This window comes from Gossypium hirsutum, chromosome A07 (genome assembly GCF_007990345.1).
Source record: "Gossypium hirsutum isolate 1008001.06 chromosome A07, Gossypium_hirsutum_v2.1, whole genome shotgun sequence".
In the NCBI taxonomy this organism is placed as follows: domain Eukaryota; kingdom Viridiplantae; phylum Streptophyta; class Magnoliopsida; order Malvales; family Malvaceae; genus Gossypium; species Gossypium hirsutum.
Genome location: NC_053430.1, coordinates 17,593,792 through 17,665,880, shown reverse-complemented (window position 1 = coordinate 17,665,880; position 72,089 = coordinate 17,593,792). Strand labels below are relative to the sequence as shown.

Here is a 72,089-nt window from a genome sequence, read left to right as displayed (position 1 = left end):
TCAACAAACTATTTGTGTAACACCCCTAACCCGTATCCGTCGCTAAAATAGTATTTCAGAGCATTACCAAGTAATCGTAGCCTAATTATTCATCTCAAACATTTCAAAAATCATAAAATGATTCAACATTAACATGCATAAAGTCCCTTAATAAGCCTTTGAGAGTTTAAAAATATTTTAGAAATGATTTGACACTAAATCGGGAACATTTGAAATTTTTTGGAAAAAGTTAGAAAACTTTTAACTGCAGGGTTCACACGGCCAAGTCACACACCCGTGTGTCTGGCCATATGGGCATTCGAAGTAGGGACACACGGCCGTGTCCCAGCCTGTGTTTGTGCCTATGTAACTCTCTGACTTAGGTCACACAGCTAAGCCACACGCCCGTGTGCCAGGCTGTGTACCCTTTGAAATAGCCTCGCACACCCGTGTGCTAGCCGTGTGGCACACTCGTGTGTTTGGTCGTATGGATCTAAAATGTGCCTTAAACAACAAAGTTACCAATTCCTATATGCTTGAACATTAAAAACCTCAAAAATCATTCGTTTAACCTATTAAAAACACGATCAAACATATTCAAAACATGCCAAAATAATCATTTTATGTGCCTAACCAGTGTACCTTCATTGGTACCACATTTATATCATAAATTTATATCATCAAAGCATCATTCAAATCCAAATTATAAACATGCCAAAATCCATCAATTTGGCCTAGCTCATATCTACCTAAAACATTAACATGAATTCACATGCACATACCAAGTTTTGGTTCAATTTACCATACCATACTATGGCTTCAAACACAAACACATGTTTATATGTATACCAAACCAACATTACACTTATAACCTCATATACAATCCATCCACAAAATAACTATCAATTTCAACATCCTAGGTACATGCCGGCACAAAAGGTACATCACCACATTTGAGTTCGGAATCATTGTTGGATGCTGAATCGGTGATCAAAAGTGAAGTACCTAATATGCGCACGAAAAAATAAAACCGTGTGCTAAGTAAAACTCAGTGGTATTTCTATAATCCGAATATTTAATGACAATATACTATAATATGCACAATTGAATGTTAAGCACATATTAATGTCCAGTATCATAACTATCATATGCTATCATATTTCATTTGTTAAACAATGTCCCAATTCACACAATTGCTATATAAATAGTTATTCACATATCAAACCACATTTATTTGTACAATGGCATTAGCCATTCAATACTCAACTCATGAATACATCATTTCATATCATACTCAATTTTCATCACTTGCTATATAATAGCTTTTCACAATTTGATCCACATATCATTTAACCAATAACATTATCCATTCCATATCCAATTCATGAATACATAACTTATATATCTCATTTCCATGTTTTAAATCACTATCCCATTTTCAATTCACATACAATATCATCCAATATCAATCATAGTACCGTTTTATTTAATTACCTCTATTAACACGACTTGGGACTTGGACGGATACACAGATCTAACCAACACACCAATTTGGACCCAGTGCCTCATTGGATAAATCCGAAGAAGTAACTGCACCCGGCGCTATATAAATTTGACACCCAATGCCTCATCGATTCGAAGTCGAAAAAATCCCTGAACTCTTCCTATCCTATGGCATGCCATCTATATCTGACTCAGCTCAATACAGTTAATAGGGTTTAATTTCACATTTCAGATAACCAATATCCAATACTAATTTTTCATATAATCACATATATAGACATGAATTAAATTCAATCTATAATAATCAATATCTAACTTTCACATTAACGCATATATTCATTTCAATTCAATAATAAATACATTCAATATGTATCTACCAATTTAATCCATTTCAATCAATTATCAAAATGTCAATTACTCACCTCAACATTTACCATATGCGTTAAATTGAATTATAACAATTAACAACTAAGTTCGGATTATAGAAATACAAACTAGGAATTCCAAGCTATTCGACATTGATTTTATCTTTCCCCTTTTTAGTCAAGGATTCCAATACGACGTTAGCTACAGAATTAAAACAATTAAAATTCATCAATACAGCACAATTCAATTTCATATTAAATATTTAAATTTTTACTTAATATTTGTTTAAATTTCAATTTAGTCCCTAAACCGAGACTAATTTTTATTTTTCACATTTAATTCTATATTTTCACACAAATTTCACTTTAAACTAAATTTAACTCCCTATTTTCACTTAAGCCCTTTAATTTTTTTCACAATTTAGTCTCTAATACTAAAATTTCACAATTTATTCTACAATTTAATCCTTTTTCATTTCTAACTTAAAAATCTATCAATTTAATCCCTAATACTAAAATTATTCAACATTGACAACACTTAAAAACTTAATAATTGCTAAAATTTCAACATGGGTCAGGTAACCCTAGGTACCGGAATTCCAAAAACATAAAAATTACAATAAAAGAGATTAAATTGACTAACCAATTAAACTTTGAAAATTTGGAGCCCTAGCCTTGCGTGACTTCTTATTTTCTTATTTCTCTTCTTCTTTCTTTTTCTTTCTTAATTTGTATGACTTTCTTTCTTCTTGTTTTTTTATTCATTCTTTTAATACTTTTTGTTTTATTATTATATAATAAATATTTACTTAATTATTAAGATAACATATTTTATTATAATATAAAAATTAAATTTACATAAAATTTATATATATAATTCACTAACCGTCCCACTTAAAGAAACAATGGTAAAATTGCTTTTTTAGTCCCTTTAATTATTTTTAATTCATAATTCAACTTTCACCCTATACACAGTCTAGTCCTTATACCTAATTACTTTTAATTCAAGTAAATTCGCTTACTAATTAACTACACAACTAGCTTAATAATTTAAAAATATTTACAAGTTCGATTTACGGGAATAAAGTCCCGGGAATGCACTTTCCGACACCCTGACTGTCGGGTCTTTACAATTTGGATGAGTTATAATATGCTAACATTGTTTAGCTAAAAGGGCAATATTAAATTTGGACAATCGCGAAATCCTAACCTCCATCTGTTTTCGATAAATATAGCGAATGTAATATCCCGAATTAGGGCCTACTCGGAATAGTGGTTTCATGACTGCAAATTCGAGATAGAAATAATTATTTTGTAATTATTTTTAGGTCTATGATATGATTTCATGATTGTGTGAAAATTTCGTGAAGAAATTCTATGCATAAAGTGCTTAATTTGAAGTTAGGGACTAAATTGAATAAGTTGCAAAACTTGCATTCTAGAAGTTTCTAGTATGAAATTGCTTTGAAATATTAATTAGGAGGTATTAAATAGCAATTTGACCAATTTCTAAGTTTATGGACAAAAATTTGGACATGGATGGAATTTTTGAAAGTTTAGTAAAGAAGGGTATTTTGGTCATTTTGATATTAAATGAAATAAAATGGGAAAAATAACACAAAAATGGTCATCTTCTCCATCTGTTGCTGCCGAATTTTTCTCTCTCCATAGCTAGGGTTTCTTTAACTTTTAAGCTTCATAGTAAGTGATTTCAAGCCCCGTTTTTAATGATTTTTATGTTTTTGAAATCTCAGTAGCTCGATTTAGCTTATGCTAGCAATAATTCAACCTAGGGTTCATAATTGGAAAAATATCCATAGGTGAAATTTGTGTATTTTGGTGTTTTATGATAGAATATGAGGTTTTAAATTATGTTAGACAACTTGTGCTACTTGGTTTTAAGTGAAAACGAGAAAAATGGCTTAATCAGTAAAAATACCTAATAGTCATAAGTACATGTTAGAGTGAGAATTTGATGTTGCCATAGAGGGGAAAAATGATCAGCATGTCATAAAACATAAGAAAATAGGATGAAGTTTAATTTCTGAACCTTGGGGCAAAAGTGCAAATATGCAAAAGTTTAGGGGTCAAAATGAAAATTTGTAAAAATATGATTTTTGGACCCGTATGAATAGTGTGACTAATTATTAGACTAAATGTGATATTATAGATGAAGGAAATCGAGATTCGGGCTTAAATCGGGAAAATACAAGGTTATGGACTAAAATGGTAAATTGCCGTTTCTGGATCGAGGTAAGTTCGTGTGTTAATAATAATGCAATACCATGCATGAATTGTAATTCTCTATTGATATGGCATAAATTGTATGATTTAATATGTTTAAGAGAAGTTGATGGATGGGATGTATGATATGGAAAAAAAATGTAATGCTTATTGTGTCATGTGAAATTGAATGGAAAATTTTTGTTACATGAATTGAGTGTTAAATTACTATTACCTGGGTTGTATGAATTGCTGCACGGTTGTACCTGATGAGATTTCGACAAGTTTGTACGTAAATAATTTATCGATTCTTTTTATTTTGTTATATTTTGCTATCATATCTAATGTGGCTACCTATAGATTGACTATTTGTTGTAAGTTGAAAATTGAAAAAAAGACTATGAATAAATTTGTAACATGTTGGAAGGTGAAGAACTTCCCGGTTGAGCCTTCGGAATAAAAACGATACAAATGATCTATTGTGAGGTCGCATGTGTAATACTAAGTGCAGGCTACTATGCGTACCCGATAACTTCGATCACGTGTGTAGTACTAAATGCAGGCTATTACGTGTATCAGATGGTTAGGTCACGTGTGTAGTACTATGTGCAGGCTACTACGTGTACCGGATAATTGGTCGCATGTGTAGTACTATGTGCAGGCTACTATTCGTACCAGATAACCTTGTCTACAAGTGTGAAAATATGTGCAGGCAACTGAGTATCAGTTATTATTCCGAAGAGTTCAACAGGAAAATCGATTAAGTAAAAATACATGTGAACATGATTATATGATGAATAAGTGCATGTATATGTTTATGAAAATTTTGAGCAATGTGCTCGATATTTGGGTGAACTTCGATAAGACAAAATGGATTAAGTGAAATTATGTAAGAGTGAATTTTAGTAGTAAAACAGTGTTGGACAGCAGCAGTTTCGTGATTTTGAAAATTCACAAAAAATTGTGTAAGTTGAATTAAATTTAAAAAAAAAATTATGGAATTAAATATTTATGAGTCTATTTTCATATAAAAGAAACAGGAGGAGCAAAAGAGTTATATATTATGTGATATTATAATTTTTGTGAGACAGTGTCAGAATGAATTCGAGATCCCTTGTTCTGACTTGGAAAAATTGTTAAAAATTGTACAAAAATAATTATGAGTTATAATTTACATGAATAGAATCTTAAATGAGTCTACTTTCAGGAGGAATGGACGGGAACATCATATGAACCCCGAAATATGAGATAAATAATTTTTAGTGAAGAGAGGTCAGAACTGTTAGACAGCAAAACAGAGGAAACTTTAATGAATAAACTGTACTAATTGGCTAAACCAAAAATTATGAAAATTTTATGGAAGAAATATATATGAATCTAGTTTCAAGGAAAATTAACGAAACTAAATTTGGAGTTTTTTAGCTTCAGATATGAATGATTTAGTAACTGTAACTCGATAACACAGCTTAACCTGAACATGTGTAATTGTACAATTATAGTGTTTTATCTTGAAAAGCGTAGTAGTAATTGCTTATTATTTTCATATGAACTTACTAAGCATAAAGCTTACTCATCCTCTCCATTTCTTTAGTATTGGCAGGTTGGCTCGGGGTTGGAGATTGTCGGAGGCAAAATCACACTATCAAACTATCATTTTTGGGAGAATTAATTCAAATATTAGAAATATCAAGTGAGTGGCATGTATAAGAAATTGGTTTGTGATATGTATTTTTATTATGATTTTGACCATACGTATCAGTTTGCATTGAGTTATCGTATATGATCATGAGATGTGGTCCTTATCCATTATGGTTTATAAGTTTAATTAATCGTGCCATGTCCTATGTTTTGATGTAATGATATAGTTAGCTTTGTTTGTTATGCATGTGTTCGAAAAGTTTTGAATTAAATGAAATTTTATGGCCCGGTTTTCGTCTATGTGTATTGTTAAGTCTGGTAAAGCCTCGTACTCTGTTCCGGCCTTGGATACGGGTAAGGGGTGTTACAGCGAATGTCATGTAGTCCAATGTATACCTCTACAAGACTTATTATTCTTCCACCAAAATATGTTAAGAACACTTTCTAACTTGCTACATAACACCTTTGGTAAAAGAAAGCATTGCATTGCGTAAACAAGTATAACTTGTAATACAACCTTAATAAAAATCTTCTTCCCACTATTAACAAAAATCTCGTACTCCAGCCTTTAATTCTTACTAAACCGATCCAAATAGTGCATAAAGGCTTACTTCTTACTCCTACCCACCATCATGGGTAGTCTCAAATACTTCTCTGGGTTTGTTGAAACCCGAATTCCCAGAATGCTACCTACAATATCCCACTCAACAGACCCAACATTAGCCCTAAAATAAATAAGGGATTTATCGTAGTTTACCTTTTGCCCTGAAGCATTCTTATACTCCAAAACTACTTTAGGAAAATTCTCAACACCTTCTCTTGAAGCATCTCTAAATAAAATATAGCCGCCTGTAAAAAACAAATGGTTGATTGCTAACCTCTCACTTCCAATTCGAGTTCCGCTTATTAACCCAATTGTTTTTGCCTCATTGAGAATAGTAGAAAAACCTTTGGCATATAGCAAAAACAAATAGGGACTAAGTAGGTCATCTTGCCTCAAACCTCTCAAGGGTAAAAACCTGTCACTAGTGCCTTCATTGAGACCAACCGTATAGGAAACAAAGGTAACACACCTCATAACCAATGTCACCCAATTATCATGAAATCCCAACCATAACATCATCCCTGCTAAAAAATCTCATTTCATCCTATCATATACTTTGCTCATGTCGAGCTTAAGCACAAAATTACCTAGCTTACCTAATCTTTTCATTTTAAGGGAATGCAAAATTTTATACGCAACTAAGATATTATTTGATATTTGCCTTCCAGGTATAAAAGCTTCTTGAACCTCGTCAACACAACATTTCAACATACCATTCATTCTGCCCACTTACTTTTGTAATGATTTTATACAAAATATTGCACAAACTAATTGGTCTAAATTGTGTCATGCTTCTAGGACCAGACCCTTCGAAATCAAGACAATATGAGTCTTATTTATTTCATCAATAGCAACCTCACCACTAAGTACAACTAGACAATATTTTGTAACATCATTGCCTATAATATGCAAATATTTTTTTTATAGAAAAGAGTAGGGAAACCATCAATACCTAATGCTTTAATAGAAACCATAGACCTGACAGCAACCCATATTTCCTCTAACCTGAAAGGTAGCAACAACTCCTCATTGATATCCGGTGAAATCTTTCGTTGAACATTAGCATAAATCCACGAAGCATACCCTACAAGGGAGGTCGTGAATCGCTCTATGAAATAGATTGAGGAAATTTCCATAACCTTTTCTTCCTCAAATACCCAACGCCCCTCACCATTCTCAATACTGACAATCTTATTGCACTTTTTTCGACCAGATACAACCTTATGAAAGAAAGTATTGTTTTTATCACCATTTGTAAGCCAATTTACACGAGCTCTCTGTTCCCAAAACAATTTCTCTTTATCCGCTTCTAAATTTATCCCAAGTTGAATCTCTGACAATTCAACGAGAATGTTATCATTTGGATCTTTTTCATAAAGCTCATTCATTCTGAGCTCTAACCTTTTTATTACTGACATCTCTATCTCTTTTAATTGCATGACTCCATAGTCGCAACTTTTTCCCCAACCCTTATAACTTTAAAGCAAACCATCTAAAGATGATGACCAAAATTGACAGATTTCTTCTTCACAAGACCTTTCCAAACACTAATTACCATTAAAGCAGAAATTATGTCGACCCCTTCTCCACCGAATACTCATTCGCCCTTTCGTATCTACTATTATTGGACAGTTATTAGAAAGTAATATGTCCAATGAGCAACATAATAGTTAAGAAAATTATTCCACCAGGCTATATTCACTACTCCCCTATCAAGCCTTTCCCGAATGTTGTTTGATGCTAATCTGTCTCTCTCCAATGTGAACCAATGTCCTATAAACCCCAATCACTTAGTTTATAATCTTGTAGAGCAAATACAAATGCCTCTATATTCCTCTCCACTCGCAATCATCCATCCTTCTTTTCAAAAGAATATGCTATCTTATTAAAATCCCCAACTGTCAACCACATAACTGTTTGATCCTGACCCAACTGATGAAGTAAATCCCATAAATTATCCCTTAGCCATTCCTTAGAATGCCCGTAAAAACCAGTAAAAGGTCATAGTAAACCCTCATGATCATCATGTATTACAACATCAATATGGTATTGTAAATAGCTTTGCAAACTAACCACATAATTTTGTTGCCAACCCAACGATAATCCTCATCTAAAACCCATTTCTCCTACGTCAATTCTGTTAGGAAATCCACACTTTCTTCTAATTCTTTCCATCCTTCTTACACTGACTTTTGTTTCCATAAGAAACACAATTTGGGGACAAATTTCTCTCAGCTTATTCCTGAGACGATTTACTGTTTATGGTTTCCCTAGTCCACGGACAATCCAACTTAAGGTTTTTATTGCGTCTGATTGCCTTGCATTGCAGAGCTAGTCAATCTATCTTGACCTTCCCTTGTCACCCCTGTGTCACCATTGATCAAATCAGTAGAACTCGCTCGAAACGTTCGTTGTCTTTTTTTTTCATCACCAAACTGAATAGGACTATCTTCACCATCTGAGACTAATTCCATATGCTTGAAGTCATTAAGCCCTTTAACATTAGACTCATACTCCCATTTAGATACTCCTTCATTAGCCTTAATCGATTAGAATTTTGTGGACCCTATCAGATTGTGATTAGATTAGGATTAGGATTAGGATTAGGATAAAAATTCTTCACATTATCCCAAAATCACGCTCGTTCACACCTCTATCCTTATCCAAACTCTGGCTTATCGTTCCATCCAACACTCGTAATCATCGACGATCCTCTTCTCATCGGAGCATGCAATGAGATATCCCATCCAAATATGATCTTAGTCGGATCCACCCTCACCCTTATTGGACAAAAGTTCTCCCTATGTCCAACTTACCACAAAGGAAACAAAATAGGTTGAGCTTTTCATACTGAAATCTGGCATATATCGTTCTACTAGTCCCCAACACAATCTTCTTTTTACGCTTTAACGGAAGCCGGACATCCTGTCAAACTTTAATCCTCATATACCTTTTTACAACCGAAGCTAAAATCTTCGTATCATAAACAAGGAAACTCCCTAAAAAAGAACCAAACTATTGCGCATTGCTTCTGACATTAGACCTAGAGGCAAACCGTGTATCTGCACCCAAAACTCCGCATATATCAATGGCAACATACTCGAATCTTTCCCTAGTTGGATCTTATGCATCAACAGTAAATGATTATTAAAAGACCACGATGTCCTCTCCAAAACCCGATTCATGTCAACTTTATAGAAAAACTGAAACAAAACACGCTTCTTACCCAGATCTGTGATGGAGATACCACCAATAGGGTGCCATAAATCAGCCATTGTATTCCTCAATGAAGGGAAATGCATTACACTATCTGTCAAGCAACTTCCAACCAAACAGAACTTGTAGTCTTCTTCTAACTCATTTTCCTCCTCTTGAAATGCCTCCTCCTCTCGTCAACGAGATTCAAATTTGCTACGAACCCTAATCAAAATGTGTCAAAATGACAGACAAAACTTCGTGCCAAAGCAGCAGACTAAAAATTTCTCAATAATTTGAAAATTCTAATAATTAGAATTACTTAATCACAATCGGTCAGAATTAATAAACATATAGACAATGTTAAAATCTTAATTATGAGTATTAATGCTTTTTAACTTTTTTAAGTATTAATTAGTTAATTACATTAACTTATATTTTAACTGTGAGAATTTTTTAATTTTGTTTTTTATTCTCACATTACTTTTGAAAAGAAATTTACAATATTGCAGTTAAAACATATATTGTTAAATTGTATTCTTAATATTTGATTACTTAATAAAATTTAACAAATATTTTAAAAAATATATATTAAATATTATTTTAGATTTAATAAAATCGAATAAGCTAATACAGACTTGGTAAATAAAAGTAAGGGTACAGTATTCTACCAATAAATCTAAATTCTTAAATTATAAAATGCAAAATTTCTTATAATTAAAAAAATAAAAATCTTAAAATATAAAAAAATTGATATATTAAACATTTACTTTATAATTTTAGTTATTAATAAATATAATTAAAAAGACAAGCCATGTATAGCGGGACTATATTCCTAGTATATATATATAATGTTTAAAAAAACTTTTCAACCAATGAGAATTTCTTTTATTTTCCATCATATTACAAAATTAATTTTTAAAAAAATTATAACTTTATTTAGAATTATTAGTTAAAAAAAGTTATGTTAATTTTAAAATAAAGTTATTATTTGAATAAAACTCTATGCAGAAAATATAGCAAAAAAAAGTGATAATTATAGTTATAAATTAATTTACAATTATTAATTAAAAAAATTAACGTAAATAAATGTTTTACTTGAATAGAGTAAAATAGAGTTATTACTAGAATAAAACTCTAAACATACTAATTATCACTTAATTAATATTATAGTTATATACCAATTAAAATTTAAGTTTAGGTTTATAAATCGCATTCACTAGTTAGACATATTCATTCAAGTAACATCTAAGAAAAATTACCGGTGAAAAATTAAAACAATGATTATTCGAAGAGGCAATATCGACAATGGCACTAGAGAGCGACAGAAGATTATTTTAATTGATGATGAAGTAATATAATGTTATGATACTATTTTTTAAATTTTTCTATACAAGTTTTTTATATTGTTTGAAGCAAGCACTCTTAAAACCCTTTTTTTATCTATTTGTTATTTGTTTGGTGCAAGTGAAAAATATTTTGAAACTAAAGTCGAATTTCAGCAATTATTTTTAAATTATTATTGTTAAATGTGTTTATTAATTTAGTTTAAATATCTTTCCTATTTATGATGAACTATTATTATAATTATTGCATGTCGTTTTACCCTTTTTTCTATTTTTTCAAATTAATATTATATTTTAATTTCTTATATAGTTTCAAATTTGTATATTATTTAAAAATTAAGAGAAATTATCACTATAAGTAACAATAATTAAAAATTGTATATTATTTAAAAATTAAGAGAAATTATCACTATAAGTAACAATAATTAAAAATTAAGTATGTAAAATCACATGCAACGCATTGGATATTAGATACTAGTATTATATAAATATGTGAATATTATATATATATATATATATCAATTGCATATAATTATATTTATATGAAATTATTAATTACTTATTAAATGATTATATTTTAATTTCAAATATAATTATAAAAATAAAAGATAATTAAGATAAAAAGATATAGATTAATTTAAAATAATAATATCTTGTACACACTAATACTAACCATTGTGGACTGAAATGCACCGATTATAGTGGCACCAAAACGAAAAGTAAAATTTATTATTTCAATTTACTACAAAAATAGGAGAATTGACTGGTTCATTTTTGGAGGGAAATTTATTTAACATTGTTTCAGGTGGGAAAAGAGAAAATTTTCCAAGATAGTTGCAATTTTAAGGAAAATGTGGGTTAAATAAAATTACAAGCGGGATATCTTTAGAATGAATCAGACCCTCATATTTACCAACCATTTTCTTACATTTGCCCATTCAAGATTTGCAATCTTTTAATGCTTTGAAAAAGAATATATAAGCAGAGCAATGTGTGAGGCCACCCACAAGATTCTCCACTCATTCTCATTATATTATTTTCAGGTTAAGGATGCTTCCCTTGAGACTCTAAAGGTGCTTGTACACTGGAATAAAGTAGCACTGAGAATAAAGTAGCCGACTTGGATTTCTCAATTTCTTCCCTCACTTGAAATGGCTATTATTACACTTACCCCTTATCCAAACCTCAGTTTTCTGACAACCCAGTTCTTCTCCACCAATATAAATGCAGCGTATCAGCATGTGGCTCCTGCCGAAATTACAACAGAAATTTCCAAAAATAGAAATTTTAAGATATCATTACTTGCCCAATAACTCATGCTTTTTGTATGTATTCACGACTTTCTACGAAATAGTTAAAGATGATTATGTAATCAACCATTCACCAAGTAAATTATACTGTGGAGAAACATAACTATAATTTGAAGATGAAGAATAAATGGCACACTTGGCTGCCATTGCCAATGGATAAAGGATAAAAAGTTCACTAAAAGGAAACGGGACAAAATGGCCATAAGCAATCCAATAACAAGCAAAATTGATGATAAGTGGTGGACTTTCGCTTAGCTTTTTTTTTATTTGCATTTTGTTTAATGGCCGAAAATAAAGAAAGTTTGATACAAGTTAATGATAATTATGAATAAAATTAACAAGAACGTAAAATTTTAGGAACTTGACCTAATCTAAGGTAGAAGATGAGTGAACTTCTGGGGGTGCTTCCTGCTGCTGCTATCAAGTAAATAGAGGGAGATAGAAGCTGAAATATGTGCACAGACAGCAACTTCTTTCTGCTATCCAGTGAGAGAGGTTTGTTTATCTCTTTCACAAGTTCATTCAAGTGAACACCAAGTTGATCAAAATTTTCTGAACCTACAAAACAATAATAATAATACTATGAGTTAATTGAAATCCTTGAAACAAAGAACATTAACAGTCAGCAAGCATGTGAAATATCAAATCAAAGCCCTTGAAACAGTTTTCTTTCTTTTCTAAAGTAACTGGGAAAAATACGGTTTTATCACCAGTATAGCGAGGAGCAACCAAGTGCAAAACCACTTCACCAGTCGAGCTACATGAACTAATACCGTCAGCCGAAAGCTTGGAGAAAGAAAATAAGGAAGATGGAAGCCATTGTAGGTGAAAAGCATAAAAAGGGTTGGATAAAGTTTGCAATTCAACAAGTAAATGAAACAGACAGTTGGGGTTCTAAAGTACATTGATACAAGTGTATAACATTAACTCAGAAATACCAAAAGCACTGCAGAGCAGCACAAAGTCAGAATCCAATATCTCAAACATAGTGCTGAGCTACGTACAAGCTCGATTACAAACAAAACTACCAAGAAAAAGGTCTATTCTTCTAGTGAAAAGGAATTGCTTACCAATTAAGTCAGTATCAGGACAATGAACTAGATATATGCAGAATGAGAATAGGCATCAGTCATAATCAAGCCTAAGAACAAAAAAGTGATTCCTTCTCTGTCAAAAAGAATACAACTATGAAATTATTGCCTCATATTCCTGTTTAAATCATATTGTCACATCTATTCCTAGTAAAAGAAGAAAAATAACCCAGCTTCGATTCCATTCCAACCCCAAAACACCCAAGCAAAGATCTAAAACAAAGGTTTTGAAGCAAATTAGCATGCTACAATTCAATTCTCAGCAAAAGGAAGTTCCTTTGATAACCAAAAATTGTAACAGGCATGATAAATGAAAGAAAAAGACTGACCTTGGTACAAAAATCTAGCTAATTTAATTTATCATTGGGAACCATATCTATTCCCATCAGACCAGTCTCTCTGCTGCATCATCCCATAGGAGTTCGCTTCGTACCCATTCTGATGATGATATTGTCTTTGTTGATGATACAATCCTTGATGCATCCCCACATGTCCATACATCGGCATCGGGACCGGCATCATTGGTGCCCCATAAGACATCGGTATAGCCATGCCCAAATGCCCATTCCCATTCCCATTGGCACCACCACCACCACTTCCTCCTCCACCACCGCCACCACTTCCAGTCTCGTGAAGACTCTGCGGCACCGGTGTTGATGCAAAAAGCTGATCGGAAGCTGAAGGGCCTTCGTTGCTTAACCCTTGCATTCTCTTCAAGTAAAGCCGATATTTTTGCAAATGACTGGCAACGTTCTCGCGGGTCAAGCCTTCCACGTTCATTAACTGCATGATTGTTTTGGGAAACGCGCTTTTTATCCCTAGATGAGCCACCACATCAACGAATCTCTTGTGCAGCTGCGGCGTCCACACTAAACGCGGTCGTTTCAATGTCCTCCCAGACGGATCGTCCGAGTTCTCCGTCGTCCTAACCGCTGAATCCGCTTCCTCTGCAATATCCATCTTCCTCATCTTCTTCGGGTCAGATCCGGAGCCCGACCCCGACCCATATCCTTCCGCTTCAACGACTATCGTATCACGGAAATTGCTATTACTGTTATTGTTATTGGTGGTTGAGGAGTGGGCCCCGGTAGAGCGGAGAGAAGAGAGAGTACTGCGAGAAGCGCGGTTGACATCAACTACGGTCCGACGAGGCTCCGGCGAGATGCTGAAAGCGGAGGCAAGTTCCGGCGGGATTAAGGATTGGGATAATGGAGTTAAATCATCGCAGTTAGGTAATCCCATCTCCCACTCGATAACTCTTTCTTCGACATCGTCATCGTCGTCATCAACGATGGTGGTAATGGCGTTTGCGGTTGCTTCTTCATCGTCTCCGCCGTTAGCTTCAAAGTCACTCATCTTCACTTCTTGACCCATATTTAATGCTTTTGGCCTTGAAAATAGGGATTTAAAAATAATAAGAAATGACTTTTTCAGAGATGATCGTTTGGATCGGAAATGAAAGAGTAAAAACTGTAGAGATTTTCAAATATTTGCGTTGAAATCGGGGGCTGTTTGGGAAGTAAGAAAAAAACTTTGGTTTTTTACATTTTAGAGGGTAGAAGGAAAATAAAGGAAACGGAAGAGAAAAGGAAAAGTGCAATATCTGATTCCAGATCGGTCTAGCGGTGGTGCCCACGTGGACGAGTTAACCAGATATTTTTGATCCGCTAAATATCTCCCTCCCTTCTCCTATAAATCTCAAAATCAGCATTTGTCCATTTAGGTTTGGCCACGTAAGTAAAATCTGTACTGTTCGGATGGAAGCGGTCTTGCTGGATCGTCGCTATGTAATTGAATTACAGTTAACATCATCTTAAATTGAATAAGAAAACATTTTATATCTTATCGCATTCTAGGATAGTGTTAATATTTTAAATTTAAGCTAATACTAAATACATAAATTCATAGTAATGTTACTTGAAATTAATTATAATGTTACTTGAAATTAATTATAATATATTTTTTTTGAAAGAATATTCTATGCAAGGTTAATGTATAAATCTCATTTATCATTATGACATATCCTCACTGATAAACATTAAAATACATATAAAAATAAATATTATTTATAATTATTAAATATATATAAATGCGAAATGCGAAATCTAAAATCTAAAACTTAAAAAAAATCATAATTAATATTTAATTATATTAATTCTCAATTTTTTAAATTTATATTAATCCAATTATCCATAAATTAATAATGAATGAAATATTAGATTGGATATAATTCAATATTACTGAATTTACAGGTAAGCTCACTTTTGAGGGTGATTTTGGGAAAGAGCGGATTGGAAGTAATGTTGGGACGGTTTTGCCCTTTTAAAGTGGACTAACGAATGAGAGAAGAGAATGTTGGTGAACAGCTAGAGGAGATACGTGGGTGAACAGCGTGGAAGGTTGTAAACCGTTGGATGATAAGTATGAAGGATGGATAGGAGGAAGACCAAAGTTTGTCCACTTGGACACCAATATTATTTATTGTAATATTCTGGCAACACTCATTTTTAAACTTATCATCATCTATATTAAATTACAATTCTAGAAAAGCTATTTATACATACAAACTCCTTTATTATATATTATCCTTCATCATCTACATTGAATATTCAGTCAAATAAAATGTATATTAATAGGAAACACATTAATTTTATTAAATGTGAAAACTGTAGAAAATTAATATAGTATGGGTTAAATATAAATCAACTAATGACTTTTTTTTGGAATAATATACAAAATAATTATTTATTTAAATAGTATGTTTCTTTTTTACCAAAATAGCATGAGACATAATTTTTAAACCTCAAATCACATCGTAACTGTTAATTTAGGGTTGACAGATATACACTTTGTTGGACCAATTTTCTTTGCCTAGCCCACTAATCAAACCCATTAACCACTAGCCCAATCCTATAACCCAAAAAAGCCCAAAACCAAAGCAAAATTCACCCCAAATACCCTCATCCCAACGTGCCTCCACCATCCACTGCACCTCCGAGACGAGCGCTACCAATAGTCCTTCTTTATCCCGCCTTGTGCTTCCGAGATATCCGCAACAACACCTGTAACAGGAAGCAAACAGATAGCAACCAATAGAAGAGTTTATTTGCTTTTCTAGGCTATAAAAGCCATTTTAAACATTGTAAACGAGGCTCTTTCTTTTTTTTTGCTCATTATATAAGTACACTAGCAGAAATTATAGAGAAAAGATCGGAAGTAAATCAAAAATCTAGTCTCAAGATTGAAAGGTGATTTTTCATTCTTCTTCCTGTAACTTTTTTGATTCGTATTTTTTTTCTTTTTTTTTATTTTGTTTATAGACTGATTTTAAGTAAAAAGAAAGAAAGGAGGGCTTACCCGGTCGTGATCCGTGAACCGGCGATGGGGTGGAGGTGCGTGGCACCGATGATGCTCCAGGGTGGCGCAAGCTAGGTTGAACTCCTAGCAAAAATGGAGAGGGAGCAAGGAAGAAGAAGCATTCTGCTTCTTTTTTGAAAAACACTAGAAATAAAAAATAAAATGGGTTCTTAAAAATGGCAGATGCCATTCAATAGCTTTTAAAGTGGTGGGGCCCACACGTTTTGCCCTTAAAGGGTCAATTTGCGTACTAAGTCCCCGTGCATTTTCTTGCTGCCCAAATCTGCTTCACTTTTTTTTTTGAATTTCACCCAGCAATTTTGTGAAACTTTTAATTTAGTCCATATTAAATAGGTTCAAGAATTTGGGTAAATTACATTTTTAAACCCCCTTGTTCCACGCGCGCTCCAATGAGATCCTCCCTTCCCATTTTATTTATGTTTTACCCCAGAACTTCCGTTGTGATTCCAATTAAGCCCTATTTTGTTTATTTTAGACACTTTTATCACAAATTTTTTTTGGTATTATTATTAATCTATTATTACTTTTTTTTACTATCATTTTTTAAATTATTTTCCTATTATTTATTGTATTATTTTTTACACTATTATTTATTATGCTTATTATATTATTTTCATTATTTTTTATTTATTTTCATTTAATTTAATCAATTTGAGTTATGTTTTACATTATTATATCATTTTATATTACATGCTTATTATAGTTTTTTTTAGCAAAGTTAATTATTTTATGTATAAATCTTCATCATATTTATTATATTATTTGTTATATTATTATTTTTTACTAATAAGCATTTTTATACTATTTAGTTTCTTTTAGGCTCATAATTTTAAATATAGTTTATTATACTTCTTATTTTCTTCATTATTTTTACTATTTACTACCATTTTTTTATTACTTATAACTTATATATATACATTTTTTCCCCTAAAAGTTTTTTTCCTTCAAATATATTCTTTAATGGACTTATCATATTGTTTTTTATATACACCATTTTTTTATCAGTTATTTTATACTAAATTATTATTATTTATTACTCCTCACTATATATTATTATTGATTTCATATTACTTGCTGTCCATATTCTTTTATATATATATGTATTATATTTTATTCATACATTTGTTTCTTTTAAATCCCATTTCAAAGTATACCTCGGTCTTCAAAATATTTTCTTATGTTATTTTGCATATATATTCAATTTAAATTATGCCTTTTACTTTATATGCATATCTTTTGATCCTGTTATGATTTAGTCGTATTATATTGTTGCATTAGATTATTGTTATATATTTCACAATGGCATACCTGTTTCCTTATATGGTATAACGACTCAAATTTAAACTCACTTAAGCCAGTTCTTAGTTTTTTCGTTTTTTTCAAAAATAAATTAAATAAATACATTTTTTAATTGACTTTAGATCGTTTTCGAAAGTCGTATAAAACAAGGCAATGTTTCGCGTTTGGAAGTCCGAAAGAGTCGTGCCCTAACGTGCTGGGTTGTGGTTTTTTTTCGGTCATCTAAATGTTTAAATATACTTCTAGTCTCAGGTTTTGGAAAATTAAGGGACTATTTGGGTCTTGAGGGTTAAAATGTTGCATCCTAACGTGTTGGGTGTGACATTTTGTCCTTTTAGAACAAATAAGCCTTAATATCCCAAAACGAACCGTTCAAATATTTTCTAAAAGAATTATATTTTAAAATCTCTTAAAATTTTCAACAATAAGGACATTATTAATCAATTTGGTACCGATTTTGGGTGTTACGAGGGTGCTAATCCTTCCTCGTACGTAATTGATTCCCGAACCTGTTTTCTTAACATTCGTAGACCAAAATGCTTTATAAGGTGACCCAATTACACCTCAAAAAGAATTGGTGGCGACTCCATCCATGTTTTTAAAGTCGATCCACGTTTTAAAATTAAAAATGGTTTCGACAGCTTGGCGACTCCGCTGGGGACCTTAACAGAGAGTCAAGCCATAAAATTGATTAATTTCTGTCCTTTTATCGAAAATGGAAATTGTGTTTTGAAATTATTTTTTCTTCCGTCACATTTGTTAGTATCATTTTTATTTTCTCTTATGTTATTCTTACATCATACTGCATGCCGTTGTGGTCACACCCTTAAGTGGGAGTGAGAAGCAATGCCTTCGTGAGGTTTTCACCTCCGCATGGGCTAGTGGATCGCCTCCGGGATACATCCATACCTATGGTTTCGTGAGGTTTTCACCTCCGCATGGCCATAGGGAAATGTATCCCCCTGAACTGAACTCGATCCATATGAGCCTATAATGGGTGAGGATCAAGGAATCTGCTGGTTCAGGTACCCTTTCCTTAGAACTGAACCGCATATAGTAACCTTTAGGGACTTACCCTAAGTAGAGCCATGCCAAATTCTAGTGATTACCCAAATAGGTTTTTGATTATTTCTTGCTTGCTTTGATTTTTATTATTTGATACTAACTTATTGTGTTTTATTTTTTCCATGATTGCATGTCATTCCATATCTAGGAAGGTGTCAATACGTGTTCGATTACTAAGAGAGCTTGTCATGGAGAGCGGACTTCTTGATAAAGTGGGGGATAACGCGGTTGTCTGTGCATGGTCAGAGAATGCTCAGCTCAAGAAAGGGGATAGCTTGGCCGAGGGGTATGCGTCGGAGTTGTGGGACTTCACCTGTATTAGTGTGACACAGAATGAGCTCCAAGAATTGAGGGATATATGGGCCCGCTGGAATGACGAGACCAAGAAATTGTTCTACTACAACTACGGTGATCTGCCTTACCTGCTCGACATTAAGGTAGACAAGTACTTGTTTCGAGCTATGACTCAGTTCTGGAACCCTGCATATAGTTGTTTCACCTTCGGGAAAGTGGACTTGGTGCCAACCGTGGAGGAGCATTCAGCCCTGTTACGTTGTCCAAGGTTTCAAACGGACAGAGTGTATGTTAAGGTCCCCAATGTACCAAGTTTTGTAAAGAACCTAATAAACGTCACTGGGATGAGTAAGCAGTGGGTTACAGCCCGGATTTAACAAAAAGGTGAGAGGAAATGCATTTCTTGGGTGAACTTGAGAGACTTGGTCCTGGCACATCCAGATGTAAAAAAGAAGGTTGACATTTTCACCTTGAGTATTTATGGGTTAGTGATCTTTCCCAAAGCGTTACGACATATCGACAAAGCAGTCACTAATTTATTTGATCGGCTTACCAAGCGGGCTACACCGGTACCAGCAATTCTAGCAGAGACATTCAGATCTTTAAATGTGTGTCGAATGGCAGGTGAAGGAAGATTCGTGGGATGCGTGCAATTATTATTGGTTTGGTTCGATGGCCACTTCTGGAAAGTTCACAGAAAGCCGAATCGAGTTTTTTTTTTGAAAATTATTCCCCTTTGAAAGAGATAGCAGCTACGCCCATGAGGGACGACATATCAAAAGAAAGGTGGATGAGAATTCTCCAAAATCTCCAAGAAAAAGATGTGGAATGGAAGGCCCCTTGGATGGTTCCTGATGAAGTCCTCTACCGGTGCGGAAATTTTGATTGGGTACCTCTGCTTGAAGTTTGGGGAGCTGTTGGGTATGCCCCTTTGCTGGTGTTAAGGCAGTATGAGTTAGAGCAGTTTGTACCTGCGACACATGGGTTAGCTCATAGTGAATTTTTGTATAAAGGGGATAATTATAATAAGAGAGTTCGACAAATTGCCGATGCTTGGAAACAGACACACCGAATGAAGAAGTTGACTGGATGCCCAATGACGACTCCTGAGTACAGTAGGTGGTTGAGTAAGAGGATCAATGATAATATTCCGAGGCCTAGTCTAGAAGGCGTCCAATCGATGGAAGAAAACTTACGAGTAATTCCTTCTGAGCTGGAAATTATAAAACAAGACTTCAAAAGGAGAAATTCAGAGTTAGGAAAGAAGATAAAACAGTTGGAGGAAGAGAAGATGCATCTAAGGTTAGATATCGACGTTCAGAAACTCGAGGCTGAGAAACTACAAAAGGGGAAAAGAAAAGCTGAGGAGGACTTGGACGCTTTGAAGACTGATTACCGGCAGCTACATAAGTCAATGAGAAATGCTGGACTGGGAAAGACGTCAGAGCAATGGCAACAAGAGGTCCAAGAGGGAAGGTCTAAAGCAGAACAATGGGAAAAAAGATTTCATGATACTTGTGCAAGAGAGAGCGTCTTAAAAAAGAGTTTGGTTGAAAGCCAGAATGAAAAAGAAATGTTAAGAGCTTGAGTAGAGGAGTTAGAGATGGCGCTTCATCAATCTCGTAATCGTAACTCTGCAATAGAGCTGAAGGCAAGCTTAAATAGAATCGAGGATTTGAGAGGGAAGATAGAAGAACTTGAGACCGTACTTCAGAATCGTAAACTTTAAATTCAACTTCTTGAGTCAGATAATGAGCATTGGAAAGAGCTGCTACATAGATCTCAGAACCAGGTCAGGGACAGAGATCACATCATGGGTGAGGCCGTGGCTCAGATTCGAGAGGTAGCGGAGCATTTGCAAACTCTAGCAGTTCAAGCTGACGTGTTGAGTGTAAAGTATAAATTAGAGTCAGATCGAGGTCGAGAGCTAGCTGGGCTTCTCGAGAGAGTTAAAACTTTGGGCATAAGGGCTAGGCCGTATATATAACCCGTTTTATGTAAAGTTTTCTATTTTCCAATAAAGTTCTTTTAAAAGAAATTGAATCAGAATTGACGCCTTCTTAGTTTTACATTCATTTCATACATTTACATCACATCGCATCATATGCATTAAGTTACACAAAAGAACCCTATTAATTAGTGATAATTTATCTAGTTACCCTAGAACATCACTACTATACACGGAGGAAAACAAAGGATATGGATCAGAGGTTAGAGAAATTAGAACAAATACAGGAGCAACTGCAAGCTCAGATGCAAGAAAAGCTGGCTAAGATCCAGCAGGAGATGAATGATCAAATGCTAGAGTCCCAGAAAAACATGCTGGAGTCACAGAACAACATGATGAGCCAGCTAACACAGCTGTTGAAGGGGGGTCTGACAAAGGAAAAGGCCCTATGGGTGATAGTGAGGACGACAATGAAGACTCCACATATCCTCCTAGATTTACCCCAGCAAGTGCCCAACCACCCAAGGTGTCTGTTAATATTAGACCACAGTATCAATATGGTACTTCAGCGCTAGAGAATCTCTCAACAGGCTCAAGTTCTAATCCGGGCGATAATTTGGCAAAACCAACTGTCCTCGACCTCGACGATGTTGAAAAAAAGGAAAAAGCAAGGGTTGAGCTCCCAAAATAGTTCGAAGACCATTGCAAGTGGTTAGAGGAGATGTTCAAGGCATTAAAAGGTACAAATTATTATTGCGGGGTTGATGCTAAGGAATTGAGTTTGGTACCGGACTTAGTACTCCCTCCGAAATTCAAGATGCCAGAATTTGAAAGGTATAATGGAACTAGCTGCCCGGAGGCTCACATTACAATTTTCTACCGGAGAATGACGGGGTATGTCAACAATGATCAGCCGTTGATTCACTGTTTTCAGGATAGTTTGATTGGGGCTGCGGTGAAATGGTACAATCAGTTAAGTTGTACCCAAATCAAATCGTAAAAAGACTTAGCTCAGGCTTTCATGAAGCAATATGGCCATGTAACGGATATCGCACCTGACAGGATCACGTTACAAAACATGGAGAAGAAATCGGGTAAAAGTTTTAGGAAGTATGCCCAGAGGTGGAGGGAAGTTGCCACACAAGTTCAACCACCACTGCTGGAAAAAGAAACGACCATGCTGTTTATCAATACATTGAAGGCACCTTTCATCAATCATATGCTGGGAAGCGCAACTAAGAGTTTCGCAGATATAGTGATGTCAGACGAAATGATAGAAAATGTGATAAGATATGGGAAGATGAAATAGGGGAAAGCACAAGAAGGTCAGCCCCAAAGAAAAGAGAAAATGAGGTAGGTAATGTGAGCTCAAGGTATTCAAAACCTGTCACCTTTTAACCAATCGAGAACGATAGCCACAGGCCAACAGGCCGCACCAAGGCGAGAGCCTAACACAAGGTAGAATACAGAGAGGTTCCAGTTCACTCCCATACCAGTGACGTATAGGGAGCTCTACAAAAAGTTATTTGATGCATACGTAGTGGCCCCTTTCCACTTAGAATCGTTACAACCCCCATACCCTAAATGGTATGATGCAAATGCTCAGTGCGAATACCACGCGAGGATTACGGGGCACTCGATAGAAAATTGTACCTCGTTCAAAAGGTGTGTAGAAAGGCTTATCAAAGCAGGTGTTGTAAAATTCGATGATACACCTGATACGGGAAATCCGTTGCCCAGTCATACTGATAAAGGGATAAACACGATAATTGAGAATATGGGGAGGAAAGTCAAGTTGAATATCGCGGAGGTGAGAACCCCATTGAAGCTAGTTTGGAAGGAAATGCAGAAGAGAGGTTTAGTCCTTCAAGAGTTGAGGGATAAAATCCAAGATACACGGAACTACTGTGAGTTCCATCATAAGAAAGATCACGAGATGCAGAATTGTATTGAGTTCAGGGCCCTAGTACAGGGTCTAATGGATAATAAGGAATTGGAATTCCTTGAGTCTATTGAAGAGGATGATGTATGCTCTCTAGGAGGAGAGTCGAGTGAAGAAGGCTGCAAAGCCAGCCGTTCAGTGATAATTATTTCGAAGCCCAAAGTTAGTGAAGTAGAAGCAAGAGTTACACCAAGAGTTATAATCCAGAAGCCAACAGTTTCCCCTTATAAAGATAGTCATAGAGTGCCTTGGAATTATAATTGTAGTATAGCAGTTGCAGAGAAGGAGGGTTCGATTAACACGCCAAACACAGAAGCCGAACCAGCAAAAGGGAAACCCGTCATGCTCAAGCAAGAAGTAGAGAGATCAGAACCACTAGTTAATGAGCCAATAATGGAAAATGAAGCCAAAGAGTTCTTGAAGTTCCTAAGACACAGCGAGTATAGTGTTGTGGAACAACTACACCAACAACCGGATCACGTATTGATATTGGCTCTGCTGTTAAATTCGGAGGTCCACCGCAATGCATTGATGAAAGTGTTGAACGAAACCTATGTTGCGGATAACATTTCGGTTAACAAACTGGATCGTCTTGTCGGCAACATAAGTGCTGACAATTTCATCTCCTTCAGCAATGATGAGATACCATCAGGGGGTAGGGGTCTACTAAGGCTCTGCATATCACTACATGTTGCAAGGGGTATACACTACCCAGAGTACTAGTTGATAATAGGTCTGCATTGAATGTGTTGACTTGGGCTACGTTAAACCGTTTACCTATAGAAAATTCCCATATGAAGACGTGTCAGAACATAGTAAGAGCATTTGATGGCACAGAAAGAAAAGTAATGGGAAGGATAGAGGTACCTCTTCAGATTGGCCCAAACGCGTACGAGGTAGATTTCCTCGTGATGGATATTAAGCCTTCCTATAACTGTGTATTGGGAAGACCTTGGATTCACTCAGCCGGGGCAGTGCTATCCTCGCTGCACCAAAAGCTAAAGATGGTTACTGAGGGTCGGGTAATAACAATAAATGCGGAGGAGGACATTATTGCGTCAGTTACCAGTGATGCACCCTACGTAGAGAATGACAACGAAGCGGTTGAATGTTCATTTCGATCGTTAGAGTTTGTAAATACAATGTTTATAGCTGAAGGAAGCAGGATTTCGATACCTAAGATGTCAGGGGTTGCAAAAATGAGCCTGCAGCTGACAGTTGGGAAATGGGCGTTACTTGGCAAAGGACTCGGAAGGCATCTCCGTGGACAAGTTAGAGTGCCAGTCTTGGTTGTCAAGTGGGATCGCTTCGGTTTGGGATTCAGGCCAGATGCAAGCCAAGTGAAGAAGGAGTTTGAAAGGAAACAGGAACAGCGAAGAGCAAGATTGAGTGGGATAGAAGTCAGGTGGGAACCGATGAGCTTCCCCTATATTTTCCAAACATTTGTATCTGGAGGGTTTATTCATTCTGCACCGGAGAGGATAAAAGAAGGAATGGTCGAGGATGTGATAGGAATTTGGAACATCAACGCCACGTTTGAAGAGGAAGCAATGGAAAAGAATTTATCGGGCATTTGCCTGTATGAGCCTGGGAGTGTTTTGAATAACTGGACTGTGGAAGAAATTCCTGTAATCTTTAGAGCTAACACAGGGTAATATTCAAAACCCACTTGTTGTCTTCTAGCCTAGGGACAATAAGAATCTTTTGTGCAATAGGCTCATGTTTAAACATTATTATTTTAAATAAAAAATGCATTATCATATATCAGTTCGAGCAATTATTTTTTCTTCCTTTTTATTTCATACACAATCATAACATACAAAGGAATTATTCATTTCGTTTTCTTTAGGTATTCTCTTATACTCATAATAGGCCCCCGGATGTCAACGTCATGAGTAATGCTGATACGAGCCCAGAATTTCCTTTCAAGCGAGACATGTGCTTTGAGGGACTTCAAGATTTTGAAGAGGATGAGGATTGTGGTTTATCTCCCGGTTTGTTAAGGATGGTGGAGCGAGAAGAGAAGCAGATCCTACCACACAAAGAGACTACTGAGATTGTGGCCCTGGAAAAGGGGAGGGAAGTTAAAATTGACACTTGCGTTAACGAGAAAACAAAACAGAACCTTATTAAGCTGTTGCAAAAATTCAAGGACGTCTTTGCATGGTCATATCAGGATATGTCTGGTTTAAGTACCGATATCACAGTACACCGTGTCCCTACAAAAAAGGAGTACAAGCCAGTTCAGCAGAAGCTCCGAAGGATGAGACCCGATGTAGCAATGAAAATAAAGGAAGAAGTCAAGAAGCAGTTTAATGATGGATTCCTACACGTGGTCAATTATTCAGAATGGGTGGCCAACGTCGTCTCTGTCCCTAAGAAAGATGGGAAAGTACGGATGTGTATAGATTACAGAGATTTAAATAAGGCCAGCCCAAAGGATAACTTTTCATTGCCTCACATAGACACTCTAGTGGATAATACGGCAGGCTATTCACTGTTCTCCTTTATGGATGGGTTCTCCGGGTACAATCAGATTAAGATGCATCCTGAGGATATGGAAAAAACTACATTCATAACTTTATGGGGAACGTTTTGCTACAAGGTGATGCCCTTCGAGTTAAAAAATACAGGAGCCACATACCAAAGAGCCATGGTAACCTTGTTTCATGACATGATGCACAAGGAAATTGAGGTCTACGTTGATGATATGATTGCAAAATCATGAACTGAAGAGGAGCATGTGCGAGTGTTGAGAAAATTGTTCCTGAGGTTGAGAAAATTCCAATTAAAGCTCAATCCGTCAAAATGCACCTTCGGAGCTAGGTCCGGAAAGTTACTCGACTTCGTAGTCAGTGAGAAAGGAATAGAAGTCGACCCTGATAAAGTCAAGGCTATTCAGGAGTTGCCACCGCCACGAACTCAGAAAGAAGTCCGAGGTTTCCTAGGGAGACTAAACTATATCGCACGATTTATTTCGCAACTGACTGAGAAGTGTGACCCCATATTCCGTCTTCTTAAAAAGCATAATCCTGGGGTATGGGATGATGAATGCCAAAAAACCTTTGAAAAGGTTAAACAATATTTGTCCAGTCCCCTAGTGCTAACACTACCAAGCCTTGGTAAACCATTGATACTGTACTTAACAGTATTTGTTAATTCGATGGGGGGTGTGCTCGGCCAACATGATGAGACTGAGAGAAAAGAAAGAGCGATATATTACCTCAGTAAAAAATTCACTGAGTGTGAAATGAGGTATCTGCCAATTGAGAAGCTATGCTGTGCTTTGGTTTGGACAACACGAAGGTTGAGGCAATACATGTTGTACCATACAACTTGGCTAATCTCAAAGTTAGACCCTCTCAAATACATGATGGAATCAACCGCTTTAAATGGAAGGATGGCCCGATGGAAGATTCTGCTCTTCGAATTTGATATAGTCAATGTAAACCAAAAAGCTGTGAAGGGGAGTGCAATAACAGACTTCCTAGCCAGTAAAGCTTTGGAGGACTATGAACCTTTGAATTCCTGTTTCCCCAATGAAGATCTAATGTATGTAGTAATTGCTGAAGGAGACATGTCTGAAGATCATTCTTGGAAATTAAATTTTGACAGAGCATCAAATACCGTTGGAAATGGAGTTGGGGCAGTACTAATATCCCCAAATGGAGACCATTATCCATTCACTTGTAAGCTGGATTTTGACTGAACAAACAACATGGCAGAATACGAGGCATGTATCATGAGAATTCGGGCAGCTATAGACCGCGAAATCAAAGTATTAGAAGTGTATGGAGATTCTGCATTGGTAATTTATCAGCTTAAAGGCGAGTGAGAAATGAGAGATCCCAAATTGATCAGTTACCGAAAGTTAATCCTGGAGTTAAATGAAGAGTTTGATGATATTACCTTTCATTACCTCCCACGAGACGAGAATCAGATGGCTGACGCCTTGGCTACTCTGGCTTCCATGATCAAAGTAAATGAACAAGAGGATATGAAGCCAATTCAAATGAGTATCTATGAGGCTCAGACTCACTGCTGTAATATCGACGAAGAGAAAGAGAGAGATGATCATCCTTAGTATCATGATATCTTACAATATGTGAAGAGTCGTGCGTACCTAGATCAAGCAACCGAAAATGATAAAAGAACATTGAGGAGGTTAGCCAGTGACTATGTCCTGGACGGTGAGGTCCTATATAATAAAAGAAAGGATCAGGTGTTGCTAAGATGTGTTGACGCTGTTGAGGCAAAGAAAATTCTAGAGGAAGTCCATGATGGCATCTATGGGACGCATGCCAATGGTTTTACAATGGCTCGACAAATCATGAGATTCGGATATTACTGGTCCATAATTGAAGGAGATTGCATCAATTACGCTAAGAAGTGCCATAAGTTTCAAATTTATGGAGACAAGATCCATGTGCCTCCTTCACCCCTCCATGTTATGACTTCCCCATGGCCATTCTCAATGTGGGGTATGGACGTCATTGGGCCGATTTCGCCAAAGGCTTCCAACGGACATCGATTCATTTTTGTAGTCATTGACTACTTTACCAAATGGGTGGAGGCTGCTTCGTACGCCAATGTCACAAAGTCGGTGGTCAGCAAGTTCCTGAAGAAGGAGATCGTATATCGTTATGGTATGCCAGAAAAAATCGTATCTGACAACGTATTGAATCTGAACAATAGTGCAATAGCAGAAGTCTGCAGTCGGTTCAACATTAAACATCACAACTCGTCGCCATACCACCCAAAAATGAATGGGGCGGTTGAGGCAGCTAATAAGAATATCAAGAAGATTGTAGGGAAAATGGCGGAGACCTACAAAGATTGGCATGAAAAACTCCCATTTTCCTTTTATTCTTATCGGACATCTGTCAGAACTTCTACCGGGACAACACATTTCTCATTGGTTTATGGGATGGAGGAAGTTTTACCTATTGAGGTCGAAATCCCTTCTCTCCGAGTTTTATCAGAGTTGAAGTTAGACGAAGTAGAATGAATCCAATCTCGTTACGATAAACAAAACTTGATTGAAGAGAGGAGGCTGAAGGCTATTCGTCATGGTCAAATGTACCAGAGGAGAATGATGCGAGCCTACAACAAAAAAGTTCGCCCTAGGGTGTTCCATGAAGGGGACTTAGTATTGAAAAAGATTCTCCCTATGCAAAAAGATTTCAGGGGAAAATGGATGCCAAATTGGGAAGGACCCTATGTGGTAAAAAAGGCTTTCTCTAGAGGGGCATTGATACTAGCAGAGATGGATGGCAAGAGCTTGCCTAACCCGATAAATTCAGATTCTGTCAAAAGATATTTTGCTTGAAGCAGTTGAGGTGAAAACCCATAAAGGGCACCAAAAAAAATAAAATAAAAAATAAAAAAGGGAGAGGCCAAGGTGAAAACCCGTAAAAGGGAGCCTTGAGACCAAATGGGTTTTGAATTGAAAACCCACAAAGGGCAATTCAAAAATTGATCCAGACTGGGGCAAGTAGCAGTCTCGTTACACTAGAATCGACAAAGAAGGGATGGGCTACATCTTGGGGCATCGACAAATGCTATAGATCCCTTGAGCACATACCAAGTGTAGAATGGTCTTCGAGTAGTTCGTTTAGAGAAGCTCAAACTGCGGAATCTGGGGCACCTATTTGTTCTTTTTATCCATTTTTTTCAAATAATCAATGCTTTCTTTCTTTAGTACATCTTTCGTGAGCTAGGACTCAAATAAATTTCAGTTCCATTTACCCTTGTGATCTTTTTCAAGCGTTTTATATTGAAATAATGATTAATGAACTAAAAATGTTCTCAAAAGAGGTTTTACGTATTACTCTGAAAGATTTCTAAACAATACAAGATCATAAAACAGGACAATTATTTAAAAGTCACCAAGCTTAAAGTGCTAGAAACGTGTGAAGGAAAAGGGACTTACAGTATCCTCAAGCCCTCTTTTATCAAGCTGGATGAGAAGGCATACGTCAGGGATGTTACCATAGTAAACAGCGAGCGATAACAGCCTAAAAATTTAAATGATCATTCTCATGACATTTTGCATTTATGCATTTAAATATCCATAAGACATCTAGTTGGAGCATTTGATTAATCATGGCATCCTAAACATCTAGCATAAGCAAAAAATCACTCTTCTACAGATAGGATCCCCCAGTGGACAATGTAGCAGGATTGATTAAAAAGACAGATATCATCAGCCTTATCTTCACTGAGCAGGAGTGGAGCAGGTTAAACATACCCGATCTTATCTTCACTGAGCAGGAGTGAAACAGATCGAGTTTTGGAGAATCTTATCTCCATGTACCAGCGATGGAGCAGATTCCAATCATCAACTTTATCTTCACTGAGTCGGAGTGGAGCAGGCTAAATATACCAGATATTATCTTCATTGAGTAGGAGTGAAGTAGATCGAATTTTGGAGAATCTTATCTCCACGTACCGGCGATGGAGCAGATTCCAATCATCAACCTTATCTTCACTGAGCAGGAGTGGAGTAGGCTAAATATACCAGATCTTATCTTCATTGAGCAAGAGTGAAGCAGATCGAATTTTGGATAATCTTATCTACACGTACCGGCGATTAAACAGATTCCAATCATCAGCTTTATCTTCACTGAGCAGGAGTGGAGCAGGCTAAATATACCAGGTCTTATTTTCGCTAAGTAGGAGCGGAGCAGACCAAATTTCGGTGAATCTTATCTCCATGGATCGACAATGGAGCAGATTTCAGCCACCAATCTTATCTTCACTAACCAGGAGCGGAGCAGATCAGATTTCAGCAGATCCCACCCCACTGAACAGGAATGGAATGGATCAAGTTTCAATAAATCATATATCTACAAAGCAGTAATGAAGCATCTGGAAGTAATAGGATGCAGTGGGTTAAAACGAGGCTACTTGAAGAAAAGAGGCAATCAAGAAGTCAAGACATGATGGGGCCAGGCAAAATTGGCCCTTCTAAGTCTTTGCTCTATTCTCGTTACACGACAATGAGCAAAGAGGGGCAGCTGTTGGACCAATTTTCTTTGCCTAGCCCACTAATCAAACCCATTAACCACTAGCCCAATCCTATAACCCAAAACAGCCCAAAACCAAAACAAAATTCACCTCAAATACCCCCATCCCCACGTGCCTCCACCATCCACTACACCTCCGAGACGTGCACTACCAGCAGTCCCTCTTTGTCACGCCTTGTACTTCCGAGATATCCGCAACAACACCTGTAACAGGAAGCAAATAGATAGCAACCAATAGAAGAGTTTATTTGTTTTTCTACGCTATAAAAGCCATTTTAAACATTGTAAACGGGGCTCTTTCTTTCTTTTTTGCTCATTATATAAGTACACTAGCAGAAATTATAGAGAAAAGATCGGAAGTAAATCAAAAATCTAGTCTCAGGATTGAAAGGTGATTTTTCATTCTTCTTCCTGTAACTTTTTTGATTCGTATTTTTTTCCTTTTTTTATTTTGTTTATAGACTGATTTTAAGTAAAAAGAAAGAAAGGAGGGCTTACCCGGTCGTGATTCGTGAACCGGCGATGGGGTGGAGGTGCGTGGCACCGATGATCCTCCAGGGTGGCGCAAGCTAGGTTGAACTCCTAGCAAAAATGGAGAGGGAGTAAGGAAGAAGAAGCATTCTGCTTCTTTTTTAAAAAACACTAGAAATAAAAAATAAAATGGGTTCTTAAAAATGGCAGATGCCATTCAATAGCTTTTAAAGTGGTGGAGCCCACGCGTTTTGCCCTTAAAGGGTCAATTTGCGCACTAAGTCCCCGTGCATTTTCTTGCTGCCCAAATCTGCTTCACTTTTGTTTTTGAATTTCACCCAGCAACTTTGTGCAGCTTTTAATTTGGTCCATATTAAATGCTAGATTCAAGAATTTGGGTAAATTACATTTTTAAACCCCCTTGTTCCACGCGCGCTCCAATGAGATCCTCCCTTCCCCTTTTATTTATGTTTTACCCCAGAACTTCCGTTGTGATTCCAATTAAGCCCTATTTTGTTTATTTTAGACACTTTTATCGCAATTTTTTTGGTATTATTATTAATCTATTATTACTTTTTTTACTATCATTTTTTAAATTATTTTCCTATTATTTATTGTATTATTTTTTTACACTATTATTTATTATGCTTATTATATTATTTTCATTATTTTTTATTTATTTTCATTTAATTTAATCAATTTGAGTTATGTTTTACATTATTATATCATTTTATATTACATGCTTATTATAGTTTTTTTAGCAAAGTTAATTATTTTATGTATAAATCTTCATCATATTTATTGTATTATTTGTTATATTATTATTTTTACTAATAAGCATTTTTATACTATTTAGTTTTTTTTAGGTTCATAATTTTAAATATATTTATTATACTTCTTATTTTCTTCATTATTTTTACTATTTACTACCATTTTTTATTACTTATAACTTATATATATATACATTTTTTCCCATAAAAGTTTTTTTCCTTCAAATATATTCTTTAATGGACTTATCATATTGTTTTTTATATACACCATTTTTTTATCAGTTATTTTATACTAAATTATTATTATTTGTTACTCCTCACTATATATTATTATTGATTTCATATTACTTGCTGTCCATATTCTTTTATATATATATGTATTATATTTTATTCATACATTTGTTTCTTTTAAATCCCATTTCAAAGTATACCTCGGTCTTCAAAATATTTTCTTATGTTATTTTGCATATATATTCAATTTAAATTATGCCTTTTACTTTATATGCATATCTTTTGATCCTGTTATGATTTAGTCGTATTATATTGTTGCATTAGATTATTGTTATATATTTCACAATGGCATACCTGTTTCCTTATATGGTATAACGACTCAAATTTAAACTCACTTAAGCCAGTTCTTAGTTTTTTCGTTTTTTTCAAAAATAAATTAAATAAATACATTTTTTAATTGACTTTAGATCGTTTCCGAAAGTCTTATAAAACAAGGCAATGTTTCGCGTTTGGAAGTCCGAAAGAGTCGTGCCCTAATGTGCTGGGTTGTGGCTTTTTTTCGATCATCTAAATGTTTAAATATCCTTCTAGTCTCAGGTTTCAGAAAATTAAGGGACTATTTGGGTCTTGAGGGTTAAAATGTTGCATCCTAACATGCTGGGTGTGACATTTTGTCCTTTTGGAACAAATAAGCCTTAATATCCCAAAACGAACCGTTCAAATATTTTCTAAAAGAATTATATTTTAAAATCTCTTAAAATTTTCAACAATAAGGACATTATTAATCAATTTGGTACCGATTTTGGGCGTTACGAGGGTGCTAATCCTTTCTCGTACGTAATTGATTCCCGAACCTGTTTTTTTAACATTCGTAGACCAAAATGCTTTATAAGGTGACCCAATTACACCTCAAAAAGAATTGGTGGCGACTCCATCCATGTTTTTAAAGTCGATCCACGTTTTAAAATTAAAAATGGTTTTGACACACTTGATTCGTTAGAACACCAAATGAATAACTACCATATTGATTTGGTGTCTTTCATGTCTTGTCATGTTTGTACAAAAAGAAAAGATTATTTGCTGTCTAGGAAGCCCAAATCGACAACCGCTATGTTGATTTGGGCTTCGTAGGCATCATGAAATCTTTGTCCCTATACCAACATGACTAAAGGTGTGGGATTTCTAGACCTACCAAACCAAGGGGTCTTTGAAGACCCCCAATTTTTTGGGGAGCATTTGGATAAGTTTGAAAAAGAAAATTTAAAAGTTATTTTTGAAAAAAAAAACTAAGAGTTAAGTGAAGTGAAGGGAAAAATAAAACAAGTTATTAGAGTTTTTAAATTTGTTATAATATAGTTTTGCTTATAGAAGGAGGATTAATATTCCGAGGTGCCGAAAACTAATTACTAGTTTATTGGTAAAAAATACTTTTATTATTATGCATAGATTTAAATTGTAAATGTGTTTAACTTTTTTTTTCAGTCAAACGAAAATAGTTTACGTAGAAAATATATGAAATTGTAGATGTTACAATGATATATCGATTTTAAATGTTTTAATTTTTTTTAGCAAAAATCTAACTATTAAAGTAAAAAATATGGAAAATTATAAATGCTATTTAGGCTTCTTTTTTTTCCTGAATAATATAGGAAAAAAATTAATATACTTAGGTAATATGAGAAATTTTAAATGTTATAGACAATTGGTTGGTTATTATTGTATTAATTGGTAGAAGTAATATACTTTTCATAGGAGCAAGGTTAGAAGAGGCAAGTGTCGATATAAAAAAGGTAAGAAAAAATTATAATGTAATTATATTATGGTTTTACGATTTATGAATCGTATAAAATGACATTATGTGAAATTGTTTGTGACATGAGATAGTAGGGTTTAGACTTTATATAATATGGTTAGTTTGAAATGGTTAGATGATTTAGGGTTAGGGTTTAGACTTTATATAACACAGTTTTCATCATAACAATCATATCTCAATCATGTCATCACAGTTTTCATCATAGCAATCATATCTCAATCATGTCATTCATTTCGAGTAACTAACATTCATATTGGTTGGGATGATTCATGTATTTCCATGTTTCCTGGATAATCTTACTTATCCATTCATTAAATCAGACAAATCAAGAACATAATATCATTTAAGGGCTAAACAAACATGGATAAGTATATCACAGTCTAAACTTTCATCTTACACATCATCATATACATATCATTACAATCATATATATCAGTCCAAGCAATTTAATACATTTACTCAAGTTATACAAGCTTACCAATCATAATCATCCCAACCAATATACATGAATATTTATCTTATCAATATTTTTGATAAGTTACTCAAACACATGCATTTATTCAAATAAATCGATCTTATACATCATGGAATTATCTATTAATCATAGATAAGCTCATTTCACCATGTACACATGTCATGAATCCTCATTCGTACCTTTCCAAGTTTCAGTTCGTCATGACTATACTTTACTCGAATATTTTAGCATCACATTCAACATGGTCGGTGTAGCTCGGTTGGAGAATATCTTTGTCTAAACAAAGTGGCTCTCATATGCGTCGAGAGACATCACACTATCACGGATCGGTGGCATGTATAGCTGGACTTTTACACATGCTAGGTTAGTCTGAGAACCGACTAAACCATAGCTCTGATACCACTAAATGTAACACCCCTCACCCTATCTAACGCCGGGACAGGGTTCGAGGCGTTACCGGACTTAAACATTTACAACATGCAAAATTGGGCCACAAAATTTTTGTCCAAAATTAAAACATCTTAAACACATGCATATCGTCCCTTATATAGGCCTTTGAAGCCTATAACACACATGTTATAAAACTAGGTCCCTATACATGCCACTCACTTGATAATTCTAGCATATGTGTTTATACTCTCAAGGTGTTGGCTTGATAGTGTGATGTTGCCTCCGACGATCTCCAACCCTGAGCTAACCTGACAACACTAAAAGAAATGGAAAAGAGGGGGTAAGCTTTATGCTTAGTAAGCTCACATGAAAATAATAAACAATTTACTAACATGCTTTCCATAGTAAAACTAACCCAATTGTACATTTACACGTGTTCTGGTTAAGCTGCTTTCTTGAGTTACAGTCACTAAATTATTTATATCTAGAGTTACGAAACTCCAAATTAAGATAAGTAAATTTTATCAGAAACTAGACTCATATATATTTCCACCATAAAATTTTCACAATTTTTGGTCCAGCCAATAAGTATAGTTTATTATTCAAAGTATCCCCTATTTCGCTATTAGACAGCTTAAACCTTTCTTCACTAAAATTTATTTATCTCATAGTACGAGACTTGGATAATGTTCCTGTCTCTTTCTCCTGAAATTAGACTCATTAAGGATTCTAAGAATATAAATTATAACCCATAATTATTTTTATACAATTTTTAACAATTTTTCCAAGTCAGAATAGGGGATCTCGAATTCATTCTGACACTATCTCACAAAAATTAGAATATCACATAATATATAACTTTTTTGCTCCCTCTGTTTCTTTTATATAAAAATAGACTCATTAAGATTTAATTCCATAATTTATTTGAAATTTAATTCAAGTTAAAAAATTTTTGGTGAATTTTCAAAGTCACACAACTGTTGCTATCCAACACTGTTTTACTACTAAAATTCACTCTTACATAATTTCACTTAATCCATTTTGTCTTATCGAAGTTCACTCAAATATCGAGCGTATTGCTCAAAATTTTCTTAAACATATACCTGCATTTATTCATCATATAATCATGTTCATATGTATTTTTACTTAATCGATTTTCCCGTTGAACTCTTCGAAATAATAAGTGATACTCAGTTACCTGCACAAATTTTCACACTTGTAGCCAAAGCTATCTGGTACGCATAGTAGCCTGCACTTAGTACTACACACGTGATCGAAGTTATCGGGTACGCATAGTAGCCTGCACTTAGTACCACACATGCGACCAATAATCTGGTACACGTAGTAGCCTGCACTTAGTACTACACACGTGACCTCACAATAGATCATTCGTAACGTTTCTATTCCGAAGGCTCAACCGGGAAATTCCTCACTTTCCAACATGTTACAATTTATTCATAGTCCTTTTTCAATTTGCAATTTACAACAAATAATCATTCTATAGGCAGCCACATTTCATATGATAAAAAAATATAATAAAATAAAAAGAATCGATAAATTATTTACGTACAAACTTACCTCAGATCCAAAAATGGCAATTTACAATTCTAGTCTATAACATTGTATTTTCCCGATTTAAGCCCAAATATCGATTTCCTTGATTATTAAGCTTGGAAGCTTGGCCAAACCCTAACCATGGTTGCTCTTGGTACATTCTGCTGTAGCAAGAAGAAAGGGACACATTTGGGTTTAAAATTTGTCTTTTAATTCATTTTACCCCTAAATGACCAAAATGCCCTTTTTTACTATTCTTTCAAAATTTACCCAAACAAGGCCATTTTTGTCCAACAAGTTATACAATGGCTTAATTATCATTTAAGGACCTCCTATTTAAAATTTCGTGACAATTGGACACCTCTAACATATAAAACTCAACTTTTGCATTTTTTACAATTTAGTCCTTTTTACTAAATTGAGTGCCCAAACGTGAAAATTTTTGAACGAATTTTTTATGAAATCATTTCGTGAAATCGTAGAACATAAAAATATAATAAAAATGAAATTTTTCTCATCGAATTTGTGGTCCCGAAACTACTGTTCCGACTAAACCCAAAATCAAGATGTTACACAATTTTTGATTGCCAGATGTATAAGGTGAAGTACCCGAGAAGGAAGAGGAGATCTCAAATGCTAATGTGGATGATTTCAATAACACTAAATTCGATGAAGTCACTGATGACGATGTAAATGAAAATCTAGTTCATGAATTCGCTAACTTCCCCAACATTGTAAAGGTGGCGGTGGCATGGTGATCAAATTTAATTCGTAAGGTATGAGTTGCAATGCCAAAATTCAACCAAAGAATGGAGGGGATTCATTCTAAGGCTAAAAATAAAGCAATGAATTGGTTTAACGATATGGAACCATATCAATAGGCACAAATCTTCAACGACAACTCTCGATACGGCCATCTGATGACTAATATAGCCAAGACAATAAATTTTGTTTTGAAAGGAGTTAGACATCTACTAGTATTTATTGTATTCTCTACAACATTCTATATATTGGTTGCATTTATGCCAAATATGAGGGTTAAACAGGCAACTCAAATGGTGGTTGGCCTCATTTACTGTGAGGGTGTTCGAACAGTGCATTAGATGTTAACAAACAAAAGCTAACTTGATTTTTGTTCAAACCTTCCTACACATCGAGCAAACTTTTCAAGTCACCAAATTTGTCAATCATCGGGCAGGTATCCTTGCTAGGCCCTTTCGTGTTGATCTACTAAACCAATTCTGTGATTGCAGGAGGTTTCAAACACTCCATTACCCATGTTCACATGTGGCTTCATGTGTCCATATATGGCCATTACGTAATTTATCGATGATGTGTATAAACTTGAGAGAATTAAGCCCATTTGGGAGAACGAGTATCGACCAATGAGTGATAAATTCATATGAGACACAGACAAACATATTGATCCCTAACAAAGGATTACGTCGAAATCCTAAAAGACATCCCAAATCAACTAGGATCAGAATGAATATGGACAAGAGGGAGTCGCATGAATCGAAACAATGTGGGTTGTGTCAAACGGTTGGTCATAGCTAGAATAAGTGTCCATATCACAGTCTTAGTATGGGTTAGTTGCCGAGGTCCTGATTTTAGTGCCTTTATGTTCTGTAACATTTGAATTGTTCACCTATATAAACTTGTTGATATCAAATACACCTAGTTATCTTATACTCTATAAATTGTTAACACCTAAAATAAGTGCCTATATTTGAATTGTTCAGTTTGAACTTTAAACAATCAATGAACTAATATTTGCTTGTCACAATTTCGCTATGCATGCAAAATATAAAAGACATAAATACAAAAGGCATAATAGTGAAATGTGAAATTAACTTTATTTATTTATTTATCGCTCAAATATAGAAAATAGTTACATGTTTACTACAATATGAACACATTTCTCAACAAATTCAGAGAATTGTGACAGCGGTGTCTTGGCAACTGGCGGCGGTTGGTCGTTGGTGGTTGAGCAGTAGAAGAGTTTCACTCCTACTAGAACTATACCAGAAATTTTGATTTCAAATTAATTATTCCAAAAATAATACTATTTTAATAGTTTAGTATTAAAATTAATTTAATATTTATCTTAATATTATTTTATTAATTTAATATTAAAGTGAATATCTTAATATTAAATTAAATTTAATAGCAAGATAAACATTCTATTATTTTTATAAGATTTAATATTAAAGTGATTAAGTGTAATTATAGTTGAACTCTCTAAACTCTCCCTATATAAAGAGAGCCTTGGGTCATTATTTACAAACACTTGAATTCAACAAAAAGTTGTAGAGGAAAAATTCTCTAAAGAGATTATTTCAAAAAATTTCTAGAGATATTTTTCTAATTTACAACTTGACCCAAAAATTTAGAGAAATTACAAAACTACCCAACTGGTAATTTTTGTGAAAAATTTTCTAATTTAAAGCAAGCCTACACTCAGTAGACATGAGCTTGAGGATAGCGGAGAAGACTACTCAATCGAAGCGCTCAACCTAGATGAATCGAAAAGGTACAATTTTGATTAAGTGTTTATTACTTTATATATCACAACCAAAAACTTATTTTGGAAAAGTTTTTAAAATTCTGGTTTTCCCTAAATTTTTTTTCTATTGCGTTTTCCAAACCTATTTTTTCTGACAGAATCAAGTTCCAATTCCATCTTGTATATTACCATCTCTTTACTTCGTTTTCTGTGCCCAGGTGGAAATATCCAATCATTGCAACAACATTTTAAATATATTACACAGAGTTTATAAATAAATATACATTTAGTAATTTCAAAATATGTTTAAATAATTCAATATTAACCATAACGCAAGTAGGAATTGATAGACTGTACAACTCAATGGTATTAAGAAAGACATCTTAATATATGCCCAAGTCTGCAATAATATAATACATCACCCATTTTTGCATAATGGTGCCTTGTTGCTAAGCACAACTCCCGATATAAATGTGCTAGAATAATAGATCTGTAACACTCCTAACCCAATCCGGTCGCCGAACCCGAGCTATAGAATGCTACAAACATTACATAATCCAAGCATGATATGATTTATAAACAAATTTGAGTCCCAAATGAGCTTATGAAAGCTCTTAAACCAACTTGGGAACATATTAAGACTCAATTGAAAACTTAGCAAAAAGTAAGGAAAAATCTGTAAACAGTGGTCACACGACCGTGTGACAAGCTGAACCCGTGTGATGTGACAAGCTGAACCCGTGTGACAAGAAGTTAGACGACTGTGTGACCGACCCGTGTGACTGAACTGTGTAACTGACTGAGATCGTGTGACTAAGAGTAACACGGCCGTGTAACTTACTGATGTCGTGTGAAAAATTAAGGAATTTAACTTCAAAACATACACAGGTGTGTGGCTAGCTGTATAACAAACTGTGACTGTATATACAATTGTCCCATAACTTTTAATAAGCACACAGCCATGTCACCAGTCCGTGTGTGACAGATGGTTGTGTGTTAGATCATGTACAGCAAAATAGGCCATATGATGCACAATACAATCCAACCCTTCCAAAATGGCCTTTAAGCATTCCATAGCCAATTTAACCTTCCCAAAACATGTACATTTCAATGTCAAATTTCAACCTTAATAACCAACTAAACATACAACCAACATGCCACATTCGACACCATCACAATCAAAGTTATAAGCATATATCAATTCTTATATTATCTAGATCATATACATATCAACTTCTAAACTATGCCATTCATTTTCAAAAGTCTAAATATCAAACTTTGCATTATACCAATAAGTTACCATATAGAACTATGCACTTATAAGCAAAGATCAACTAAAAAAAAAATACTTGTGCCTTTACAAGTTTGACCATCTTATGTACATGCCACAAATAACCAAATTGAAATATTCAAAAGACTATCAAATCGAGAGACGATAAGTGTGTGCTTCTCGCTGATTTGGTCGACACGTTCTAGATGTCCAAAATCTACAAAGAAAGTAGTAACAATGAGTAAGTATTATAAATACTTAGTAAGCTCATACAATATAAACAAATAGCTTACCCTATTTATTTAGCAATTAAAATTCAATATTCACCAAATTTCACCTATCATGGCATTCACAACAACATCAACCAAATGAAATTTGGATTATTACCACATATATAATTTCAAATGGTAAAATGCAAAATTCAATTCAAAATGCTTCATGAATCAATTTCTAATCATCACTTTGCTTATATCCACATCATACATTTTCCCCATTTCATAAGTATCTTTTACCAACATCCACTTTGTAGCATCAAAATTTTCTTATCTTATAATTTTACCCGATGAAACATTGTAAGATGAAATAATATCATATGCTCGTCCAAGCTAAGGTTTTAAGGTTTTAAAAGGTGATCTAGGTTGAAGGTATTTTTTTGAGGCAATTTGGCTACTGCTGATTTGGTGAATCGAGGCACCACTAAATTCGACATTCCTCCCATATAGGTTTCAACCCCAAATCGATAGTTGTCAAGTCGATTTTGGATCCAATTTTCATTTTTCATATTATTTTTGTAAAAAAAAAATCTTATATTATTTAGATAAATATTTATTTATTTAGTATTATTTTGGAAAATAAAGCATGAAATAATAGCATAACTTATCAATAAATTCTATTAATTTTTTTTTCCAATTATACACCAGTCTCTACTCTTCGACTCTAACTTCAATTTTTTTTAACTCAAAATTAAGTCTAATTGATAACCTTGTTAAATAACAATTTGGACTTAAAATTTTAAACCAGACCTCTAAATATTAAAATACAGTGCATTCAAACTTAAATAAAGTTCACTAATGATAACATCAATTGGACTTTAATATTTAAATCCAACAAGTAAGGGGACTAATATCTAAGAAACAAAAGCAGAGGAAGTAAATTTCTAATTTTCAAAGAGTTGAGAGCATGTTAATTTTCCTTTTAAAGATAGACAAGCCCAAGACTGAAACTGAAGTCCGAAATCACTGTCAGCCCAAGTGTCTTTGAATTATCATGAAACTACGAATACTGCCATTTATCTCTAAACCCAGTGGCAAGCAGGCAGGCACCCTTTAGCCACGGTGGAATCGAGCGAGCTAGGAAGGAAGGAGAAGAAGAAAGCAGTGGTTGCTTGCTAGTGCTAATGAACTATGGCTTCCATTTCCAGCGTGCCCATATCTCTACCTAACCTACCTTCCTTACCTTCCATTTCCAAGTCAACATCTGTAAACACCCAAAGTTCATCTTTACTCTTCCCTTCTTCTCTCTCCTTATCAACAAAACCCACCCTTTTTCACACAAATTCCCATCAGAAGAAAGGCCGCAAACTTTGGATAACGTTGGCCACTCCCGAAGAGGTTCTGCCATCAGATTCCACCCCACTTGACAACTCGCAGCAAATAGTGTCATCTACGGGTGATGAAGGTGTGGCAACAGTTATACAGGCTCTCCTCTTTGTTGCCTTTGTTGCTCTTTCTATTCTCACCATTGGGGTAATTTTGCTGCTCTTGTTCTTCCCCCCTAATTTGACTTATATTTATGATTTTGAACCATGGGTTGTCTCTGAACTGAAGTGCTTTGAATTGGGTTCCAGGTTATATACATAGCAGTGCAGGACTTCTTGGGGAAGAGAGAGAGAGAGAAGTTCGAAAAAGAAGAGGCTGCCAGAAACAAGTCTGGAAAGAAGAAGAAGAAGAAGAATGTAAGAGCCAGAGCTGGGCCTAGGGGATTTGGTCAAAAGCTTGATGAAGATGATGACGATGATATTTAGACCACAAATTTCCCTTGCTGAGTTTACATTTTCATCCTAAACTTAAACTTCTAAAATTTTGCTTCTTTTTTCATGGAGACTTTGTTCGGACAAAATTGTGTTGGTGTTCCTTTTTTTTTCTCTCTTTTTGCTCGTCTTCTCTTGCTCTGTGAGTTTATTCTACTGAATGGATTCATATGGAAGAAACTCATCCTTTTGCTTGCAGCTCGTTCAAAATCAAATACATCTTTGCAATGCACCATTCAATGCAGTTGATTCATGCAATTATTATTACCTCTTTTGTTAAAGCAACTAAGGTTGTATAAACATAAAGTAAGTTGATAGAAAAACGTATAATTAAGCATACGTTGCAGGGGGAAAAAGTGTGGCCTCAACTAAAAACATCAACAGATCTTAACATGCCAACAACGTTTTGACTTTGTACAGTCCCTTTATAAATTCATATTAAGCTAAAACTACCTCAGCCCTTTAAAATTCTTTTTACACCCTTAAAACTTGTATCAATCATTTCGACTCTTCTGCAGGGGCATCAACATCAGTTGTATGTCTTCAACAGCTCAAACCTCGGCTTTGCTCGATACTCGATTCTATGTATAAAACCCTTAAAGCTACACAATGTACAGTTCCGAGTACAATCAACAATTTTATTTCCATATATCTCTTAACTGTCTAAAACTCAAACTTGAACCATAGCTCTAGATACCATACGAAAAGGAAGATGGGCAAGCTCATATAAGCTTCTGTTAGCTGTACAACTGCAAATACATTCTTTCCTAGACCGACTAAGCAGGGCGTGGAGACTGCACGGCAATTCTCCTTTCTGAAAAGGAATTTAAATCACGTGTTAGAAGTGTTGGCTACCAAATTCAAATTGATAAAAAAAAGATGGTTTTTGGTATTATAGTTCTATATCTACTAATATAAGCATGTCATACAACTGCACAGCACAACTCTTATGGTTTCTTATGACCACAACCAATCATTTACGCAGGAAGTCCGGCAGAGTCGAAAGAACTTAAAAGGAACCTTCAGCCAAAGAGATCCAAAGCATGCGGTAGCAAACAGAGATTAAAAACACTCATTTGCACAGTACAAGAACAGACAAGTAAATTTAAAATAATAAACTGATAAAGACTAGGAAGAATTAGTACCCCCAGCAGCAACAAGTTTCTCTACACGCGCAACAATATGCTTTCCGTAAGTGTACTTCTTCAATGCATTTAAATGGACCTTAATTCGAGAAAGGATCAGCTCACGTTGCTGGTCATCACAAGTCTCGAGTACTTTCTGTACCACATAGTTTGCAAACTGATCTTTCATCATTGCCTGGGATAGACTAACAACTGTCAGTAAACAGACTCTGAATGACAAGAAATTTACAGAAACTCTTTTTAGAGAAAATTGACCAAAAAGCTGAATCCTGAGCAACATGCAACAACATTTAAGAACTCCATTGGATCACAATCTTGTATCATAACATCCAGATACATTAGTGCGACACAAATTTTACAATCACCGTAAACTTTTAGCAGCATTCCTGTCGAAAGTTTGAGTTCCCATAAACTTTAGCAGCATTTCCGACCGTGAATGGAAGTTGATCATCCAAGCAAGAGATACTCATGGTACAAAATGATTCTCACCAAGAAGGAAGATCACCATAATCAGCCAAACCAGGCACAACCGAAGGCAGCCATAGTTCATGGCTTTTCTTCAATGATTTAAAAAGCCAGGCAAAGTTATTTTGACAATTGTTTCCAAACACAACTCAAATAAGAAAAATATCTAAGAAAAATATCAGCACAAAACATGTACAAACCTGTAGAGGCTCATTCTCATCAGTAGAACCAAGCATTTCATTCACCAATAACAGTCGTTCAGCAGGACCACCAAAAGTTAAGCACTTCTCAACCACATTAGAGGCAAACTTCTGCTGACTCATCTGGACAATCTTTCCAGCTAACTCCTTTATTATAATTGAACGCTCATGAGGCTTTCCATGCTCTAGCACATGCTGTCAAGTGAATCAATGGGGTCAGTTCTTGAATCAATCAAGCAAAATACAATAGAGATGCCTAATCATAAAACTGAACACCTTTCAAAGACAGAAAATTTTGGACAGCATGTTATGCATGGCAAAAAGATTGAAGACCCTCGAGTAGATTTGGTTAATTATTTTGGTCCCAATACACCCTATAACATAGGAACTATAAGCTGCCAGAAAAGAATGACAAACCTGGACAACATAATTGCCATACTGGTCTTGTGCCAACATGCTAACAGATCCTAAAATCTCATCCATAACCTTATTCTGTGTTTTTGGGTTCTTGCAGTGCTCCAGTATCCTCTGCAGTGTCGAAAGAATTTTAATATAGGACACACATTGGTCGTTCTTAACATAGAACTATTGCAAAGGTCAAAAGATCAGCAGCAAAAAAATTTAAATGAAAGTAGTTCCAAACCTGTATCACTCGGCACCCATATGGATGAGTGGAAAGGGTCACAACTTGATCAAAAAACGTTGTAACTATAAATTGAATGTGCTCCTCAGAAACACATTCAATACACTTCTGGATGACATGGTTGCCATTCTGATCACGTACACAACGCATAACACTACCATCAAGCTCTCGAACCATTTTAATCTTCTGATCCGTATCAACAACTTCTATAGCCTTGAGTGTTAAAGAAAGCATAAATTATTATCAGAATGCAGGGCAGCATTCATCAAGTAACCATTGAGATTAGGATCAAAAAGCATAAGTACTTTTACGAAATCTATATAGAAAGCAAGATAAGGCGATGAAAAAATAAGTGAATGAAGCATATATAGAACATATTTACAAAATAAACATAAACAAGGACACTCGTTCACTTAATGAAATCAATATAGAAAGCAAGATAAGGAGATGAAAAATAAAGCTCTATTAACACGATTGAAGCATATATAGCACATATTCAGTATTTAGAACATAAGCATAAACAAGGACTTATATGAAATGAAATTTCAAACTCAACCACAGTAGTGACACCTTTTCACTAAATCAATATTTTTGCACATCTCGATTTAGAACGTAACTCATAACTGTCAAGAAACCATAAAATTATTATGAGGAAGAGTTTTATAAGTGAAAAGAATCAACAAGAGAAGTTCTTCAATATAAAACTCCGATTATAAGCACAAAACAGACACACAGACACAAGAAATAAACTCTAGAAGAAAATAAACCATTTACTGATACCTTCTGGATCACCCGACAACCATACATTTGAAGACTTAGTGTTAAAACATGGCCAAAAAGCTTGTCAGCAAGTTCTCTTCTCTGAGCTGGAAGTCCATGTTCGAAAAACTGTAGGCAGATGCAGATTTTATATGGTAAATAAAATAAACCATAGACTTATACAATGAAGCAGGCATGCAACAAATTATAAGGCATTTACCTTTTGAATGACATAATTACCAAAGACATCAGTCATCAAAGCAAGAGCTTGAGGCATGATCTCCTCATAAACCATATTTTTCTCTTCCGTGGTAGCAGTTTCAAGCTTTTGCTGAATAAATCGGCTGCCATACTGATCCGCGCTGCACGCAAAAAAGCATAGAAATGTCAGGATGACAGAATTACAACATAAAAAATTATTTAAGATTTAAGATGGGAGCATACCTGAACTCAACAACATGACCAGCAATTTCCAAAAGTTCAAAACACTTTGTTTTATTGCTTTTAAACTCTTCAAGTAGGGAGGAAGCAAAGCTTTCATCCATGTTACATCCTGCATCGAAATGCCAGGGTCCCATGACACCCCCAGCTAGATTCCTCATCCCGGAAGGAAAACACATATTCAGGTCACTATGTCTCATAGGACTACCAGGTCCAACTGGAGAATTGGGAATAACAGGACTTGCTAAGGGGCTTCCTGGATACGACATGCCAGCTCCAAAAGTGGGGCTTCCATAAAAACCATGAATATTAGAACTACCAGATTTAGCACCTAAGGGAACACCATAAGGAGATTTCTGAGGTGATAGCAGAGTTCCAAGATAAGCTTTTTGAAGCTCAAGCAAGTTCATGTATGAATTACCCAGGAAGTTCCTATCCATGGAGGGATCATTAAGAGCTGCAAGCTGCGCTGCAGTGTAATCAGAAGTCCTCAGATACTGAAGATACATAGGATCAATCAAAGACGCCTGCAGAGCATTCCCCGCTATTTGGCTTCCACCTCTACCAAAAGTATGCAACTCGGAAGCAGCATTTGAATTGCTTTGTCCAGACCCCAAACCTCTTCCAAGCACTCTGGAGTCCATTCCGGGGACAGCAATAGCTGACGAAGCAGCAACACTTTCAAACAGTGGAGGCAGATTGCCAGTTCCAGGTTGGCTAGCCATCACAGAAGCTAAAGCAGGATTTAGAGAGTAACCACTTAACACATTATGCTGATACCGAGCAGGTAAACTGCCTCCACCATTGAGTGTGGAAGTAGGTGATCCTTTCAAGTAAGAATTGTTAGAGGGAAGGGCAGATTTCTGGAGCTGAGCTTGCCTATCAGATAGCAAGGATGGGTTTTTGAGTTCTGATCTGACCCCATTACCGTTAGCTGAAGGCATATGTAAATGGCCAGATTCAGATGTCTTCAAGTACGCCTGCTGTTTGATATGACTCTGACCATCTTGAAGGCCAAATAAATAATTCTGATGGTTTTCAACATCTTGTTCAATCTGTGACGGTAATTGGTTATCTTCATCAATCACACCATTAGATGACAGATTCATGCCAGACATAGCAGCTACCAGATCACCAGACTCATTGAGACCAGATGTGATACCCCCAAATGTGCTTGGACTATTTATGCTTCTTTTGTCCGAGTTACCAACTCTGCCTCCTCCAATTGGTGTAAGACAAGGACTAGGAGCCCTAGCAACAAGTTGGGGATCAGGAGTAGTACTCCTAGACAAGGAAGCCCCTACAGCATCAGCATAAGTGTATGAAGTAGGTGGCCCAATGTTATGGACTGCAGATGATCCTTGAAGACTCACACTTGACCGTAAAGTATCTGAAGAAGTCAGCTCAGCAGAACCTCCATTCTCAAAGTTCTCATCAAAAGCATTACGGCTGGCAGGACGTGATGGTATCCTTGCGACTGGAGCAGTGTGTCCCAAATCATCCTGAAAAAATACTAAATATCAAATCACTGAAACAAAAAAAGGCCTAGTCCCAGAAGTTTTTGATATTTGAACAAGAACAACTTTGTGTGATAGTTACAAAGGAAGTTGAGGAAAGAAGAAAAGTTGATAATGTAAATAAGCAAGATTTTGAATCTCATTTTGAATCTTACCATATGCTGTAAACAAGCTAGCTGTAAATAGAAAACAAATTGATCACATATTTGCCTACTAGTTTCTTACTATTACTACCTCGGAAATCAAAAAAATAGCAAATAATTGTATCAATCATATATAGGGTCATGTTGCGAGTACATACAAAGTACAAATCTTGAGACAACTCAAAGATGAATGCTAACCATAGAATCCAAAAGAATGGACCCAAGATACTATAAGAGTAACGACATTGACTACAAAAAGCTCAAATAACTGGAATTTAGACATTCTTAAAGAAGGCATGCTAATGGGGAAAGAAATGTTGCACAAACACAACAGTTATCAACTATAAACATGATAATTTTCAAAACAGCACTTAAATTAGGGAAGTGAAAGTAAGGCTACAAATTCGTCCGACTTAAGAGATACACAGCAAACTGCGAGATAGTTTACTGATAACAGAGTTCCCTTATACGTATATCATTATTGTATGTGAAGGATGAGAAAGAACCTCTACTTATAACTCCAAAGCACAGGTACACGTCAAAACATAAAAATGAAGTGAAAAAAGGTAACGATAAATAATCCATAAAGCAAGAACCCTAGGACAAGCAACTTGTTATCAGCAACAAAAGGCAGAGACCATACAAAAATAATAAACCTCAGAACGAATGGAGTTTATGTACAAATATTAAACAACTGGTAATCACCTGAAAAATTTCAGCAAGGCTTTTCTGTTTGCTTCCAAGTCCGATACCAGATATACCAATCAGTCCATTGCCACCCCACTCCGCTGAGCTACGACCCTTCTCTGCCTCTACTTCAATCTCTTGTTTCCTTGAATCAAACCCTGGTGGCATCGAAAACATCGACCTACTACTACCATTATCAACCCTATTCATTTTTCTCTTATCTCCAACCCCACCTATGACTGAATTCCCTCCTTTCAACCTCTGTGCATACTTCCAATCCTCCTTGGAAAGCAAAGGGGGTGGAAGCCTCGGGTTGAGATTCACATTTGAGTAATAGTATGAATGATATGATGGATCAGACCTAAGCTCTTCCTCCGACGCAAACCCATTTCCATTTTTTATCCCATGAAAAGCTGAAAAGGGGGTAGCCCCACTACCAGCAGCAGCAGCAGCTCCTCCCCCAAACAACCCGCCAACTGCACTCAGTGAGCCGTCTACGGTAGGAGGCGCAGAGCCACTTCTGTACAAGTTTAGCTCACGTTCGAGATCATCAGCGTCTTGCCTACAACGCTGTTCACGGAGCAAAAGGTCTATCTCCTCCAAACCATCCCCAAATGATCCTTCACTATTTTGTATCATCGGTCTCCTGCCCAGTTCGGATAACATCCTTAAATACAATAACTGATAATTACATATACCGGAACTCCCAAAATGATCACTACCCAAAGCCAATAACCAGACTCCAAACCCAAGATTTCCAAAACTTTTCTAGACAACTACACCTAAATCCATATTTACAAACTTCAAAGATGCTAACTTTAAGCTACCTAAAGGGTCTCAAAGATCAAAACTTTAATCACCCATCTCCTTAAGATTATCAAAACGAAGATAACAAAATTAAAAAGTAGCCCAATTTAAAAATCCTTCAAGTTTGATATCAGCAACAGCAAAAAGAAAAATTAAGAGCTAAAGATACAGGTCAATAGCTAGGAAAAGGAGAAAGGTTGAAGAGAGTAAAAAAAAAAAAGCTTATATATGTAAAAGGAAAAAAGAGTTAACGGCTGAGATAAAATCCGGCGGCGATTGGCTCTTACAAGAACCCTTTTTAGGGTTTTGTTGCCATTAAGGGACATGCCGGGGTTAAATACAATGAGAAACTAAAAGAGAAAATGGGAAAAATTCTTTTTTTGTTATTTTGGTTATTTAACTTTATTGGGGGAAATAATAGGCTATTAAGGGCCAGTAATTAAGTGCGATTGATGAAGAAAAAAAAGAAGATAATGATGTTTGTTTACCTCAAAGGAAAGTGAACTGACACATCAGCCCGTTAGATCGATGCTTCTTTAAGTCTCCTTAAGACATTGTCTGAGTAAAAACAAAGCAAGTACTGTACAGGTAAATCTACCCAAATAACTGAACTACCCCTTTTGGTTACTTCCATTTTTTTCACTTTGGAATATGCTTTCAACCAAAACCAAAAATTCACATTGGATTTTATGTTTTTTATTTGTAAAATTAATATCGTCTTTTTCTGAAGTTATAAATATTACCTTCAACCCTTTCCACTTTTCATACATTTGAAATTTAGTCCTCTTTTATTTCAAAAAATTAAATTATTTACTTTTCGAATTTAAATATATAAGTTTAATTGTTAATACCATTAATTTTTTTAGGTGAGTCAGCCAACTTTTAGGATTCTTTCATTTTAATCACCCAAAAAAATCATTACATTTTCATCACTGTTGTTAAATAAAATTTTCATTTTAATCACCCAAGTGTTAAAATCCTTTCTTACCTAATAAGATTTTTTAAAATAATAAATTAATGAACATGTTAATGTCATGAATTTAGGTACTTGTATCTGAATAAATGTGTGAATAATTTAAGAAAGTAGTAAATGATTATGGTTATTGTTGATGTGATTAAATATGTAGAGAAAAGGACTAAATTGTAAAATACTAAAAAGTTATGTGTGACTATGAAATTATGAAACTTAATTGTGCTTGTGATGAATATTGATCTTATAATTATGTTAAAGCCCTTGTAGACAAGTTTTGAATTTGTGGGATATAGATGGCATGCCATTAGGAATTTTTTAATGTGCTTGTGAATTTAGCACTTTGGTGCTCGTGTTCTAAAACTATTAGTGTCATAATAATCTAGCACTTACGTGCTCATGTACTCTGTGACTACAATCTGTATATCTTTCTTGTTCACTCGAGTCTACAAGGGGCAACGTACGTGGTATATAAAAAATAAGTGAATGATGAAAGTATGGTAAGTGAAAATGTGTTAATTAACCTTATTGTTACTATGAACTTTATCTTTGGTTTAATTTATTGTAATAATGTTTATTTATTCATAGAATTAGCTAATTGAATTTAAATGTAATATATGAATTCTTGAGTACGTAGGCAAAGATCGTTCTGAAGACATCTTTTGAAGTGACTGTCCCCATACTCATCTCATTATCAAGCAAAGATTGAAATGTATGGAACTTAGATTTGGTAATAGAGTGGCATGTACACAGGATTAGAACCATATGAATTTTTGTTGTAAAGTAACTAAGTGGTTCCAAAACTATGTCATGCATGCCTAATATCATATTGTTCTTTGGGATAATCTTCCTTAGATGAAGTTTTTGAATAATAATTTGACATATTTTGAGTCCTACAAATGTTTAGAAGTGTTATTGAATGATTGATGATAGTTTAGACTTGGTTTTAGATGTTTCAAACATGTTTTGGGTAATTTGTCCTTAGTGTCGCGACATTGGACATGTAATTAGAGTAATTTGCTCTCGGTGTTGCAACACCCATTTCCTAATGTCGCAAAATTGACTTTGTTACCTTGTTTTGACCTAAATAAGCCTCGAATGGTCTTTGTTTGTAACCAAACTTTTAAAAAAAACCTAGAAATGAGTTGAATAACTATAAAAGAGTCTATTTAGGTTAAAGCAAAGTTTTGAAATTGATTTTTGAGTTAAGTAGCCTTAGTGTCCAAATGTAACATTCCTTACTTGTGATGTATCAGTTCAATTTAGTTGAGGGGTGTTACACCTTTAGTACCTATTAAGTTGACCCTTGATCTAGGTGCTGATTCGTTCTAGGTCGACTGTAACCGAGACTATGTCCCATCTTCATACAAGCTTGTCAGTTATAACTCGGCTCCATACCACTTGGCTTATGAGTTGCATTGTAGATATTGTGAAGCTCCCCTCCCACAAGCTAGAAAATGTTGGTGGCAGTAAAGTTTTTGAGTTGCCAAACTCTGTTGATATTACTAGTAACAATTGAAATAAGTAGAATAATTGACTCGAGAGAAGTGGGTAGGAAAAACTATGCTAATGTGACATTTTTCTTTCTTTGAATAAGTGTTTTTTTACATCAATTTACAAATATGGAGATAAAAAAAAGTCGATACTGTAGTAAGGGAGGTGTTGGCAGAAAACTTTTGGATGCAAGGGAACTTAAATGGAGTTTGTAATGGTGTAGCTATGACATTTTGATCGGTTGGGATGGTTGATGGAGGGTGGCCATCATAAGGAAGCTAATGGTGGTGGGAGGGTGGCAGGGATTGAATAAAATTAAGTTAGGGAAGAAGAATGAAAGAGAATTTGATAGGTGCAAAATTTTGACCTTGGTAAAAAAAAAGAAGTATAATGGGATTTGACCAACAGGTGGACATGATGTGGCATGCTAAGTCAAACGTTGTTATGGAGTTGATGATTGAGTGATTAAAATGAAAATTTTTTTTAGTAACAGTGACAAAATTGAAAGAATTTTTTTGGATGACTAAAATGAAAGTCGCCTAAAAGTTGAGTGACCAACTGGAGAATTTACCCTAATTTTTTATACAATACCTAGAACTACCCATAACTCACTCCAACCCTTAAACATTAGGATAATCGCATTTCAACACGCTTAAACTTACATCCTCTTGTATTGATAATAATGTTGATGTACTTTATTTTCTATTAAGTGGACGTGATTGAAACTTTCTTTTAACTACATTTTCAATCAAATCATATTCTTTTTGTGTGAGACCCCAAATTAAAAATGTATTTACTAATCCCCATTTAATTATAATTATATCTATTCGTATTCTTGGAGTTATTTGAAAATTAAAAATCTTATATTATCTTATATTATTTAAATGTTGGTATGAGGTAATGTAGGACTGGTTTGAATTTAAACATAACAAAACATTTAGATTTTGGATCATGAAAATTAAATCCTAAAATGGCAAAATTTCGTTTGAAAAGCTTAAGGCTTAAGGGTGAGTTTGGATGGGCGGTGCGTTTACCTGCGGTTAGTGTAAAAATAGCGGTGGCGGTGAGATTAGATACTGTAGCGATACTGTAGCGTGAGACAAAAAGTAAGCTAAACGCACCGCACCGCACCTAATCGCCCATCGAAACCCACCCTAAGTTTGTTTGAGAGAGAACCCAAAAGTGAAGAAAAGAAAACCTATTTAGAGAGGAAAAGAGAAATATCACGTGCACATCCATCATCTCTTGCTTTTAATGCTAATGGCTAAGCACGTGATGCGTAAAGCTTATTTTAGATTATCTCTTCCGTTTATCTGACAAAAAAGTACAACACCTTACCTATAAATATTCCACCACATGTACGGTGCTGATCTTAGTATCTACTTTTTATGCCCGTCTTGGGAAATCCCACTAAATTCCAAGTTTAGTCACTCCTATTTTCTTAAATTTATGTTTTGGTCATTCAATTTTCCTTTTTTACACCTCTCTCTTTGGCATATGAAATGACTATGTAGTCGATTTGGGTAATGTTCCTGTTTTTTTAATTTTCTCCACTGTTACTTTCATTTCTTCCTATTCCCAACATGAAGATTCAAATTACATGCAGGTCAGCTCCTCTAATCCAGCATTTTGCAAAATCAACAACAAGGTATGATTTCTTTCTTTGTTTACCAGCCAAGCCATCTATGAGTTGCAGCCACCAAAGTTGCTACTTTTTTGCTTGGGTTTTTATGTCTTTGATTTCCATATTTTAATATCTTGCACTTACCTTTTGATCTAAATTCATTGCTCCATCGGCTTACTTGGTTTAGATTTGTAAATTGAGATAAGATTCCTTTGTATATTCTGCTACGACCATTCCTGGACAAGCACTTTGTTGTTACTTTAAATTTCTCCTACTCTTATGCATCACCCTGGCAAGCTAAGGGAGAGTTAAATTGGAATCAAAGCTGTCCTGCTTTCTTTTTTTCGTATCAAAGCATGCTGTTGTTTATCGTCTTCCCACTGCTAAATGGTTCTGGAGAAAAAGAAAGGGAGAAGAAGAAGAGAAGGATAATAAAGAAATGAACGCTGCTAAAAAAAATAAAAATACAAGAACTATATCTGACTTAAATTAATGATATTAACATGTCACCGTAAACAGCATTAACAAATTGATAATATTTGTTATCATATGATAAATTTAAAATTTCGGTCATCAAACATTAATTTTAAGTAAACATAATTAATTAATTTGTTGTTAACCCTTGTTTATAGGCATAATTCAATATTGATATGTCATCTACGTAGTAATTTATGTGTATGTTACGTCTGTAAATATAACAAATATTAATTTTTCATCTATTTTAAGGTGATTTGACAAAAAAACACAAGTTTAAAGACTAAAAGAGACACAATTTTAAATAGAGAGCTAAAATGACTTCTTTTTTTTTTTAGTTGGAGGGCAAAAAATCATTATGCCTATTAAATATACTTGCTTTTTTTTTTAATTTCATGTTATTAATTTTTCTAGGATAATCAAGAGTGAACAAACCATCAATTCAATCATTTTTTTCAACTTAATCAACTTATCATAGTATAAAATAATGAAAGCGATCAACTTAATCGAACCAACTTAACATTGGACAGTTTGATAAATTAAATTAATTAACTAAATTATTTAAAATATATTATAAAATATATATTTAAAATAATATATTATAAATATATTTAACTAACTTAATCAACTTATATATTATAAAATATAATTATATTTAAAATAATTAAAAAATTAAATATTAAGTCAACTAAGTTAATCAATTCGGTAAAAAAATTCAATTATTAATAGTCGATAGACATAATCAAATAAATCGACCCTACAATTAATTTAACTATCAAAACTACCTAAACTAGAATTGACATATGCTATTTCCTAAGGATAATGACATCAATAGCTCTTTAGTTCTAGCAAATCTTTTAATATGCTTCTATTTCATTTCGCATGTTAAAGTCGTATTGATTTTTAATTTTTTTTTCAAGGTTGTTGAAATTGGATCGAGTCAGTCGATTGGATCAGGAATCAGTCGGTATAAAAGTTTGAAGTAAGATAAAAAATTAGTTGACTCATAAATCAGTTGAATCGAACTAAAGAATCAGTGAACCACGTTTTATACTTTTTAATATTTTTTAAAAAATTATGAATTTTTTAATTACTTAATTTGAGTTGAAGAAATCAAAATTAGTGACTTATTACTCCAATTCTAAAGTTATCTTTTATTCTTTTTAAACGATTTGATAATAGATCAATTATGATATTACATGTGAGAATATATTTCATGTTATTTTACACATCGCCAGTCATAATGTCACAAAGTCCCAAAAATCAATTATGGAACCAAAATGTAAAAAATAGAAAAAAACGCATAATCCATAAAAATCATCCCCATTGAAAAGGAACCCTAGGTTTAACTTCTGGATTTTTCTTCCCCTCTGCAGATTCAATTGGTTAGTATCTTCTTCCTTTCTTGTTGTTTTTAGTATTCTAAATTTGATTCACACGTAGCTCATGTAATGTCACTGCATGTGGTCGAGCTTTGGAAATGGCTAAAAAAATATATGGTTAATCATGTTGAGTAAAAATGCCATGTTTTTCAAGTTAAACACTTAAGCAAGAAAAATAAAATGTTTTTGCTTATGCAGTGTGAAAGCTTCAATTCATGTATCAAATAGTTTTAAGAATCCAAGAAAATTTTATTGTTTTTAAAAACACTAAGCAAGCTGGATGGGCGACATCGCGACGACTGTAAGGTCCTAAGGGGCGATACTTTAAAAGAAGTCTAATGTGTAAAACCATAGCTCGATTATGACAACCTGTATTGTCCGTCGGGACAGTAAACACGGGGATGTCCGCCGAGATATTAAATATGAGATTTCAAGTGTAAGACCCTGGCTTGGCCATGGCAACATAGGTAGTTCATCGGGATAGTAAACACGAGCATTCAATTGTGTAAGATCATAGCTCGACTATGGCATTATAAAGAGTCCACCAAGACATTAAATATGAGATTTTAGGTGTAAGGCCTTGGCTTGACCTTGGCAACATAGGTTGTCCGTCAAGACAGTAAACATGGGCATTCAATTATGTAAGACCATAGCTTGACTATGGCATCATAAAAAGTCCCCCGAGACATTAAACATGAGTTCAATCTGGGTAAGACCATAGCTCAGTTATGGCTTACAAGGAAAAAGATGGCAATACAAGGAAAGCGAAAGGCTGAAATATGATCTACTTGAAGAGTAACACGAAAGGATGAGTATAACTTGTCCGAGGACACGGGTAAATGGGATAGTCCAAAGATCCACCAGATTAAAAGGATGATGTCGAGACCATTTTTAAATCAAGTTTTGGAAATAGGAATCAACTTTAGGAAAAAAACGAAAACGGGAGTCGCCACCAATCTTTTTAGGTGTGATTGGATCACCTTATAAAATGTTTTGCTTTAAAACATTAATTTTGGTCTACGAAAGTCGAGAAAACGGATTGGGAGTCGGTTACATACGAGGAAGGGTTAGCACCCTCGTAACGCCCAAAAATTAGTACCTAATTGATTATCAAGTGTCTTAAATGTCGAAAATTTAAAATTTTTAAGATCTGATCCTCTTCAGAATATTTTAATTTTGAAAAATTAGGGTTCACTTGTATCAAATGAATCAAAACAGTACATTCAACAAGTTAAGAAGCAATATCTTTAAGACATTTGGAGCTAAGACAGCCCTTTTGAAAATCCCTATCTTAAAACGACAAAACGCTATATCCAGTAAGTTAGGACATAACACTTTAAAATTCCAAGACAGTTGCTCGTATTTTGAAAACCTTAAAAACTTAGAAGGGTAATTGACTATTCGAACTCAACGAGAAAAGTCGCAACCCAGTAAGTTAGGGCACTACCTTTCTCGAGGCTTCCAAATACCAAGCATTGCCTTTTTATTTTTGAAAACTTTTGAGTAATTTGGCAAAAATGAATTTCTTTATTTAACGTTTACTCATGCAGAAGAATGGTGTTAATATATATCACAAGACAAATATACCAAAGGTAATAAATTTCAACATGTTATAATTCATAATAATATAGCAAATAAGCAATAACCTAAAATACTGAAATATACACATCATAAGATGATTATGCTAAAAGATAAACCTATACAATATTAGTAAATAGAGATACAAAAACAATTCATAGTAAATTAAAGAATATAAAAGTAGAAGTGGAAATCAAAATTTATAACAATAAGGAGTGACAAAATAACACTTAAAAAAATAAATACGAATGATTAAAACACCAAATCAATATTTATGAAGCGGAGAAAAAAAATTATAATATTTAAAAAACATATATATATAATAATTAACATATTTAAGTAAGTAAAAAAAGAAAAGGATATAATAATATATAACAATTTAATATACATAGGAAAATATTTTTTAAAAAACTTTATTAAAACAATTAGAAATATCATACCTATTAAATATTTTAAATAAGTAAAACAAAATATTAAGATTTTTAAGAGAATAGAAATATAATAGATGATATTAAAAATGGGATTATAAGCATAAGATATATATATAATGAAATATATAATAAAATATAATTTATAGATAATATATACAATAATATAATATAATGGATAATATATATAAATAAAAATAATAACTAATATTTATAAAAATAAATAATATAAAAATATTTAAAATAAAAAAGGATTAAAATTGAATTTAATTAAAGAATTTGGGGCTAAATGCCAAAATAATAAAATTATTGGGCCTAATTAAAACTCCAACTAAAAGCCGAGAGACTCATTGGGTAATTAAACCCTAATCCCAAAACGACACCGTTTTCAGAATGGATCATAAAGGCCGTTAGGATTAAATTAAAACTATTATAGAATATTAGGGCCGAATTAAAAATAAAATAAAATGAAATTATAAAATTTAATAAACCGGAAGAATCAATTGGGAAATTTGCCCATTTATCGAAAACGCGCGGATCTCCCTCGGGTCATCGGGTCAACGCGCGGATCCTCTGTTGAAACGACGCCGTTTAAATGCTTATTGAACTAAACCAAAACGACGCCGTATCCATTGCACTATATAAATCATTTTAGAAACCATTTCAGAAAAGAAAAAAAGAAGAAGAAGAAGAAGAAGAAGAAGAGAGAGAGAGCTCTAAAACTCTCTCAGAGCTCTGGCCAGTGGCCGTCTTGGCTCATCCCAGAGCACCACCACCTTCGGCCACACGCGCTTCACGCGCCACCATCTGAGCCACCATGCCCGGTGGTTAGAGTTTTTTACAGCTCCCTTTTTTAACAGCGAATCGAAAAGGTAATTTCTTTACCATCTTTATAATGTGTTTTCACTATATGCTTGTATCAAAAAATATGTAATGAAAAGAAGATAAAGAGTATCACCTCTGTTCTTCCGTTAACTCTTTGATTTCCCTTTTTTTATATATTTTGTATTTATTAAAAAAAATCGTCCCTTTAGATTGTTCTGATTCAGGCTTTTATAGCCACTGTTTACAACATAAATCTTTGGTATGTTCCTATTTGCTCGATTTCTTGCCATATGTTGTTGGTACTGTCCCTTTTTGTTTCCTTTTACAGGTGAATGAAGAAATCCCGACAAAAGATGCGCCGATGATGGCACGATGTGGCGCTGAAGTTACGGCACTGATGGAGGGCCACTGGAACGTCACGAGTTGAAGGGTCACATCGCTTGGAATGCTTGCGGCGCAAACCCTAACTAGGGTTCCCTGAAGCTGAAGGCAGATTGGGCCAATTGGGCCGATTAAATCTTAGGTTTAGAGTATCAGGGGTAGGGTGTAAATGGGTCTGCTAGGTAGTTCTAATTTTGGGCCTACGGGCTATTGTAAATGGATTATCAAGGGACTGTTTAATTTTTTTTTAATTAATTTAATTCTTGCAAGCCCGGGTAAATTTGGGCTATTACAGATGAAAAAGGCGAGTAAGAACATATAAGTCTGTAAGATTGGGCAAGCAAATCTCAGTAGGGTTGAAAATTAGATGACTAAACGAAACCTAAAATTAAGGATCCATAGGTAAAAAGAGGTATTTAGAGCCTAGTAAGTCCGTTGAGGTCCACGTGGGGTTAATGCTTGCCCAGACAATCAAGTAGTGGAGAACGCCAGAACATTCACCAATTGAAGGGTGAGCTAATTAGGGTTATGTAATGCAAAATAAGCCATATGGAAGTTCGCCAAGGACTACTTGGACGGAATCCCACCAAAAGGCAATATAGAGTTTGGAACAATAGGGATTTATATATTGTCATCAATCATTCTGATGATTGGGAATAGGACGATTAGTTAGCCAAGACTAGATGGTATAATGCAAGGCTACCATGACGGTAAGGCATCCCTTTAAATGGCTTATACACATAGCCGAAATCGTGAATGCAGAGCAAGTTAAGGTAAAAAGGAAAAATTAGAATAAGGCGAAATCAGACCTGTACCATAGAGGACCAGTTCTGTAAAGAACATGTTTATGACTCAGATAGAAAGGAAGTTCACCAACGGTAAGTCGCAAAAATAGTGGAGGGCATCAACCTCACTGGTGAAATTGGCGAATAGCCAAAGATGAATAAAAAGTTGAAATCTCTTCTAAATTCTTCATTCTTTATAGTTTTAAATTTTTTTATAGGCCATTGTGCAGAATCTCACTAAGTTCAATGAAACTTACGAATTGTCTACTTATTTACAGGATAAAGTTTCCATTTGAGAATTGATTGGAGGGCAAAGCCAGGCAACGTCAGGTTGATGGAGAGGCTCGAACGTCGTTCATGTGTATAGAGGGGCTCCTTTAGAGGTCACACCTCGGGATTGAGACAAGTATAACAATCTTAGTTTAAATTCTGGTGTTGTAAACACTGTTAAGATGTGAGACCGAAATTTGGTAGAATTTTACTTCTTAGTACAAATTTGACGTGTAAATTAAGAGTTTAAGTAAGTTAGTTATAGTAGAATTGTTGTCGTAGATATATTATTCGGGTCCTTGTATCACCCAATACCCAGGTTTGGCGAACAGGTCGAGTCTAGGGTGCTCCATGATACTATTGAATTTGTTAAACAATTTTCAAATCATCGAAACTAAAAACGGTGTCAATACTTGACAAGGGTACTATGCTTCAAGTATTGGTACTAATACCTTGTGCCCAGTGTCAATCCATAGTTCTTGTACCATAATTACATTTAAAAGTATGAATGTTTGAAAATTTTATCCAAGTTTATTTTGAATCTTGACGTTTGGAATTATATGATTGTGTAAATCAAAATATATGTGATTCCATTAATTAGAGTATTACTTTTTGTTACTCTGATAACCAATGTAGCATTTTTATACTTGATCCAGTTAGATCAAACTTTGATCTTGCACATAAACAGTGGGAATAAAAAATGACTTGACAGTTAAGTTGTTTAGAGAGTTTACTAATAAAAATCAAGTTCTAAAAAGTTTAAATAAAGGAGTTTGTCAAAAAAAAAAAAGCAGCACAAACAAACCATGTCACTCCAAAATGACAAAAAAAAACACAAAAATAAACCTAAATGCCACAAAATACTTGAGACAAAAGATTACATAGATAAAACTTGATACATTTTAGCTCTTATTTTGGCAAGATGATCAGCTTCAACATTGATGGATCTAGGTATATGCACCTGGTTGTATTTGATATTGTTAAAGAAGTAGGATTTGACATCCTTCACCACACTGGGTTCCCATCTCCTTCATTACCTATATACCATATATACCATCTAAATGAGAAAATTAAAAGAGAATTCTTGAGAAATGCAAGTCACTGCAATTTTGAAAGATAAAAAGGTAAAAATATCATGAATGCTTTTATATTAGGAGGTCAAATTGTATTTTTCTTTCTCTACTTAAAAATGAGCAAATTAGTCCCTATACTTAGATCAAAGAGTAAATTGGTCCTTCTGTTAAATATTTCATCAATTTCAATTGTTAAAATTTGATCCTTATATACTAGCATGAGGTACGCGTGGTGCATCATGTGTCATTGATTAATTATTCCATCAACAATGTCAGTTTTTAATAGTACAAGTGGATGAAATTTTTAACAAAGATGATCAATTTTCTCTTTGATATAATGTACAAGGACTAATTTGTCCATTAGTTAAATAAAAAAAAGGCAAAATATAATCTAATTCTTAATAGAAAGACTGTCACGGTACTTTTATTGTTAGGAAAATGGTTGAGGACAATGAAGAAGGTAGACAATGGTGTATCTAGGGGCTGGCAGGTCCCCGCCCCCCTAAAATAGAAAATTGTTCATTTAGGTTTTTTAGAAATTTTAAAATTTTAAATTAGTAAAAGTAAAATTACATTTTAGTCCCCTCTAAAAATGATAAAAAATTGATTTAATCCTATAAAAATTATAAAGATATAATCTATTAAAATTTAAAATTTATTTCGGCCTCTCAATAAAAATATTCAAATTTCGCCACTAAAAATAGATGGAATTTTGAAGACGAATAACTCCCTCCTAAGAGAGAGAATCAAATGTGAAACAAAAGGGAAAAACATTAAATTAAATTAACTATTAAATTTAATTTTTTTATTTAATTAAAAATTTCACGTTGTAGACTTTAATTGGTTCTTTGATTTATTTTTAATTGAGAATAATGGTTAGATAAAAATATGGTTTCACTTTTGAATAAAAATACTTTAGATACCTAAATAAATAAATATATATATATATAATTTAAGGATTAATTTATTGTTTTTTATGTTAAAAAGACAAAATTCAATTAATAAACTATTCGATCATAAGATAAACCCAAAGAAATCATGACAAAGGCGTTGGGGGTACTAGAAACTTCAATGCAATTTCTTTCATAGGACATGATTTCGCTAGAAGATCCAATTGTGTTAGCCTCCCTGTAAAAATGTTCTAACAGTCCACCCTTTGAAGGTGACTGCAATCTTTATATCGTGCATTCATAAAAACAACCTTTTAAATAGATATTTTTTCCAAACATATTTTCAAAATTGAAAATTAACGATTTAATAACTACCAACTGTCATATTTAACTAGAGTTAATCAAAGTATAAAAAGATTGCTTAAACCAGATAATTAACACAGTGACCTTTCTTTAGCAAATTGCAAATGGGGTCATCGTAAGGTTGGGTTGTGAGTTGTTGTAACTTAATTTCATTTATGTAACATTAAAGCTTGTCTTTGTTATTATCAAAACGATGAAACACAGGCCCATCAAACATGAAACATTGGAAGGTTACGCAAGTGAACTAAAAACCCAACTCATTTATGACAAGTGTTAAAACTCCAACAGCATTTCAATCCCTACATGCATGCACATCTGCCGTTTCTTTAATAACTTCTACACCGCCACACCAAATTACACGCTTTGTCATTCCAACTCATATAATTTTTGAAAAAAGTCAACACCAAACCAATGTCCCACAATATGAAATATTAAAATTGTTGATAAAAAATATTGGTAAAAGAGGAGATAAAGAGAAGAAGGTGATGATATAAAGGAAGACGGTTTACTTAGATAGGTAGAGAGTCGGAAAATGATAATTGGAGGAGGAAGGTTGCTATGAAGGTTTAAAGAGTTAAGTGCAAGAGTAAGTATTCAAGGCTGTTAATGAGGAAGAAGATCCCTTTCCGTTCATCCTAGAGGAAATTTATAGGGAGATACCTATTGTCTAGTAGTGGTGACATGGCAGGTTGTTACCAAGGGGTTGCCATCATGGAGTGCGAGGGGAATGTACGTGGGTAGGTGCATTCTATTATTCCTTTAAGACAATACTTGGTTATTGCACTCAAGTGGGTTCTAATAGTCCCTAAAAGAGCATTCACACTGAAAAATGAGTGAGCGGGTGTTTTGATGTTAGTGATGTTTCCACTACTAGTGGATGGTCTCACGACATGTGGTTCGTCTAGGAGGCTGAGCAATTGGTGACGATTCAGAGAACAAGAGGAGATGGATCATCTGCGGATGTCTTTTTGATTCTCTCTCAAAGTGCCACGTGTCCAATCCAAGTGGGAGGTATAACAAAAACAATATTATTTTTTAAATAAAGTAATCACTAACGAATCATAGGATATATTATTTAATAATGTAAAACATTATTGTTTGCTTCTTCTTTTTTTCCTAACATTGATATCTATTAGTATCATTGTATTTCAATATATCATTCTCGAATTTATTGATATTTTTAATTTTTTTTATATATATTATATATACATGCAGATATAACTCAATTACATACATATGAATATATTAATATACACATATAAATTTTAAAATTAATAACTTAATTAAATAATTATATTTTATTTTTAAATATAATTATAAAAAATAAAAATAGTTGAGTTATACCAAGCAGAAGGGGTTAGTATTTATCCAAACAAGTCAGTATTAGTCAAAATGAATTGAAACACATCAAGACGGTTGAAAGACATTAAAATTTTAATCGGATCAAAACTTAAACTACTTAATATTGATTTAAGATAGAAAAATACATATTGGAACATTGACTACTATATTCTGAACTATAAGAATTAGTGAGTGTGATTAAAACATTTTAATTAAACTTAATTAAGGCTGAATACCCAAATATATATTTTCCCAAACGTATCCTAGACTAAAATGACTTAGAATTTAGATAAGAAAGTATGTCTTTTATATATGTATATTTATATATGGAGAGAGAGAGAGAGAGAGAGAATGATATTTTTAAGTTTTATAGGAGTAAAAAGTATAATAAAAGTTTGAAAAGGATTATCCAACAAATATTCTGTCCACTTATGCCATTCACTACCAATGCGCAAGTGTAAAATAAACAAGATTTTGGCATTGCCATCGTCAACTTTCGGATAACTCGTTGAGAATAGAAGTTAGTAAGCCGGCTGTTTTGTTGTTTTGTTTATTTAAAGGGAAGTTTAGGTAACACTTGTTCACCGTCTGCCGCTTTTTCTTGTTGTTCACATCCAATTTCTCCCAAATATTTGGTTAATCACCTATAAGATGGCGATGATGATGATGATGATGATGATGATGCATCACCATTCCTTGCTAAACTAATCTTGGATCTATTCTATTTTTGTATGCACATTAGTTAAATTTTCGTTTATTTGCGATTCATTTGACAGAATAAAAAATGGGTGATATATTTTTCTGTTTTTTATTAAAAAATAAAAAAGGATTCACTAGGTGAATTAGAAGACTGATATTAAAATAAATATTTAAAAAGAAAGATTCATACCTTTTTGTGAAGTTTTATTCAATAATCCATTTTTAACTCATATTATTTTCCTTTTTTTTAGCTAAATACTCATATTAGGCTAACCTTTTTTATTAAATTAAATATATTTTCAAATGAAATGAAATTAAATTAAAATTAAAAACATGATATAAACGTTAAACCCTTATATAATCATTTAAAATGTTGAATCACTAAAAGATTTAGCAATAATTTGAGCATTTTCTTTATTAAGTAATACAAGAATTATAATTCAGAAAGGATTCCATGATGTGGTTAGACCCAACCCAATATCTTCTGACCATAAGCCCAAAACATTTGTACGGTCCAATTTTCTGTGCAAAATACATTTAAAAATTTATTTATTAAGAATTGAATTGATGTTTTAGTTAAAATGTTTATTATACGTTGAAATTTCATTATAATTAAATTTTTATCGGTAAATTTTTATATAAAAAGTTAATATTTGATTGATTTGTGGTATGTATTCAACAAAACACTTAATATATTAATAAAAATATAACTTAATTTATATATAAAATGATATTTTAATAATTTCATAAATTATGCGTACCAACAAATCCCCGAAAAAAGTGAAAGTGGATTTTTTTTTTAAAAGAAATTGACCTAAAATGGATATTGAAGTATTGCTTTGAGTTATGTAGGTAGGGTTTTAGTTTTGGTGAACGTGAAATGGATAGGAAAAAAACATGTATAGTGGGTAGCATATGACACGCATACTGTTTTACCTCGTTTCACAGAATCTTCTTTTGTAATTTCTAGTTCGTTCTCATCCACGCTTTAAATATGTCGCAACGCCAACGCGTCCCTCATCATTCCACTTGACTGGTCAAACCCTCAACGCCCTTCATTTCTCTCTTTTCTCCACTCTTTAGCTGCCACCTGGAATGAGTGTCCTTACGGCGCTCTAAACTTTAAGCTGACCTTCGGTTCCATTTAAATGAGAGTGAAGCTGTTCTTACTCATTCGTCATTTTTAACCCCTTTCTCTCTTGTTTTTCCACAAGACCTGGACTTCATTCATTCTCGCATAGGTCAACCATGTCTTCAACGTCGTCGTATTGGTGTTACAGCTGCTCCCTTCTGTTTCGCATCTCGGCTTCAGATAACGCAACCAACGAAGCCATTGTATGCCCCTACTGTGACGGAGGTTTCATCGAGGAGATTGAGTCATCCGATGATCATAGCCCTCGGTTTCCACCTACCTACATCATCCCCAGCAACCGTCGAGATTCGGATCGGAACCGGAACCCCGTTTCTCGTCGAAATCGTTGGATTCCTATTGGCCACTTAAACATCAATCCAATAATCGTCCTACGTGGTACAACCGGCGACGAGAGCACCACCGCCACCGATGGAAACAACAACAACAGCAGCGAATTTGACTTCTTCTATGACGACGGTTCGGGGTCGGGTTTAAGATCCATACCGACCTCCATGTCCGAATCTCTAATGGGATTGGGTTTCAATCGGCTATTAGCACATCTTTCCCAGATCGAAATAACTGGATTGGGGCAACACCAGAACCATCCCGCTTCAAAAACAGCGATCGAATCAATGCCGACGATTCAAATAGAGGCCACCTATGTACGTTCAGAAACTTACTGTGCCGTTTGTAAAGAGCCTTTCGAGCTTGGGACGGAAGCTAGGGAGATGCCATGCAAGCATATTTATCATCAAGATTGTATCATCCCATGGCTTTCCCTCCGAAACTCGTGCCCTATCTGCCGTCACGAAGTGCCATCGGATCGAAGCGAGTTAAACGATGACGTTTTGGAGACGGTGGGATTCAGTATATGGAGGTTGCCTGGTGGGCTTTTTGGGGTGACAAGGGTTAGAAGAGAAAGGGAAGTGCCCGTGGTTTACCCGGAGATGGATGTTGGGTTTGGGGAATGGGGATCGGATTCGGGTCATGGAGATGTGACGACAGTTTCCTGGGGCGAGGTTAGAAGGAGAGAGAATGGGTTTAGGAGAGTTGTGAGGAATGTGACGTCGTTTTGCGATGCTTGAGGTCTCATGGTGGAAGTGAAGAATTTGGCGGTTTGACCAGAAATGGATCAATGTCAACGTTGGGTAGGTTTACAAGAAGTAGTAGAAGTAGAAGCAGAAGATCAAGCTCGGGTTTTTGGGGCTAATTACTGGAAAAAAGAAAAAAAAGTAAAAGAACTTTTTAAACTTTTCCATTGTGGGGTTTTGAATTTATGAAAAGAATGTCATCTTAGATAGCAATTCTCAAGTTGCAATTTCTTCTATTATTTGATTTGTTGAATTGGGTGAAAGATAATTTGGGGTTAGTTAGTTTGATAAGAAAACAGAAACCTGTGGTGCTAGCCTTGTTCTGGATTGAATTGAGAGTCAAATGAGAAACACAAAATTGAGAACACTAATCGAGGGTTGTGCTTAATTGGCATTGTTGATATTCCTTATACATATTTGAAGCTGAAACTCGAATTTTCTTTGGACTAGAACAAATGTCATTTGTCAAACTGAGAACTGAAAGAAGCACCCATTAGTCAAATCTATGTTTGAGGAAATAACAAACCAGCAATGAATGAAAAGATGAATCTGTTTATTATTTTATTTTAATTATTGATAACATCAACAGTACGTTTGGGTGTAATAGAATAGGATTGTAATAAGTAATTTAATTGTTTGATTGAATGGAATGGAATAGAACTGTAATAGTATTTTTGTGTTTGGTTGAATGGAATGATGTTGTAATAGCACAAGAAAAAAAACTAAAATGACCAGAATACCTTTAGTAAAATTTTGTTAAGGTAGATAATTATTGTTATTAAATCTTAATAAGATTATTATTAAAAATAATTTAATAAAAATAATAAATAGTTTAACCATATTTTAACATAATTATTATTAAATATTTTAACATAATAATTATTAAATATAATAGTTTAACTTCTTTAAATTACTTTTATAAATTCAATAATGAAACTAAAAACCTAGCATTTAAGGGGTTGATATATATTAATTAATAATAACAAAAGACTCATTAACAACATTTCTTTTAGGCAAAGATTAAGCATCACCCAGGTTTCCAACCTTGCCAATCTGCAACCTGTTTGTTTATTTTTAATTAGATATACAATAAATTTTTTTAAAAATAAAATAAAATTACAAGCTAAATAACTACAATAAAAATCGAATATTACAATACTAATTATATACGTGGGACATAAACTCATTACCATTAAATTAAGGCATCTTAAGTTAAATTGGACTAGATTATGATACATTGGCGATTTATGTAATTCACCCCCTCCCTATATTTGTAAGGATAAAAACAAAAAGATATTTACAATAATTTATTTAGTTATTTAAATTTTTTTTAATTATTTTAGTTTTTATTTAAACTTTTAGTTTTTTCTAACTTTTAAACTTGTGTTATTTGTTGAATCACGATCTCAGATCAATAAGTAATTAATTTTTTAAAATATAAAAATTTTAAAAAATTATTTAAGAAAAACTAAAATGTATTAAAACCATTAAAAATAAAAATTACAAAAAAGTATTAAAACCATCAAAAAATAGAAAGTCAAGTTAAAATCATGATTATGCTACAAGGATATATACAAAAAGAAAATAGCACAGAGCATTGCCAAGAAGCTAAATACTGTCACACAAGTACAAGAGAATAATCCACTATGCTCTAAACATTTGAAGATTCACACATTTTCTTAACAAAGATAAAGTGAAGGAGAAACTATCCAATAATTACATGAAAATAGACCCAACTGATCAATCGGAAGACAAACTACATGAATAACCTATCATTTAGCATTTAATTCAGTAAGTTTTAGTAACCACTCCAATGCAGAACCAAGTAAACCTCGAGGAACAAGAAAAGGAACTCCTATCTTTTGCTATAATAATATATATAATCACAAATGTGAATAATCTTCTGAACTAACAAAAATACTCTTATTATATTACTAAATTGACATTAGAATAATATTTTATTTTAGTATATTACTTATTAGAAGATATGCAAAATTATATATCCCCCTTGTCAAGTCGAATTACACTTCTTTTCTATGTTGAATCGCACTTTCACTATGATTTTAATTATTCCCTTTGCTCGATAAGGAAAGAACTATAATTGTAGATTAATTCGCACTTAATTAGTATTATAGATATTATAATATTTGAATTATCAAAATAAGTAAATATATTTCAATTATATTCAACAAGTTGAACAATGATTGGTTTATATTTAATAAATTAAAATTAAAAACGTAAAATCACTATATTCAAAATTAATCTACTACACACTTTCTATTAAAATGTCAAATCACTTTGTAAGTTGGCAACTACCCTACAATCTATATACAACAGTGCTCTGCAGATGATGAGGATCAAATACTCATTTCATCTGTGATTGCGGATATAAAACATAGAGACTGCAATTCCCACAATAATCTGCACATAATCATGTTAAGTGTCTCATGTTCTTACATATGATTTACACATTTGTTCCTGCTTGGAATAAAGCTTTCCCTCAAAACGCATTTCCTCCAATAACCTAACCAATCATGATCCTTTACTGCCTCATGACTGTAGTTCTACTGTGTCTCAGACAATAACTATTTATGGAAACCAACCATACAATACAAATACAAACATTAGAATAACACCTTTGGTAGATGAGATATGAAGAGTATATAAATATAAACATTAGAATAACTATTCATGGAAACCAACCATACAATACAAACCAATTCTTCTCTTGGCAACAGACTTCTAGTAAGAGAATAAAGCCAACACTAAACCAGGCACCAGGTTTGCTAACAAATAAATATACTTTCCTGCAATTTTTAGCTATTTGTCATAAGCTAAGTAACCTGGACACTGTCCTAAAAGATTATTTTTTTTGTTTTTTATTACTAGAACTATCCGAAAAAAATTCCAATATATACATCGTTCATGTATCCGTATCCAACAAACACTCACACACACAAAAAATTCAGAAGTAATGAATTAAAAATGTAGTGGTGTGCATAACCCACGGGCCTCAACCATGTCTTGTTCTTGTGATTAGAGCTTTAAACACCACCAAATTTGGATTTAAGGAGCTGGTTACCATCACAAAAGCGTATCAAATAAACTGCATTGTGCATATTATACAGCCAACCCCTATATGCCATATTAAAATCATTCCTAAATTGACAATCAATACATTGGGTACTCAGTCAAATTTGCCATCTAAATCTGATGATCGTATAAGAATTACATGAGGCTGCAGAATTGAAGATGTCTTACCTCACAATCTGATATACTTCCATAGAAAATGACATCTCCCAACAAGCAAAATTGTATAGAATTGTTGAAGCAGGTCTTTATATTAATATGAACCAGAAAGAGCAGAGGAATCTGTTCATCTAATAGGTGCAGTTAAAGCTTAGCTTAAATAGCTTTCAAAACCTTCGAAATTCAGACTTTTTTAGGCATATTCTTCGAAGTTGGTTACCTATAATCCTTATGCTAATCCTAACATTAGTTTCAGAGTATCTCTAAGAAAACAAAGAATACCTAAGGCATCTTACAGCTCTTATTCACATTATCCCTAAGAAAACAAAGCCCAGAATACTCAACTATTACTAATTCATTCCTCCTTTCTAAGGAAACAGTCAAACTCAAATAAATAGAGATGATTATGAAGAGCGATTGAATTGATGAAATTTGCTTGGAGTTGAAGATAACACGAAACTATCAGAATACACTAACACATTTATACAGACAAAAACGACAAAATTAAGAATCTGAGAAACAAAGAAATCAAAAATACAATCTTTAAACTATCATCCATATTATTCTTTGTAATGCTTTTCAAATGGAATGCTTTTTATCTAGTTTTTTTTTTCAAAAATTGTATGATCTTAGATTTAATTATAATTTTTTTTCAAGGCAAAAGGTTAATCAAGCTTGAGTATGGAAATTTAGTAAACAAGGCTAATCAAGTCAAGCTCAAGTAGTTCAAATTTATCTCGAGCTGAGCTCGAGCTTAGCAAATGATACTTAATAAAACCGAATATCAAGCCACAAGTTCCAAATCAAGCTCAAGCTTACTACTATTTATGCTCAGTTTAACTATATTACAACCCCACTTAGAACTGTTAAAGTAAACGTTATAAATAGTAACGAGCATACTAAATACGACTTTCTGCTAGATGAATGCTGGTCCATTTATTTAATTATCTACAGAAGTAAGGCTAAATGTATTCTATAAGAAACACCTACAAAATATATACAATTTTGCTCAGAATAAAAAGTATTCCTTTAGCATAGGAATAGCTAACCCATAGCAGTAAAAATTATGAATACAGGAAGCTACTGTTTACATTATACATTTTACCATTAAATTTTGAGAATGTAAAATGAAAGATCTAGAAGGATAACACTGAATTGTAGTAGTAAGGCTTTTGTGCACAATGAGTCAAAGTAAATGAAAAAATAAAAACCAAAAATCACAAATGCAGCAAAATTGCTAAAAGCGAATCATTTACACAATGTTAAAACACAGTTGCAAAGAAAGGGGAGCAAAATACAAACCCTAATATAATACCTGAACTAGAGACTTTGGATGCAATGCAATTTTATCGATGGCTGTATCAACTTTGAACCAGTCAACAGCTATTAGTTTGAGAAGGGGATCTCAACCCATTATCTGTGAAAAAGATTTACACCATTAATTGATTCTCAACAGAATAACCAGTATCTCAGCAGGAATAAGGAATGATAGGCCAATATCACATATATACTAAAACAAAAGCAGGAGGACTGTCCCTCTGTCAGATGTGAAACAAAAAGATTTTTTTTCCATCATAAGAAAAGCCGTGATTTCTTATTTGCATTTAAAGTTGCACATTATTTCACAAAGAATTCATTACGCCAAGATAACAACAGTTTCAAAGCAATCAAAGAACTCGTACAATAAGAAAGCTAAAATTAAGAAATGAATCAAAATATGATAATAGTTCAAACAAAGAACGTGAAACGACTGAACTAAAACTGAGGGTCTCATATTTTAAACCAAACAAAGACTACAACAGTGAGACATCAAATACCACTAGCACATACACATGTAAAGCCAATTTTAGTTCAGAATTTAAAGGAAACTAAATCACACTGGTGACCCATCATAAACAGAATTAATGACAACTGGCAAACAAAGCAAACTTATCAACTCAGGAGAACAGACAGAATGTGTAGCACTTCAGTCAAGCAAACACTAACTGTCATTAATTTGAAATAATACCTGCCCTCTACTAGCAATGGGGCGAAGCTTAAAACCTTCTTCCAAGGGATCTGAAATTCTGCCGCAAAAGAAGAATTAGAATCGGAGACAAGAAATCTAAACAAAGGTCTCAACTTTGAAACGCAAACAAGAAATCTGGAACAGTTATAAGTAAGGAGAAATAGAATCGGAGCTTGAAGTAAAAAAAGAAAACGTACCTTTGAGGAGATGAAGATGAAGGGCAGATGGATGGATGCTTGATTTGGAGAAAAAGGTTGGAAGAAATCTGGAGTAGATTTTTGGGGAGAAGAAAGCAGGCTAGTTTGGTCCCAAAATCTGAAAATGTATTCGGCGTGTGTGTTGAATAGCAATTTAAAACCCCCACCACTGAATAGCTATTACAGGACGTGAGAGAATGTGGTTGTAATAGCTAAGCTGCAGAATCACCTAAACGGTGAACCAAACATATGAATCACTGTAGCGCGCGATCCAACCAAACATGGCACAAATTTCTTTAAATTAGATTTTTTTTTATTATCAAATCATCAATTTAAAATCTACGTGAAACTTAAATTTGCTCTACTCCAAAACAATGTCAAAGAATCTTGCATCCTCTAAGTTCAGGAGCAAAAACCTTAATTGAGCTTTAATATGTTTACTATTTGGCTATATACCTACATTTTTTTAAATAGTTAGTTTAATAGAATACATTTTACGTTATTATCAATTCAACTTCAATTATTATATTAAATTAGTTTTAAACCATGCAATGCACAGAAATATTTTATATTAATAAATTTTAGTTAAAATGTGTATTTTAAAAAGTTCACTTTCGATTTTATTATATGTCTGTTATTTGTAGTTTTTTTTTAATATTTTTTAGAAAAGGTTAAAAGGTTAAAAAAATGTTTTTTAATAAAAAATATAAAATATATTAAGTTTTTATAAAAAAATTCAACCAATTGAGTCTTCATTGATTAGGTTCTTATGTTAATAGACATTGTCATTGATCAATTTAACCACTATCAGTCGCTGATGTAATTGTTAGAAACAACAAAAATTAACACATAACATGCCACATAGATAAGTTGTTGGCATGATATTCATGTTAGTATATATTTAAAAGAATTTTAAAAATTATTTAAAAAATATTTAAAAAATATGAAGAAAAATTATAGAAATTATTTTTTGATTTTTGCTTTTAATCTTCTTAATTCATCGTGAAACTCATAATTTTGATGGGATCTCTTTCGCTTGTTATCTTTCTGCTTTGTATTTTAATGGCTTAGTCATATCTTCTTGAGCAAAGCAAAAGCATCCTTCAATTCCTTTTCGATCATTTCATAGCTTTCCCTTCAATTTCTTTAGTCACACGTTTTTTAAGAAATATAGATAATAAGAAATTATTAAAAACTTATTTTTTTTATAAAATTAGATTTCTTTTTCACATACAATGAAGGTGAATAAATGTGATTGTTTTTTATATAAAAATAAATTATATAATATATATAACATATTTAATATAAGTA

The 72,089-nt window shown here is 34.0% G+C and overlaps 4 protein-coding genes and 1 long non-coding RNA gene across 8 annotated transcripts; 2 read left to right on the top strand and 3 right to left on the bottom strand.

Moving 5' to 3' along the window:
* Nucleotides 1–11,847: 11,847 nt before the first annotated feature.
* LOC107942399 (transcription factor LUX) lies at nt 11,848–15,048 on the bottom strand. Of its 2 annotated transcripts, XR_001695833.2 has the most exons (3): nt 13,584–15,048; nt 12,530–12,721; nt 11,848–12,101 (listed from the first exon to the last, which is right to left on the bottom strand). XR_001695833.2 is itself a non-coding variant. In XM_016876063.2 (2 exons), exon 1 carries the CDS (start codon nt 14,626–14,628, stop codon nt 13,615–13,617), a length of 1,014 nt encoding a protein of 337 aa, XP_016731552.2. In that variant the 5' UTR covers nt 14,629–15,048; the 3' UTR covers nt 12,281–12,721; nt 13,584–13,614. The 2 variants fall into 2 exon arrangements, 1 of the variants encoding a protein (XP_016731552.2); XM_016876063.2 differs by lacking the exon at nt 11,848–12,101 and having other exon boundaries at nt 12,281–12,721.
* Nucleotides 15,049–40,722: 25,674 nt separating this feature from the next.
* On the top strand, nt 40,723–41,915 carry LOC107942402 (uncharacterized). The gene is made up of 2 exons (XM_016876065.2): nt 40,723–41,433; nt 41,535–41,915. The coding sequence occupies exons 1-2, from the start codon at nt 41,092–41,094 to the stop codon at nt 41,709–41,711; spliced, it is 519 nt and encodes a 172-aa protein (XP_016731554.1). The 5' UTR covers nt 40,723–41,091; the 3' UTR covers nt 41,712–41,915.
* Nucleotides 41,916–42,058: 143 nt separating this feature from the next.
* On the bottom strand, nt 42,059–48,917 carry LOC107942403 (pumilio homolog 2). Of its 2 annotated transcripts, none has more exons than XM_041117684.1 (9): nt 47,736–48,917; nt 45,374–46,872; nt 45,150–45,291; nt 44,951–45,058; nt 44,171–44,383; nt 43,945–44,055; nt 43,528–43,722; nt 42,863–43,037; nt 42,059–42,531 (listed from the first exon to the last, which is right to left on the bottom strand). In XM_041117684.1, the coding sequence occupies exons 1-9, from the start codon at nt 48,381–48,383 to the stop codon at nt 42,494–42,496; spliced, it is 3,129 nt and encodes a 1,042-aa protein (XP_040973618.1). In that variant the 5' UTR covers nt 48,384–48,917; the 3' UTR covers nt 42,059–42,493. The 2 variants fall into 2 exon arrangements, 1 of the variants encoding a protein (XP_040973618.1); XR_005930435.1 differs by lacking the exon at nt 42,059–42,531 and adding an exon at nt 43,228–43,419.
* Nucleotides 48,918–64,228: 15,311 nt separating this feature from the next.
* On the top strand, nt 64,229–65,773 carry LOC107942404 (E3 ubiquitin-protein ligase RDUF1). Its single transcript, XM_016876067.2, has one exon. It carries the CDS (start codon nt 64,350–64,352, stop codon nt 65,316–65,318), a length of 969 nt encoding a protein of 322 aa, XP_016731556.1. The 5' UTR covers nt 64,229–64,349; the 3' UTR covers nt 65,319–65,773.
* Nucleotides 65,774–67,547: 1,774 nt separating this feature from the next.
* Nucleotides 67,548–71,067, bottom strand: LOC107942400 (uncharacterized). 2 transcript variants are annotated; one of them, XR_005930434.1, is made up of 4 exons: nt 70,779–71,064; nt 70,582–70,639; nt 68,586–69,990; nt 67,548–68,398 (listed from the first exon to the last, which is right to left on the bottom strand). It is a non-coding gene; the product is annotated as an uncharacterized lncRNA (long non-coding RNA). The 2 variants fall into 2 exon arrangements; XR_001695834.2 differs by having other exon boundaries at nt 67,548–69,990; nt 70,779–71,067.
* Between the last annotated feature and the right edge of the window lie 1,022 nt (nt 71,068–72,089).

Coding starts and splice junctions, on each gene's coding strand:
- LOC107942402 (XM_016876065.2), top strand. CDS start 41,092: ATGGCTTCCATTTCCAGCGTGCCCATATCTCTACCTAACCTACCTTCC. Junction 41,434..41,534: donor TTTCTATTCTCACCATTGGG/GTAATTTTGCTG, acceptor ATTGGGTTCCAG/GTTATATACATAGCAGTGCA.
- LOC107942399 (XM_016876063.2), bottom strand. CDS start 14,628: ATGGGTCAAGAAGTGAAGATGAGTGACTTTGAAGCTAACGGCGGAGAC.
- LOC107942403 (XM_041117684.1), bottom strand. CDS start 48,383: ATGTTATCCGAACTGGGCAGGAGACCGATGATACAAAATAGTGAAGGA. Junction 45,292..45,373: donor GGTCATGTTGTTGAGTTCAG/GTATGCTCCCAT, acceptor TTTTGCGTGCAG/CGCGGATCAGTATGGCAGCC. Junction 44,384..44,950: donor GTTGTCGGGTGATCCAGAAG/GTATCAGTAAAT, acceptor TTAACACTCAAG/GCTATAGAAGTTGTTGATAC.
- LOC107942404 (XM_016876067.2), top strand. CDS start 64,350: ATGTCTTCAACGTCGTCGTATTGGTGTTACAGCTGCTCCCTTCTGTTT.